The following is a 60948-nucleotide window of genomic DNA, read 5'->3' as shown; positions in this document are numbered from 1 at the left end:
CTAAATGAGCCGCGGGAAAACAATCCTTAACCTCACAGGGTCTCCCTCCCCTTTCCATTCCCGTCACAGCAGTGGAGATCGTAAAGATGCTTCTTGCATGTCTCTTCTCTCCTTCCCTTCTTCTCTCCTGGACAAGGAAGTGGCAGCGTGTCCCCGTGGATTCGGAAGCTCGTGCCTCCTAGGACAGCCCAGTTCCCGGGTTGCTAAGGTGGGGGTGGTGGGTGGAGAGCTGCGGCTTCGGCCTGCGCAGAGCGGCGGGGAGGCGACCCGGAGACGATGGGGAGGCGGGCGCAGTCGACCCAAGGGTGGAGAAGGGGGAAGGCGAAGGACGCGCGTTCCCGGGCTCGTGACCGCCGGCGACTCCGGGAACCCGCACCCAGACAGCCCCGGAGAGATGGCAGGCGGTAGGGACCCGCGCGTCGTGGACACCCTTCACCTGCTGCTGCTGGTGGCCGCCCTACCCCTGGCAGTCCGGGGGGTCCGTCGGGGCGCGGTGGACTGGACCCAGGAGAAGGTGAGGGGCTGCTGCTGCGCGATTGTAACTGGGCGGCTCTGGCGCGTGTGGGGACTCAGTCCCGCGACCCCCACCTGGGCAGGATGGGAAGCGGGGCAGAGCCGAGGTCCCCTAACCCTGCGCCCAGAGGAGTCGGGGCTCTGCGTGCTCGCCAGGGTGCCTCGCTGGCCGCCGGGAGGCTGAGATGCCTCGGGAGCTGGGTGATGTCACCGGGCTCCGCTCGGCTGCGGTCTGATGCTGGTACTGATAGGCACACGAAGTGTGACTTGCCTGCGGTGGCGGAACGGGGAGGTGAGGGCGCAGCGCCGCGCATCCTCCCGCTCGGGACGTGCGGGGGCTGCGTCTCGGCGCTCCAGGCCGCCTAGGTGCTGGGCGTGCCTGGGGGTGTGCCACCGCTCCCTCGCCGCGCCGCTGTATCCCGGGACGCCCTCCCGGTGTTGAAGTTTCCAGGCACGGACGTGCGTTACTGTCGGTCTGTTTTAGATTTTTAAGCGGATCAGCGCCGAAAGGAGGAGATTACTTGGAGACCCACTTTACTTTAAAATGCATTTTTTTTTTCGTTAAGAGATACTAAAATACAATTGTTAAAGAAATGTATAAAATTGTAGGTGGAGATTTCATGTAAGGAACTTAGGATAAAAGGGATTTTCAAGTTCCCTCTGTGTGAAGTAAATAGGTTCACAGTTATTTCCATTTCTTGTGTAACAGTTTTGGATTCCTAAAACTGCTAGGGACTTAAGCAAAGGTTATTGATATTGGAGTAAAATGGTATACTTTCAAAGGTACTAAGAAAAGCCGCAAAGTAAAGGGATATGACCTTTGACAGCGTTGTTGAACAGATCTCTTAAATGCTTGTGGTCTGCCAGTATTGACTTACAGGGCTCAGGGCGAATGCACAGGCCCTCTCCACAGGCCCTCTCGGGGCTTACCTGTGGGTCCTGGCCTGCCACAGGCTATGGATATCAATAGCCCACTTCAGCTCTCTGGATGATGCTTATAGCTTCACCATTCAAGGACCACAGGGGAGCTCCACTTACGTAAGGACATCACTAGCCACAGGGAACATGGGGAGGATGAGGGTAATCGACTCACAACTTCATTATAAGAAAAGCTTCCCATGAGAATTCAATAGGACTAATGTCCATTAATGAACATAGGGTTACAGACTTCCATCTTCTCCTTCCCGCCAGAAATTGGGAAGGGGCATTAACTACCAGAATGTGGAGCCACACCAAATGTATCTTTACGATCCGTGGAAATGGATGGGAATAAGTGAGGTGGGGACAGAAGGAGCTGTTCTGAGGGATCATTTACAGGCAGGAGGTATTTGTGGGTGCGAGAAGGTGCTGGATTCTTTCAGTGTTTTAAACTAATGATACTCTAGCTTTTGAGAAATGTCTTTTAAAGCCCGAATCTCTTTTATGTTTAAGAAGCTTCTAATCGATGTTCTATTTGTTTCCTTTCAAGAGGTGCAAGCAAATGATGCAAATAACAAAGTCAGCCACGACAATGCCTGATTTCTGGTCCCCCACCCCCTTACTCTCTAAGGCTTTAATAAGGTCTACCAGGTGTCAAGTACAATTTGCAGCCTGGGAAATGAATTAATCCACACTAAAATTCATGCCTTCCTGCTCTGTATGATGTTTAGCTATTTTAATCATGTGGGGTGTGCCCTTGACACACTAGTCTGCCAAAAAGTGAGGTGTGGTAAAGGAAGTATTGATTTTGAAATCCATTTTCTTTGCTTTGAAATAAAGGCGTGTCTTTTCCGGTGGAATCTAATATGTAAAAACAGTTCAACCCTAGTTTATGGTTGTGTTTAGAAGACTGCGATTTGTTTGAAACCTGTGAACAGTTTTTCCATAGAAGTCATATTATAAGTTATTTGATTCACAGGTGGGCTCACTGGTATATATTTAGGGGCATTGGCATCTGGGTATCAGGATTCTGTATATAAGCATCTGACTTGAATCTCGCAGTGCCCTCATAGTGAGAAGGATATGTTCATCCCCAATTTACAGATGAGGAACCTTGACCACCATTACAGCGGTGAATTGAAGAGTCCTTGTCTTTCCTTAGTTCAACCATGCCTTTATTATTGGATGTTTAGGTGGTTTCCAAACTTTCTTTATCATAAAGCTGGCACCCAATATATTTTACTTGGTAGATTTTCCCTTTGTTATTAACAAAAATAAAAAAGAAAATTTTAAGTCATATCAAGGATGGAGGAACCTTGTACAAGAGAGGTGGCTTCACCTAGGAGTCCTTCTCTAGGATTGTTCTGGAGGAGAATTACTGCGCTCACCAGCATTTCACGTTTTTCTGCTTCTGGATCCATATATATTCTAAAATCCCATTAGGTTCCCCTCCTCTGTGGTTCTAAAATTCTTGGCCATCTATCCCTCTGCCCATCATGATTCTTGCAAATCATAAAGCAGCAATGGAGACTCCGCTGGCAGGGGCAGGGGTCCAGTGGTAGTCTGCATGTTGATGGTAGAAGGAGAAAGAAAATGTGCTGTTTTTGAGCTTCTCGCATCTGGCCGGTAAGTACTATGACATCCATTATGCAGATACGGGAGCTTTTCCTAGTCATAGCTAGCAAGTGAGGATCTGGGATTTGGCCCTAAATTGTTGTTTTTAAAACCTGCTAGCATTAAAGAAGACAGGACTTTATCATATTCACTTCTCAACTGTTCCACAACTTCATGTGTCACATCAGTGGCATCTGACCCAGAAGGAGTTCTGTCAATGGGTTGAATTTGGTGTAGACACAGGTGTTAATATGAGCGCTGTCTGGGAGATGCTCATATTGGATGGAAACTAGAATTGATTTGGCTGTGCTCTGTAATGTTCTCCCTTTCATCTAATGGTGTGGGACCTTAAATCCATCTGCAAGCGGGGCCAGTTCTGCAAATTATGTAACTGAAACGCTCCTTGGCTGGGCACCATGTGATTAGTCCGGAGGAGGTGCTGAAGGAGACCTGGTTCACACTTTTGCAGCTGAAAGAGTCTTGTCACCCAAAGGAGACTTATTGTCCTTTCTGCCTGGATGGAAAGACAAGGAAGGCAGGGGCTGTAATAGAGACTCATTCCTCCGAGAGTGCCCGTACCAATGGAAAATTGTCGATGTGCCTTTTAACTGAAATAAACCTCGAGTGGTTTGGGGTTGACATTTAACATTGAGCTCAACACCGCTTTACCTCATTCATTTACTGGCCTCGTGCCCGATTGGCACTTTCTTTCCAGGTTTCCTCTCTTACTGCTCCCTCTCAGCTGCACATAGATTTTTATATTTATTGAGTTCTGAGAGTCAGCCTCCATAAAAATTAAACAAATGCTGTTTAGGTTGGAAAAATCAAATGGTTCTCCATTCAGGGCTTTAATAAATAGAAAGGCTTAGGCAATTAACTGATGGTGACTGTTTCCCCTTCTGTAGCTTTTAATCTCTGTGATTTCACAGGGGCATCTTTACTCCCAGAGAGGCAGGGAGGGGGAGGGCTCTTTACCGAAGTATGTTCCTTTAATGGGTGAGCCCAGGAGACTGAGGATCAACACAGGTAAGTTTCTGTCTTCAGGAGCACCGATAGGCTTACCTAATGAGCTTAACCTTTACTTATCCATTAAGCATTTTTTGGTGTTGTTTGTCAACCATGTTTCATTTACAGGATCTGTCACGGGTAGTGATGCTAGAGGGTTATTTAGTTCCTGGTTTTTCCTTAAATCTCTTAAGAACTCTTTTCAAGCCTCCATAAATCACCTGTTTACTTATTTACTTACCTATTTTTCTTCTTCCTCATAGTCCTTATTTCCCAACATCTTGGGGCTCATGGGAGTTTCCTTGGGCTCCTGTTTGGCTCATGAATTGTTGGGCTGCACCTTGCAGGCCTGCGAACCTTGTAGTTGCCCAATTTCGAGGCCAAAGAAAGAGCCTGGAGATGGTGACAGAGACAATCAGTGATTTATTGAACAGAGGATCTTACATGCCCAAAACAAAGGGTTCTGGAGCAACACTCCACCCTGTTGGGCAAGCAGGCGGGCCATGGCAGCAATCTTTATATAAATCACCCATTTAAATATCAACTTGATTTCCTTTCACTGTGGACGTGGAGTAAAGGACCACAGTGACCAGATAGGGTCTGGAATAGATGGAGTAATAAACAGTAAATGAAAAGGAGTCCTTGGCCAGACAGCCTTTGACACAACAGTTCTCGAATGTCACAGTGACTTTCCCAGGCCAACTCTCAACTCTAAACATCACAAGCATTGACTCTCAGAAATTCAAAAAGAACAGTCTACCAACATTGAACTATAGCACTTCCTGGTCCTTTGCAGCAGGCAGCCACTTGTCTTTCCTGGCCCTATAATCTCTGTTCATTTAGCTGACTTGGTATATATGATGGCACACTTCCCATTTTGCTTTATTGTTATGTACATACCGTCCTCGTGAAGTTAGTTTTAGAAAGCCATTTCACGTGTTGATTCCGTATTTGATGAGTTCATCCAATAATTATTGAGTGTGCCATGTGAGCCAGGTGCTGTGTGGTTCTGGGGAGAGCATGGAAAGTAAAAGAGATACTCCCTGTCCTCCTGGAGTTGACATCTTTCTTTAAATTAGACATTAAACAAATAGACACAGAAGATCTCTACATTCCAACCTGAAATGAGCAGGAGTTAGCGAGGTGAAGAGGAAGCAGAAAGCCTTCAAGGGTAGAAGGCACCACAATGCAAAGGCACCAAGAAGCCCAAGCCTCGCTGCCTTGGGTCCTGAAGGATGCCAGGGAGACTGAAGCATGGTGAGTTGTTCTGAGTGGTCCTGCACAGGGGCAGCAGGAGAGATCAGAGGCTCTTTTTGTCTGTGTTAAGTAAGAATTAACTGTGTGAGTTTTCCAACTTCTTGCCTCCATTATCTTCTTTTCGCTTCTCACATTTTTATGGTTTTATCTTTTAGCTCCCTCTTTCTTCTCAAAGTGCTGTTTGAGAGTTAACAGGAAGACTTAGATCTGAGGTGCCAGGGACTTTAAAGGCTGCAGCAACAAATTTAGCAAGGAAATATATTTTTAAATGTATGATCAGTAAATAAACACAAACCTTAAGATGTTCAGAGGCAGCATCAATAGACAGTGTTGTACACTGAAGGACACAGATAATGCAGGGAGGTAGACTGGAACGAGCATGGGATTGGGAATTGACACAACCATGATCCTTTCTCGAACTTACCTGTAACTCTTCTACAACCTTGGGAAAATCGGCTAGTCTGTCTGACTCAGTTTCCACTGACAGCAAAGAGATTGGATTATAATCATCTCTAAGTGACCTTTCCAGCTCACAATTCTATACCTCTTCAGTGTCTGATAGACGGTAATAGAACTAATAATACTTACCAAATGTTTACTGAGGTAGTTTACATGAGTTAGTTCACTTAGTTATAATTACCCTGGGAAGTAGGTGTTATTACCTCCCTTTTACAAATGAGGATGTTAAGTCATAATGAGGTTAAGTAACCTAGCCAGAGTTATAGACAGTAAGTGGTGAGGAGCTGAGTTGAGAGGCCAAGTGGAAGGGGGCTGCCTGGACCCACAGCCCCCTATCTTTGTGTGATAATAGCTGAGAGTGGCACTGAGACATAGTGAAGTATAACAAGCATCAGACATTCAGTTCAGTTCAGTTCAGTTCGGTCGCTCAGTCGTGTCTGACTCTCCGCGACCCCATGAATCACAGCACGCCAGGCCTCCCTGTCCATCACCAACTCCCGGAATTCACTCAAACTCATGTCCACAGAGTCGGTGATGCATTCCAGCCATCTCATTCTCGGTCGTCCCCTTCTCCTCCCGCCCCCAACCTTTCCTAGCATCAGAGTCTTTTCCAGTGAGTCAAGTCGTCACATGAGGTGGCCAAAGTATTGGAGTTTCAGCTTTAGCATCAGTCCTTCCAATGAACACCCAGGATCGATCTCCTCTAGAATGGACTGGTTGGATCTCCTTGCAGTCCAAGGGACTCTCAGGAGTCTTCTCCAGCACCACAGTTCAAAAGCGTCAATTCTTTGGCGATCAGCTTTCTTCACAGTCCAACTCTCACATCCATACATGACCACTGGAAAAACCAAAGCCTTGACTAGTGGACCTTGGTTGGCAAAGTAATGTCTCTGCTTTTGAATATGCTATCTAGGTTGGTCATAACTTTCCTTCCAAGGAGTAAGCGTCTTTTAATTTCATGGCTGTAATCAGCATCCACAGTGATTTTGGAGCCCAAAAAAATAAAGTCTGACACTGTTTCCACTGTTTCCCCATCTATTTCCCATGAAGTGATGGGACCAGATGCCATGATCTTAGTTTTCTGAATGTTGAGCTTCAAGCCAACTTTTTCACTCTTCTCTTTCACTTTCATCAAGAGGCTTTTTAGTTCCTCTTCACTTTCTGCCATAAGGGTGGTGTCATCTGCATATCTGAGGTTATTGATATTTCTCCCAGCAATCTTGATCCAGCTTGTGTTTCTTCCAGCCCAGCGTTCCTTATGATGTACTCTGCATATAAGTTAAATAAGCAGGGTGACAATATACAGCCTTGAGGTACCCCTTTTCCTATTTGGAACCAGTCTGTTGTTCCATGTCCAGTTCTAACTGTTGCTTCCTGACCTGCATGTAGGTTTCTCAAGAGGCAGGTCAGGTGGTCTGGTATTCCCATCTCTTTCAGAATTTTCCAAAGTTTGTTGTGATCCACACAGTCAAAGGCTTTGGCATAGTCAATGAAGCAGAAATAGATGTTTTTCTGGAACTCTCTTGCTTTTTCCATTATCCAGTGGATGTTGGCAATTTGATCTCTGGTTCCTCTGCCTTTTCTAAAATCAGCTTTAACATCTGGAAGTTCACGGTTCACGTATTGCTGAAGCCTGGCTTGGAGAATTTTGAGCATGACATTAAGTATGCTCTAATTCCACAGTTTCTCATGGAGTGAAAACACCAATGTGATAACCTGGACGTAATCAATTTATACTGATTTTTGAAAAAGTCGTAAAATTGAGAGGGCTCCCCTGAGCTCTGTTTTTATTTCCAAAAAATTTATGTTACCTTCATCATTCCCCTCAGAGAAGAAATCAGATCAATGACTCCCTTCCCTATGGGGAGGAGTAACACATTCTGTCATTGAATGCCTGATGAACATGTAATGAATGAATGATTCATCATTACTAGAATTATAGGAAAATTCAGCATGTGTAAAGTAGTATCCATAATACAAATTTGAATGTTATGCTTGTTCAGCTGCTTAAATTAAGGTTCACTTAATTAATATATAAGTGTATCAAAGAGTGTGAGCATTAATGGAATATTAAAAGCATATTAAAAAGCAGAGCCATTACTTTGCCAACCAAGGTCCGCCTAGTCAAGGCTATGGTTTTTCCCGTGGTCATGTATGGATGTGAGAGTTGGACTGTGAAGAAAGCTGATCGCCAAAGAATTGACGCTTTTGAACTGTGGTGCTGGAGAAGACTCCTGAGAGTCCCTTGGACTGCAAGGAGATCCAACCAGTCCATTCTAAAGGAGATCAGTCCTGGGTGTTCATTGGAAGGACTGATGCTAAAGCTGAAACTCCAATACTTTGGCCACCTCATGTGACGACTTGACTCACTGGAAAAGACTCTGATGCTAGGAAAGGTTGGGGGCGGGAGGAGAAGGGGACGACCGAGAATGAGATGGCTGGAATGCATCACCGACTCTGTGGACATGAGTTTGAGTGAACTCCGGGAGTTGGTGATGGACAGGGAGGCCTGGCGTGCTGTGATTCACCGGGTCACAAAGAGTTGGACATGACTGAGCGACTGAACTGAACTGAAAATAATTTTAACTGAAGACAAAAATATGTGCTATTTAGTGGATAGTAGAATCACCAATCTCTGACTGAAAAGAATTGCAGCAATAATCCAGGTTAGAGCTATTCAATAGAAATATATAATGCAAAGCATATACATAATTTAAAATTTTCTAGTAGCTCTATTAAAAAAATAAAAGACAATAGGTTAAATTAATTTTAACACTATTTAACTCAATATATCAAGTTTTTCATTTCAACATGTAGTCACTATAAAAATTCTTAGTGAGCTATTTTGCATGTTTTTTCATACTAAATCTTCAAAATTCAATATGTGTATTACACATAAAACACATTGCCACCTGACTCTCTACATTTCAAGAGCTTAATAGCACACGTGACTCCTGGCTACCATATTAGACAATGCACATATAGCTCAAATTCCTTTATTAGTATTTTAGGGAAATGAAAATTTAAGTGACCTGCCCAAGGTCATACAACCTGTAAATAGCAGCAGAAACTTTGAATCCAGCTCCTCTCACCCCAAGAGTATGCTTATTCCATAACATCACACTGGTTTTTATAGAACAATTATGCTAACAGAGTATATTGTTTTGTTGGCTGTAGTTTTTGCAATACTGAGTTTTCTTAAGACTAGGATATCAACAATTGTTATTTGTAAACCTTAGTTTTACAAAGCAATTGTAGCAAAATTATTAAAAGTTACACAGCTACAAGTGTTAAGTATTAATTCTCAGGTTCAAAGCATTATCTTAATTCTGTTTTAAAAACAAGCTGCCAAAACAGTTAAACTTGTAGATCTAAGGGGCCAATTTTAAAGTTGAGTAGTTTAATTTAGTGTGTTATAATGTAAGAGCTACCCTTTTATTTTGAAGTTCAAAGCAAATATTTTACAATTGAAAATGTTTCAGGATAAACCTTAAATATGTTATGAAGATGTAAATATTAATGTTTATTTATTTCTCAGAATTATCACCAACCAGCCCTTTTGAATGTATCATCTCTTCGGCAAGTTGCAGAAGGCACCAGTATTTCTGAAATGTGGCAAAATGACTTACGACCTTTGCTGATAGAGCGATATCCTGGATCGTCTGGAAGCTTTGCTGCTCGCCAGGTAAGAAACAGCACACTAATCTGAAGGTTATCCAACACGTTCCGTTCCCATGAGAGATGATGCTATGCTTAAAATTCTGAATTGTCTAATATTCAGATCTGTCATCTCGTCTTATTAACTAAAATAAGCATTCTAGAAAAGCAGACAACCAAGAGTAAATATCTATTCTGAATTAAGAGATGCATGTTAACCTAAATCAATTTATGTATGAGTTCTCTGTCTGGGAGGGCCAAAATCAGACAGGGTACTAAGTACCCAACTCTTGATGTTTTCTGTAACACACTCCCAGGCACCCAACCAAGTTTTCTTGAACCTTAAACACCCAATCTCAACAGACTTGGACATTTCTTTCTTAACAGTTCTGGGTCAAGAGTGAGTTACGGTCTTAACAGGCCTTTATCCCCCTTTTGAAATTGTATTTTACCTGGAGGGAGAGTTAAGACCAGTGATAAACTACTTTCTCCAGTACAGTGCTTCTCAAGCTTCTGACTCTGACACATGGCAAATATATATATATATATTATGTTTTATACACAAAAATATAGAGTTAACTAATAAAAAAGTTTCTTAAAAAATACTTCTATTACGTACAATCTGTTGATGTTGTTCAGTAGCTGAGTCATATCCCACTCTTTGTGACCCCATGGACTGTAGTACACCAGGCTTCCCTGTTCTTTACTATCTCCCGGAGCTTGCTCAAACTCATGTCCATTGAGTTGGTGATGCCATCCAACCACTTCGTCCTCTGTCGTCTGCTTCTCCTCCTGCTTTCAATCTTTCCCAGAATCAGGGTCTTTTCTAATGAGTCAGCTCTTTGCATCAGGTGGCCAAAGTATTGGAGTTTCATCTTTAGCATCAGTCCTTCTAATGAGTATTCAGGATTAATTTCCTTTAGGATTAACTGGTTTGATCTCCTTGCAGTCCAAGGACTCTCAAGAGTCTTCTCCAACACCACAGTTCAAAAGTGTCAATTCTTTGGCGCTCAGCCTTCTTTATTCTCCAACTCTCACATCCATACATGACTACTGGAAAAACCATAGCTTTGACTACACAGACCTTTGTTGGTAATGTCTCTGCTTTTTAATATGCTGTCTAGGTTGGTCATAGCTTTTCTTCCAGTGAGGAAGCATCTTTTAATTTCATGGCTGCAGTCATAATCTGTAGTGATTTTGGAGCCCCAGAAAATAAAAGTCTGTCACTGTGTCCATTGTTTCCCCATCTATGTGCCATGAAGTGATGGGACCAGATGCTATGATCTTAGTTTTTTTAATGTTGAGTTTTAAGCCAGCTTTTTCACTGTCCTCTTTCACCTTCATCAAGAGGCTCTTTAGTTCCTCTGATTTTAATTTTATTTTACTAGTTTTCTTTTTACTCTAGTCATGAACCACTAATCTGATTTCAAGACCCACTGATTTTTACACTGTAGTTTGGAAGACACTGCTATGGAGGGTAGGTTAGGCCATAAGAGGGACTAAACCTGAATGTCTCTCTGACTCCTAAGTGTCTATCCTCTTCAGCAATCTGAAACCCCAGGTCTGAATGCCTATTTTTTCAAGGTAGCCCCATTTTTGGGGGCAGCTTGGGAAGGAATGGGGAGAGGCTGGCCTCTCTGAGAGTAGCCCACTTGCCTAACTCTTCCAGCAAACCCCTTGGCACTCCACTGCAGTGACCCCTTGGCACTCCACCAGCATAGCTGGTGGGCTCTTCCTCTCTATCCAGTGTATGACTTCTGCCTCTCAAGGTGAGTCAAGATGCATTGTCTGTTGCTCCACTAGCCTCTTATCTTCCATCCAAACAGCTCTTGCTTTCCTTAAGGACTTAGGTGGAGGAGACCCAAAGACATTAGTTCTTTCTAAGCTCTAGGCAGAGAGAGGAATAATGCTGACGATGGCAGACTTTTATCCAGGGCTTTTTCCAGCTCTGTCAGGCACTTGGTGGAACACTTTGCCTGGATAGTCTCATTCAGTTCACACAGCAGTGCCACCTTGTTGGGGACGATTGTTCTCCCAGTGCTACAGATTTAAAAAGACCTGAGGCTGAAGTATGCAATTTTTAACTTGCTCATGGTTATACACGTTGTAGAGATGAGGCTGGAACCTGCACTGGGATCTACTTGACTTCTCCATCCAACCCCTGGAGAGCAGTGGCTGGATGAGCGTAGCTCTGTGGTTTGTGCTCACACATGTGTCCAGCTCTGTGTCTTCTCAGGCCCCAGTTGGAGAGCAAGGCACATACCACTCATTTCAATGATCTCCCCTGGGCCTCATCTCTCAAGCATTTTCCAGAAAAGTTCAGGGCACTGACTGGGTCTTTGCAAAATCTTCAGTTCTTCATTTGAAAAAATCTATGTCTGTAGTGCTCACCCATCTCCACTTTTTCACTTGCCCACAGCATTTGCTCAGAAGGCCAAATATATATCCCCCAAAATGTATATGCACACTTTAGACCTGAGGTTTCTGGCTGTGGCCTCTAAAAAGCAATAAAGACAACAAAATATTGCTATTTTGATCTTTCTTTAGCTCCAGGAGTATAGATTGCAGAAATAATATACATAGATTCTGTTGTAATTTTAAAAATACATATTCATTTAAAAGTTTTACAGAATTCATAATAACATCTTCCATGTCAGGTGCGGGTGGAGGCAAGTGAGAAATTTATTGACGGTATTTTGGAATGTGCCAGGAACTGTTGCTGGATTGCCTACATATGGCTGGCTGACATAGCAGCAGTGCTGACAGAATGGTTGTGTTAGAAATCTCACTTAAGAGATTCAGTTTTATAATTTGGGGAGAAGAAAATTACCATGAATTTTAGGAAAGCTGTCCCCCCAAAATGTGGAAGATAAAGAATTCCCTCTTTTGAAAATGAAACAGATAATACTGAGATATTAGGAGGGAACTACACTAATGACTTTAATTTGACTATTAGTACCTTTTGCTCTGAACTAAATTTAGACAAGAATGGTGGAAAATCATTTTTTCTCCTGAGTCACTCTTGAGGACCCAGTCAGATGTTTTATAATTTATAGAGTTTCAGGGTTATAACTAAAGAACACTTTAAAAATCTAAAAAAAAATGTAGACTTGATATAAAATTGATTAGTGAATTAACTTTTATCAGTTATCAGTAAAGATGTGTATTGCTATGAATTCCCTTTCAGAGGATAATATGGGAGCAATATCCCATAGTCTTCATTTTTATCATCTCTGATCAGTGGGTCTAATGCTGCCTCTTGGATTTTTAGAATATATTTATTTGAGAAGATACTTTATTTGTAAACGATACTTTGAAGGTATTAAATTTTGGGGGATTCCAGTGATTTCTAGCTGAGAGAGGAATAAAAAATAAATTAAAAAGTCAGGATGATAAAGTCTCACTAAGGAGCAAGCCAAAATTTTTGTCTAGAGGCAAGCTAGAAATTTGGTGGTTAAAATCCCCTGTAGATGTCCAGTGTATCTGAATAGCTGAAGCTGGGCTTCTTTAGTGAAAAGTATGTGTATCCCTGAATGGAGGGCCCTGGGTTGAAAGCCTGAGGGACTAATACACGGTCCACCCAATAGGGAGGAGGTGCCGGGAGTCCCCAGTGGGAGCATCCAGGCAGTGTTTGCAGACTTATTGCAAATAGCACAGGATCTACTTCTTCCAAACAGATCTGGTCTGCTAATGACGGTGTTTCTCAGACCCTGGAATTAATTAATTAATTTAATTAACTTGACCCAGGATCATTCACCAGTTACCTAAAATCCCCCACGGGCCTTCCTCTCCAGGAAGCAGGAAGCAGAATGTCATGTTCACTTAATTTCTCTCTTCCTTGCTCTCCCCACCCCCAGTCTTGGCCTCTCTGTCTCTCTCCTTGTCTCCCCCCACCTTCATATGCTTTTTTCCTCTCTTCACTCATCTCACTCACTCTCTGTCTTCACCTCTCTGTGTCTTTATCCATCTTCCTGTCTCTTTTCTTCTCTCTCCATTTAAAAAGACAGATGTAGAGAAATCCGTCTATGTTCTAAATTACATTTAGCATGCCTGGTAGGCTGAGCCTCCTGCAACCTGGCGTTTGGGACGCACAGCTGCTTTCGATGCCCTCTCAAAGCCAAGCACTCTCTATTCAGGGGCAGTTTAGAGAGAAGAGCAGTAGTTTGTGGAGCCTACCCTAGAGAATTACAGTGGGAACTTGCAGACTAAGTCCTCAAGCCACAAGCTCAACAATAAGGGCTATTGGTGACCTAATTAGATTATGCGGCCAATTTGATTGTTTATAAAGAAATTAGTTGCTAAGACAAATAAAAATATTTATACTGAGTGAAAAAGGTTAGTGCAGGGAGAACTCTTTTGGGGGGCATTTGCTGATGCTTTTGTGGATTTTAGCATCAATACAGGTATCAGATATTATGGCCAAAACCTGTTCAGGGTTGAGGAATGAGTTTGTGTGTGAGACAAAGCTAAGAGATATATATTTTTAAAATCCCAGTTCATTTTGTAAGCGTGCAGGCTGCTGTTGGTGTTGAACACATTTTATGGAGCAGTTCATCATCTGGATACCAGATGTTCTGGAGATGTGCTTTTTATTTATTTATTTTTAAAGACTGACCCCTTTTTTATGGAAAAATTTCTTTTCCCCATAGTCTGGGGATAACTTCTTTTCACATCCTCTGGAAAACTTTTCTTAGAGGCAGTGATTTCTCTCTAGTCGAATGATTAATGTTCTATACCATATGATTTTATATAGTCTCATTGAGAGTAAGTATGAGTTATGATCAGTCCATGTTTACTGATAGCCTACTGTGAACAAAGCCCAACAAGAAGCATTGTGGAGAATGACAAAATAAATGAGAGATGAGTAATAATTTCAAAAAGGTTATAATGTTTCAAAAATTATTTTTATATGAAAAAACAGCCTGTAAATGTGTCATAGAAAAGGAAAGGTACGTTGTATACATTGCTGTTTAGGCCAAAGTCCACCTCCTGACAGAGAACAAGGAGTAACTGTCTGGGAAACGGTTTGTTTATTTGGCTTTTTCAGGACTGACTATAGAATCACTGTCTTCCCTCTGGCTTAGTTTTCCTCTTTCTGGAAGCTTCCTGCCCCAGTTGTTTCAAGGCTCTTGCCTACGTGTCATGTCACACTAGTTAGGGCAGGTCACACAAGACTTGGCTAGGCTAAAAAGTCATTTATTTCCTTGGGAGGGGGAAATTCTCCCATTCTTTTCCAGTCATTATAAGTTATTTGTTTATCACCTCAAGGTCCATCCCCACTGGATGTTCATTGTGGAATAAACTGCCGGATATGTTGATGTGTGACTTAAAAATAATTATTGTATGACTTAAAAATAAAAAATAATTGTTGTGTGACTTAAAAACAAATTTTTAAGGCAACCTTCAAAGATCTATATAATATTTCAAAATGAAATAAATGGAATGTAGTGAGAATTAAGCAAAGGGAAAATAAAGATAGGAAAGGGCAAACTGAACAGCCATGAACTCACCTGCAACTTCTCACATCACAAACTCTAAATTCTTTAAGACATTGCCAGTCCCTGAAGAGATGTTTCTTTTACATCTGCTGCCCTTCCCTGTCAGTCACCATGTTGCTCACAAGGCCCAAGGTGATCAGGAAAGATGGGAAAATAGATTCTTTCTTATCTTCACCAGCATTTGCAGAGAATCTGGACGTGCTTTGAATACAGAGGGAAAACCGCTTGTTATGTCATTATGGTTCAGAGTTACTTATTGATTCTTAGAGCGGTGTGCTGAGGGTCTCAGTCATGTTTGACTCTTTTGTAACCCCATAGACTATACCCCACCTGGCTCCTCTGTCCATGGAATTTTCCAGGTAAGATTACTAGAGTGAATTTCCATTTCCTACTCTACGGGATCTTCCTGACCCAGAGATCGACCCCTGTGTCCCCTGTGTTTTCTACATTGGTAGGTGGATACTTTACCACTTGCGCCACTTGAGAAGTCCTCTTAGAACAAGCAGAACCTCAGATAGCCTTCAACCATTCCCTTGTAACCATCCCCCTTCTGTACATTATCCTTAGCAGGTGAGCTCTAGTATCTTTTGTTAGTGTTTGTTACATTATGAAATATTTGCTGACTGGGGGCACATGTTAAGTGCTTGGGACAAAAAGAGTTGCCATTTGCAATTCTCAAAGAGCTTAGAGTGCAAGTTATGACTTACCGGATCTACCTAGTATATCTAATGTCTCAAACCTGTCTTGTTATCCTGCTAGAAATACTAAAAGTGAGCTTTAATATATACTCAGCTGGAGCTATATCTCCTTATGTGCACAGAGGCCCATTGCTGTTGTTCAGTCATGTCGGACTCTTTCCAACCCCATGGACTGCAGCACGCCAGGCTTCCCTGTCCTTCACTATCTCCCGGAGTTTGCCCAAACTCATGTCCATTGAGTCAGTGATGCCACTAGCCATCTCATCCTCTGTCGTCCCCGTCTCCTCCTGCCTCCAATCTTTCCCAGCATCAGGGTTTTTTTCCAGTGAGTCAGCTCTTCACATCAGGTGGCCAAAGTATTGGAGCTTCAGCATCAGTCATTCCAAACAATATCAGGGTTGACTTCCTTTAGCAAGGTCCATGATACATTGTTAAGTGAGAAGAGTAAGGGGCCGAGCAGATGTAGAGTAGGATTCTATTCCTGTAAGAATAAACATCCCTCTGCTAGATATACACGTTTGTGTGCTAGTGGATGTTTGTATAAACAAGAAGGGTGTAGATATACATCAGACTCTTAACATAGGTAATATTAATGGTTGGGTTGGATTGGCGGGGGGAGATTATGGGAGAGGCCTAGATTATTTTTCCTTTCAACATCCTTGCTATTAATACAATAAGTGTGTATTGCATTTTTAATTTGAGAGGTATTACATACAATTTCTAAAAAAAACTGTCTAGACCTGAAATTTTGGTTTTTGTTTTGATCAGCACATCATGCAGAGAATTCAGAGACTTCAAGCTGACTGGGTCTTGGAAGTAGACACGTTCTTGAGTCAGACACCCTATGGGTATCGGTCTTTCTCGAATATCATCAGCACCCTCAACCCCACTGCTAAACGACACTTGGTCCTCGCCTGTCACTACGACTCCAAGTATTTTCCTCATTGGGACCACAGAGTGTTTGTGGGAGCCACCGATTCAGCTGTGCCATGTGCAATGATGCTGGAACTTGCTCGGGCCTTAGACAAGCAACTCTTTTCCTTGAAGGTATCTGTTTCCTCCTGCAGATTCCTGGGATAATATATTTAGCAGTAACTCAGAGTGAATTCTAGAATTCATGGGGCACTAAGAAAACCATCTAGAGATGCAGACTTTGTGTATTTTGTGCTAATTTATTGCAAAATGAAATGAATTTGAAATATTAATTGGAAGACTGTGGTTGTTTAGTTGCTTGGTTGTGTCCAACTCTTTTGGTGACCCCATGGACTGTAGCCTGCCAGACTCCTCTTCCATGGAATTTCTCAGGCAAGAATACTGGCATGGATTGCCATTTCCTTCTCCAGGGGATCTTCCCAACCCAGGGATTGAACCTATGTCTCCTCCCTTGACAGGTGGGTTCTTTACCACTGAGCCACAGGGAAGCCCAGTTGGAAAATTACATTATTTATAATGTCCACCATGGGCAATGAACCTTACTTAGTACATGAGAGTATTTGTTAATTGGCACCTGATTTCTTAGTTATGAATACATATCAAATTAAAAACAACATTTTTTTTGAAAAAAATGAAGAAGTGTAAGGTTGATTCAGGCATATGTAGGAAATATGTTTATTTCTTCTTGTGTGTATAGCCATGAACATCACAGACTTCTATTCTGAGAGGTGGTGGCCTTGAGTTGGGGGAGGGAGTTTCAGCAAAGTGGTTCTGAAGTAGCGAATGGGTAATTCAGACGTATCAAGATGAAAAGCACGAAGCAGAAATGCATTATTGTTATTATCTGTAAATCTCGGCTCAATTTTCTGTAGCATAGCAAAGCTTTTGTTACATTTTCAGTTCAGAATACTTCTGGGACTCTCAGATAATGTTATTTCAGTCTCTGTGTTCTTAAGTGTATATTGGAAAAAAGTGCTAAGCCAGATGAAGACATTTTGTTCAGATATCACTCATAACCGAGTAAACACAGCAAAGCAAAAACAGAAAACTTTGTTCACAGACAACAAATACCTTTTTCCCCCCTCAAAGTTTTATGAAGGAGCCAGCTTAAGTTGGGGTAAAGAAGTAAAACAGTTATCTCGTAATGGAAGTAATAGAGATATTTGGCTCTATTTTTCCTGGATATGCTGAACTGAAGAAAGCAAGAATTGTTTATAACCACTCAGTATCCTTTTCACTGTTTTTTTCCATTTGTTTTGTTTTCCGAACCTTCTATATTGTCTTTGTTCCATGCTCTGCCCTGCTTTTAACTAGCATCCTTTGCTAGCAATTGACCGAGAGTTCAGAAGCTGATATAAAAGGTTAATTTTTCATATTTGCATTTCTAGTGTAAGGACATGAAATGAGGTAAAATATGGTTTAAGGACATAGTCTGTGCAGTGGGTGTGTTTTCTCTTGGAGAGATCCTTTACCTTTTTCCATGTAATTCACTCCTGCTTCTGGTAACCAGAAGTAGAAAGGGCTGAATGATTTTTGAGTAAGGCTTTCCATTAGCAAAATGCACATCAGTTCAGTTCAGTTCAGTTCAGTAGCTCAGTCGTGTCCGACTCTCCGCGACCCCATGAATCACAGCACTCCAGGCCTCCCTGTCCATCACCAACTCCCGGAGTTCACTCAAACTCATGTCCACAGAGTCGGTGATGCCATCCAGCCATCTCATTCTCCATCGTCCCCTTCTCCTCCTGCCCCCAACCTTTCCCAGCATCAGAGTCTTTTCCAGTGAGTCAACTCGTCGCATGAGGTGGCCAAAGTATTGCAGTTTCAGCTTTAGCATAAGTCCCTCCAATGATTCTTTTAATTATCCTTTATTTTTTAAACAACAACACAATTTTAATCTGATCTCCAAGTCCTCATTTTAAGTTTTTTATATAGTACAGTAAAGTTTTGGAAATCTTTAAATTTTGATGTGGACCTATAGATTGGAAATGGCCATTATAGTAGAAAAGTCTTCCCCATTATCTACCAAAAGGCCTCTGGTCTTTCCAGATGATCATTCTATTTTAGTAGTTTAAATTCCTGTAGGGATTCTTCTATTCCCTGTGCTAAGTATCTTTTCTGTTAGAGGTAAGCAGCGATGTGGGCAGTGCAAAATAAAGTCTAGTTTTGAATTCAGTCTCTGAGAGTATCAGATTTATTCTTCAGTTGTACTTTAGATTTGTATTAAGGAGATATTTTATGTTCTTCAGCTGTCATGAGTTCTGTAAGGGGTGATAGAATGTGACCTTGGAGAAGCCTGGATAGGAAACTAACTGGATGATGGTTCCAATTCTTTGCAGTCTTAACCTTCTAGTAATAAGATTGTCATTATACTTTCACTTCTCTTGTCTTATAACTTTGCTGTGCCCTTCCACTTTAGCAGGTGTTACTTGCTCATTCCTTGACTCTGGACTTGGTTACTTGACTTGCCTTGGCCAATGGGATGCTAGTAGATAACAAACAGGCTGGAAATGTGCTTGTGCAATTGGGCTTGCTCTGTTGTGCCTTGGCCAAAACTGTGAGCAGAGCATGCCTTGGCTAGCTTGCCAGTCCTAGGAGGAGACTAAGAGGCTTGTGGGACAGAGCCAACCTTGATGACTGCAGGGTGAAGCAGAGCTCCTTCAGCCTAGACCAGTTGTCCCCAGTTAACCTGCAGATCCCAGAGAACTCATGATTGTTGTTTTAAGCCACTGAAGTTGGAGTGGTTTTTACACCTTATTTTTATGGCGTTAGCTGATGCAGCCTTGGATGGGGAAAGACTGCAGGTAATGTACTGACTCTATTAACACTGGTAACTAGGCATGTCATATTGCCAGGAAGAAGGACTAGAAGACCTTCACAAATGTGCCCATGCATATTTTCTAGCTCTGAGATACTAGACTGAGTTATTAGAGATTAAAGGCCAAAGTTATCTTTCCACTAGTCTTAAAAAGAAGTAAAAAGAGCAGGTTGCCTCACATGACTTGGGGTCATTGTCCAAAACAGTTTACGCCTATCTATGTGAGATGGTGCGAAGAGAAGAGAATGAGAGCAAGTCATTGTACTGAACCGTGGAGTTACCAAACTGTTGACGTTTCTGAGGCACCTGAACCTTCAGACTTGCAGAATATGTAAACCCTGGGCATGAACAGAGTGTTTCTGGTCCCAAGCAATCTTATTCTGCTCTGGTATTCCATGATTATGCTCTTTGATTTGGAGTTAGAACTTTGGAACCGGTCAAGGCTCTTTGACTGTCACCACTAATGTTTGTACCATATAGCTTTTGCCAGTGAGACAATCTGTTTCACTGCTTCTTGCTGTTGTTCAGTTGCTAACTCATGTCTGACTCTTTGTGTCCCCATGGACTGTAGCCCACCTGGTCCCTCTGTCCATGGGATTACCTGGGCAAGAATACTGGAGTGGGTTGCCATTTCCTTCTCTGGGAGATCTTCCCAACCCAGGGATCGAACCTGTGTCTCCTAGTTCTTATTAAACCCTGAGTGCATATATGTTTCACGTACAGACACATCCCATCTTTATTACTATCAGGAGTTATGAGAGACTCAAAATATAATAAGCTGTCTTTTTCTTGGGGTATAATTAAGGAGTAATATTATGACAGTTGAAATGATTACCATACAAAGATAATTTAGTTTTCAGTTGGTAATGACATTTTTTCTCCTTATGAAATCGCCCCAAAGCAATCAAGAAAAATTGCATCTTTGAAGAATTTGGGGAACATCTGTTCATGGAAACCACCATATGAAGACAGAAGGTGAATGGAAGAAAGACAGATGACATATCAGAGTAGAGAGATGTCACATTGCCCAGAGGGGAAGAAGTTCAAGAAGACAGTGGTCCCCTGATGAAGTCCTGACTGGCTCAGGGATAGGAGGGACAGCAAGGAAGGCAGAAATGAGGTAGGGGATGGAGGAGGAGAGTGTTTGTAAGTCTGTTTAGGGAGCACTTAGGTGTATAAGAGGGCTTCCCAGGTGGCACTGATGGTAAAGAACATGCCTGCCAATGCAGGAGCCACAGGAGACATGGGTTCGATCCCTGGGTCGGCAAGATCCCCTGGAGGAGGACATGGCAACCCACTCCAGTATTCTTGCCTGGAGAATCCCATGGACAGAGGAATCTGGTGGGCTCCAGTCCATGGTCTATAGTCACAAAGAGTTGGACACGGAGGGATTGGGGGCAGGAGGAGAAGGGGACGACAGAGAATGAGATGGCTGGATGGCATTACCGACTCGATGGACATGGGTTTGAGTGAACTCGGGGAGTTGGTGATGGACAGGGAGGCCTGGCGTGCTGTGATTCATGGGGTTGCAAAGAATCGGACACTACTGAGCGACTGAACTGAACTGAACTGAAGCGACTTAACACATACAAGTGTATAAGATTTCTACCCCTTACCTGGCAGATAGGTGACTCACCTGTACCCTTGTAGGAGATGATGGGATATTTTTCTGGAGAAATTGAGCCAGGGAGGTTCTAGATGTGGGGACACCAGACCTACTGGAGGGCAGTAATGAGGTACCTCATGGGAATCAGTGAGATGAAGTGAAAGACTACACAGTAAGATTCCCCAGCTTTTCCCTACTTCCAGCCTGAGAAAGCCCGCAGCCAGCTCACACCTATCCGACAGGAAACTGGAGGATCCTTCTCTGGAGAATGCAAACCACCCATAGCGAAGGCCCACAGACAGTGACATTTGGGGATCCTTAGTGAAAACCCTCAATGGGCATCAGATTGCCTTGCAGTGGAGCCAAGCAATCTGTGTCTCGGCAGTGTTCTAGTGTCTTATTGCTTAATGCAAGTGCACACGAAGGATGATCAGATATTTGAAGACCGTCTCCAGCATGAAAGAAAGCAAGCAAAACAAATAATACAAGTTGAAAAATGAACTCGGAGGAAATAGGATACAGCAACAGAAAACAACTTTAAAGAATGCTATTTTCATATCCTTAGAGAGATGAGCAGCAGCAGCAGAGAAACGTGAGAAGTTTTATCCGTAACAGATTAAAGCAACATCAGAGTCAGTTCCCCAGTACTGCATAGGGTTGGAGAGAGTGAATGGTTGTGTATTTTTCTTCATCCAGGTTCAGGTGCCTGAGTGCAGGCACAAAGCAGGCAGATAGTTGAACTTAATGTTATGCTTTTGCCACATGAGTTTGACCAAGGTGAAGAGAGGCATAGGAATTGAACATGTATGCAGGGAGCAATTAGAATGATTGACTTCAGAATTTAAGATGAATATTAGTCCTTCTGGTACCCTAACCCCCACAGTCCTTCAACCCCGTTGGAATCTCTAATCTATTGATACGTTCGCCTTCTCACAGTTTTTCCTTTACTGTGTCCCCCCTTCACTCTATGCGTGCATGCGTGCGAGCTAAAATGCCTCAAAGTGACTTAGCATGCACTCATGCACGCATAGAGTGAAGGGGGGACAGTGTAGAGGTAAAGACTGTGAAAAGGTGACCATATCAATAGATTAGAGATTCCAATGGGGTTGAAGGACTGTGGGGGTTAGGGTACCAGAAGGACTAATCTGAAAGGTGAGAGCTGCTGTCAAGACAGTGGAAAGTGTAACATCCATCAGAATCCTACTCGCCCTTCTAAGTTCCGCTTAAATACTGTCTCTTTCCTGAAGTCCTCCTTGACATTCCAAGGATTCCACCTCTCAATCTGCCCAGTTCCTAGAGGAGTTTTCTGCTACAATGGTGACCCTTGATACATTTTACCATGGCCACGTATTTATCTTTCCCTAACCCAAGTAAAGTGTAGGTTCCTCTGAGGGAGAGGCTGTAATTACCATTCTTTGTGTCTCTGTTGCATTCCAAGGGCAGACTCTCGAACTCAATACAGCACTGCAGACTTAACTAAGGTGAGAAGCAAGAAAGACTGGTATTGTTTCAGGTTCACTTCCCTGGGAGGTGCGTTCTGATGTGGAGGTTAGCATTTCGGTCACTTAGTAGGGAGTGGCCTTACCATCACACCTGTGGCAGGGAGGGGAAAGAAATGGGAGTAGGCAGAGGGAGAAACCGGGCTGCCATGCAGGTTCAGCAGCAGCCTCAGCCAAACCTTGGGGAGCTCTGGAGGTAGCATGGCCCTTTAGAGGGCTCCCATACCTGCTTAGGCCAGTCATTGCATGCAGGAACCTCCATGGCTGAGCCAATCCTTAAGGGGACCAACAACCGAAGGCCTCCTGCTGACTCCTCTGCTGGCAACAGGGGCAGCACATCCTTCTGAAAGGGACCTGGGTGCTGTGTCACAATGTCCACCATTGCAGTTCCAGAGTTCTCTAAAGAGTAAGAAAAACATGTAAGACTTCTGTTTTCAGAAGGAGTGGAGACGGTGAGATGTATAAGGGTGAAGACTTTAGGATCTCTGATGATTTTCAGAGAGGAAATGGTGCAAAATAAATTCTGACATATTTTCACTTGCTCTGGCTTCTTCCTTGGCTTCATGGCACATCTTTTTGTCCACTTAATAGGAAAGCATGCTATTTTTAAAATTCTCAGAATATTTTCTCTCTTTTTCTGTTTTGTTAAAATTCAGAATATTTCAGACTCAAGGCCAGATCTCTCACTCCAGTTAATTTTCTTTGATGGAGAAGAGGCTTTCCATCTCTGGTCTCCTCAGGATTCTCTGTATGGGTCTCGCCACTTAGCTTCCAAGATGGCGTCAACACCACATCCGCCTGGAGCGAGGGACACCAACCAACTGCATGGCATGGTGAGTCCAGGTGCTTTTCATGATGCTGCAACTGCAGACTCTGCTTCAAAGGAAACCAAAGCGACAGCCGATTAAAGACCTAAAAATGCCATGGCATTCTTGGAACAGAGTGTTTATAATAGAGCATTATTTGGCAGGCATTGGGTTTTTGAGGAATCCCAGAGCTAAAAAGAATGATTCTGGGTTAGAAGTTATGTTTGACTGAGCTTAATTAAAATGATATAAAAAATCAGAATAAGGAAGCATCAGATTCAGTTTGGTCCCATGGGAGCACATTCCCCCAGTAAGTTTAGAGGTGAAGAGAACAAGTCCCATCCCTGAGGCCTCTGTCAAGCCAGAGGAGACCGAGGTCTTGGGAAATGGGGTATGAGTAGAACATGGTATAGGGATGGGAGGGAAGAATTTCCTTGGTGGCTTCAAAACATTATAGTGGCTTCCAGTGTGTATAGGAAACTTTGATGTGGCGTTTTTGACATGAGGGTAATGACATTTCAGTGCTTCCTTAAAATTTTGGTCTTATTACCAAGTGGTGGGTGCAACTTATGGCCCCCTCGTCATCCCTCATTCTGGCCCCACAACCCATGCCTCGTCCTTTATTCCACCTTTGAATTTCCTTCCTATTCTGACTCTCTTCCCATATTTGACATTCACTCACACCAGCATGGAACCCATGAGACTTCAATCTTTCTGTGGCTCCACCCATCCCTGACTCTCATCCTATCTGTGAACTAGTAACCTGTTTCTAACACCTTCCATTCATCCATGTCCTTTGTCCTATCACTGACCTTCACCCTGTGAGTCCAAATGGCCACATGCAGTGTCCTGTATGACTCCAGCACATCTCGTGTTGGCTTTCTCTCTATCCCATTGCCCACTGGCAGCTCACAAGGGGTCATGCATACATGCTCAGTCACTCAGTCATGTCTGACTGTTTGTGAGCCCAGGGACTGTAGCCTGCCAGGCTCCTCTAGCCATGGGATTTTCCAGGCAAGGATACTGGAGTGGTTTGCCATTTCATTCTCCGGGGGATCTACCCGACTCAGGGATCAAACCTGCATTTCCTGCATTGTGGGTAAATTCTTTACCGCTGAACCATCCGGGAAGCCCCATAAGGTGTCAGGAGAACATAATTGACACCTCGTTTAATCACTTTTGCTTAAGTGGTTAAAAGGGTTCAAAGGAGGAGAAGAGGCCTGGTTGATCAGCAGGAGAAGCAAAGTTATTTGTTTACGACTCCAAATATATGAATTCATAGTGATAGTTAAGACCATTTTTCCTCCAGAACAAATTCCTAGGAGTTTATCCAACCTGGTGAATATACTCCTATTTCAAACAAGCCTATTTTTTCCCCTATGGATGTATTTAATCATCATTCATGAGTTAATAGATACTATGTCTTAGAGTCATAGATTCTGAAAATATCTATTATATATCAGAATCAATGCTAGATATTACTCATACCTTACCTCACTTACATAAATCAGGTGTTCTTAACCTGGGGAGTAGTCTCCAGGGAGTCCTCAAGCCTGCTAATGTTTTATGGCTCAAAGAAGAATCACTTGGCTTATTACAGAGGCTTTTAGCCAGAAAGGACCTTTAGAGATCAGCAAGCTAGAGCTTCTCATTGACAGGAAAGGAAATGGATATTCAGAGACTAAGCTTATAGAACTCCTAGTCAAGGAAACTCTCTTATGTGCTGCTTTAAGGAATAAATAGTTCCTATGCAAGTGTTCTCTTTGGCAGTTGTGTTATTACAGGCTAAGGATAAAATGACTGATTAGAATGGAGTAAAAGATGAGACAGGCTTTTAAGTCCATCTGAAAATAAAACAAATGTATCCTTTTTTTCTATGAAATGTTTATCCAAGTGTCTTCCTTCTAATTTAGCCTTAGTGATATTGTTCTGGAGTTACAGACATGAAGAATCTACATTTTGCTATTTCTCCACATTGTAGAAGCAAGATTTAAAAATCTCCCTCAGATGATTCATTTACTATGCTATTAAACCTTTTGTTGATTTATGCAGCTCCCCATTTCATTCTCAGCTACTAAAATGCAGTTAGTCTTGACTGATTTTTTTCTATTGATGAGTATGAAATGTGTTTTGGCAACAGTGATTATATGATATTTTTTCTCCCTTAGGATTTATTGGTCTTACTGGATTTAATTGGCGCTCCATACCCAACATTTCCCAACTTTTTCCCAAACACTGCCAGATGGTTTGGTAGACTTGAAGCAATTGGTAAGCAGCGCTCTTATTATGATGGCTCAGATGGTAAAGAATCTGCCTGCAATTCGGGAGACCTGGGTTCCATCCCTGGGGGTCAGGAAGAACCCCTGGAGAAGGGAATGGCAACTGACTCCAGTATTCTTGCCTGGAGAATTCCATGGACAGAGGAGCCTGGTGGGCTACAGTCCATGGGGTTGCAAAGTGTTGGACACGACTGAAAGACTAACACTTTCACTTTTTCACTCTTAGAGAGTCAAATCTGGTTTCTTCTCACTGATAAACACTGCATTCTAAAATTCAGAATTTGTGACTTAAGGGTGTGATCAGAGTACACAATATACTTTACTGGCTTTTTTCTTGCTTTATTGATTAGTTTATTATTCCTATTCATCTGTTTTTATTTTCCTGCATGAAACTGCATTTTGAAATGGAAACATAAAATACTGCATTTCATATATTCATATTCTTAGAAATAGCTTGGAGATATTTTCTCAGGTCCTGTTTGAAACATATGGAATGCATTTTTAGGGAAAACTCAGCAAAGCACATTGGATAATGATGAATGTTATGTCCTTATAATGATACCAAAAGATATCCTTTAATGTTTCTTCTTTTCATCTGTTATCTTTGTCATTTTCTATTTTCTGCCTTATGTAGTTGTGATATTCTTTTAAATTTAGTACCATTTCTGCCTGTTTTCTAAAGTAATAAGTAAAGGGGATGCAAGAGAAAGCCAAAATCCTTCAAGAGTCACTTAAGGTTTGCTGCTGATGCTGCTACTAAGTCGCGTCATTTGTATCCGACTCTGTGCAACCCCATAGACGGCAGCCCACCAGGCTCCCCCGTCCCTGGGATTCTCCAGGCAAGAACACTGGAGTGGGTTGCCATTTCCTTCTCCAATGCATGAAAGTGAAAAGTGAAAGTGAAGTCGCTCAGTCGTGTCCGACTCTTAGCGACCCCATGAACTGCAGCCCACCAGGCTCCTCCGTCCATGGGATTCTCCAGGCAAGAGTACTGGAGTGGGTTGCCATTGCCTTCTCCAAGAGAAGGTTTAGTGACAACTAAATGAGAGTAGATTAGGCCAGATGAAGTGAAGCCAGGTTAGCCAAGGAAACAAAGTTATCTATGGCTCAGGAGAGAGGCTGGGGACTTGGAGAAGGAGAATAACTTCTTTCTCTTATATCTCTACTCCATATACTCCTCCCTCTCCACACACACAGACACAGACACAGACACAGACACACACACACACGAACAAAACAAACGATAAAAGATTGGCCTTAGGGAGGGATGAACATAAGACAGATATTTATTATAGAATTCAGGCCAGGAGCCCTGCTTTTGTGGCAGAAATACCAGACTAAGAATTCTTTTCTAGCCACACAGACTTCTTGCCAGTGGGGTAGGATAGTACTTCCTTTTCAGCAGTGGGGAAAATGCTGCCATCTCAACTCACACTTTTGCCACAATGGGCCTATATCCAGATCTAGAATATTGTGAAAGAAATGTTTATCTGAACCTCAGATGCTTATCTTTGACAAATTTCAATTTCTAATTTGAAAGACTTGCTATTCTGGTATTAATATAAGCTTTTTGGGACACTTCCTTACAGCATGTTTTCCTTACTCTGAGTAGCCTCAAGAAATTGGGTTTGGCTTTCTGTCATGGGTTTGGTTCCCTTATCTCATTTCTTCGACCAGAATTAATTTATATCAGTAACTCACATGTTAATATAATTTTAACCCATTGTGTAACCCACTGAATGGTATTTATATTCAAACCGTATCTCTAATTGTATAAGGAAAAGTTGTATATGAGATAAGGAATTATAATTATCAATAAACAGGTGGGAATATTGTGGTAGTAAGGGCTTTTTTTGGCTTCCCTTATAGCTCAGTTGGTAAAGACTTTGCCTGCAGTGCAGGAGACCCGGGTTCGATTCCTGGGTTGGGAAGATCCCCTGGAGAAGGAAATGGCAACCCACTCCAGTAATCTTGCCTGGAGAATCCCATGGACAGAGGAACCTGGCAGGCTACAGTCCATGTGGTTGCAAAAGTCGGACATGACTTAGCGACTAACCCCTCACCCTCCAAAGGGCTTTTTTGATGTTCCTAAAATCATATTACATATGAATGCTTGCCCTTTGGTCTAATTTTACCCTTTAAATTTAGCAATGAATATAAGCAATCCTGCAAAGTTTCATTTGGTTGTCTTAAACTCTTCTTGTGATCTCTTTTCTTCTTATAACATAGACTCATGTTGCACGTAACTCATGTAACACACGAGTTCTGTGTTACACTATGACAGGAGTGATGTAATGTAGGTCAATGGTTCTCAAATATTAGTGCATTAGAATCACCTGGAAGGCTTGTTACACCTCAGATTGCTAGACCGCAGCCCCAGAATTTCTAATTCAGTCGGTCAGAGGTGGGACCAGATGATCTGCATTGCTAACAAGGGCCCAGGTGGTGCTGATGCAACTGATCATAGACCACATTTGAGAACCATTGATGCAAGTCATAGTAAGTATCCCTTTTGCAAACGGAGGTCACTCAGTATAGTACTTCATACCTGTTCTGTCTAAGGATTCCCTTTCAAGCCCAGCGTCTCCTCTTGAAACACTCTTTGTGAAGGGTTGAAACTCTGTAAGTATCTGCACCTGTGTTTTCCCCTCTGCTTCCCTCTAGTTTTCTCATTCTCCGTCTCTCCACTGTCTATTGAGCTTCTGACTCAGGAGTCAGAAAGCTAGAGTCAGAGGTGACTCCTCCCTCAGAACTAATCCAAAATGTCCACACCCCAAGTTCAGCTCAGAGGTTTTTTCAGTCATAGGTGCGCTACTCACAGTGTTTTAAAACCAAGTGCCAAGATTTCAAACTCTTTTTGCGTTCTGACTGTCGATTAGTTAAAAACACATGTTCATCTGCTGTCTAATTATCATCTGCAGAACATGGACTCTGTGAATTAGGTTTGCTCAAGGATCACTCTTCGGAGAGGTGGTATTTCCGGAATAATGGTTATGGAGGTGTGATTCAGGATGACCATATTCCATTTTTAAGAAGAGGTAATGTGTGTATGTGTAAATATGTATGCATGCATGCACATGTGTGGTTTTTTCCTATCATTTTCGGTGTATTTTATGTGCATTTACAACAATCTGGAAGTGTGAAGAACCATTTAATAGCCGATAAATTAAATCATTCACCAATCATCTCATGGCTTTTATTTTTTCATGAAAGTCTTTGTAAATCCCTGAAGAGACCTTTTTATTTTTTCCTACATGTAGAATATTTATCAACGCTCGTATGCCTCTGACATCCTGCTTTCTCTTTCACAGACCTGGATTGTATTCTTATACTTTGTGTAACTGGTGTTTTCCTGCTAATAAGGAAGCAAAGGGCTTCCCTAGTGGCTCAGATGGTAAAGAATCTGCCTGCAATGCAGGAGGCTCGGGTATGATCCCTGGGTTGGGAAGATCCCCTGGAGAAGGAAATGGCAACCCACTCCAGTATTCTTGCCTGGAGAACTCCATGGACAGAAGAGCCTGGTGGGCTACAGTCCATGGAGTTGCAAAGAGTCGGACACGACTGAGCAATTAACACTTTCACTTTCATTTCATCCTTTCCATCAGCGTTGGAAGTCTAAATTAACTCAGGAATTCTTACAGTAGCCATCCAATTCATCTCCTTCTTTTGCTCTTGGCCTCCTTATTCTTTATGTATGAGCAAGTGTTATCTTTAAAAAATGTCAATCAAATTATGTTACTTCCCTACCTAAAAGCTCTGTTGGCTTGCCATCATGTAGAGTAAGACCCAAAGTCTTCATCATGACCTACAAGGGCTTCCATTTTCTGACTCCTTTCTTCCTCTCCAGCATCACCTCCTACCTCTCTAATTATTGCTCTGATCCAGTCACATTGCTGTTCTGCAAGCAGGCCAAGCACACTCCTTTGGGCTTGCTAATAAATACTGCTGCTTGCTCATCCCCAGGTCTTCACACAGTTCAGTTTCTCCTTTGTTGCATCGGTTTAAATGTTAGCTTCTCAAAGAGGGCTTCTTTGATTTTATTTTTTTAAACTGTATGTAATTTATATGTATTTTTCGTCTCCATTGCTGCCTTCAGGCTTTCTCTAGTTGTGGAGGGTGGGGATTATTCTCTAGTTGCAATGCATGGGCTCCTCAGCGCGGTGGCTTCTTTTGTGGCAGAACACAGGTTCTGGGGCCTGTGGGCTTCTGTAGTTGCAGTGCACAGGCTTTGTTGCCCCACAGTGCGTGGAATCTTTCTGTACTGGGGACTGAATCCATATCCCCTGCCTTGGCAGGTAGATTCTTAACCATTGGAACCACTAGGGAAGTCCAGGGCCATCCCGATTTTAAATTCCTCTTTCTTGGCCCTGCTCTCTGCCCCTCATTTTCTATTCCCTTATCTTGTTTTACTATTCTTTATAAACCTTATCATTTTCAAAAATTATTTTTTGTATTTGTTTATTTGTTTCTTTCTCTAGTAGAATGTGAGTTCCATATAAACAGGACTTTTCCTTTTCACTGATGAACCCTCAATTCCTAGAATAGGGGCTGGCACATAGTAAGTGCCTTATTATTATTTACTGAATTTATTAATATTTGTTTAATGAATGAATGACTTTGGAGTATTAGGGTAAGATACAGGGATGTACACAGAAGTTATTAGCTGAGTTATTATCTGTGTTTATATAGTACAGAGCTCCCACTTAGATTTCTCTGAAGAATGATACTTTCCAGCTTACTCATGGGAAATATGTACCTAATTACAAGTCATTTCTTTGTGTTAGGTGTTCCAGTTTTGCATCTGATATCATCTCCTTTCCCTGAAGTCTGGCACACCATGGATGACAATGAAGAAAATTTGGATAGAACAACCATTGACAATCTAAACAAAATTCTACAAGTATTTGTGTTAGAATATCTCCATTTGTAATATTCTGGTTTAGTTTACTGGTAAACTAAATATTCTGGTGATGGCATCTAGTATCATATTCAAAAGTCAAGGACTCTTAAAATAATCTGACTCTAGACAATGCTGTGTGGAAACTTCTATCCTATAGATTCTTTCTGTAGGTATCTTTGAATATCCCAGATTTATGTCATGTCCAAATTGCTCATTAATTTTCATCTAGTGATAAAGGCAAATGTAAGAAAAACTGAAGATACATATCTTTAAAAAGTCTCCTTTAGATAAGAAACTATGAAGCTAAATCAGATGCATATAATTAGTATCATGGTCTTCTAACATAATATTTCATATGATGGTCAGATGTAATGTGTAGGCTTAGTTTTATGATTTTCTCATACTTGTGAATCTATTGCATATAAAACAAAACAGAGATGCAGTTTGAGGACTCGATCTCTTTGAGAAATCTTTGTGTGTTTTATTTTATGGAAATTAAATCAAAATTAAATGCCATGTTGTGAATGTCTTTCTTTATATACAAATGAAAAAATCATATGATTTAAAGTATAGCTCAATTTTGTTTTACAGATTTAACATTTTTATTGTAAAATAATATAGTCAGCACAAAAAAAATAGAAAATGGAGAAAGTAAAAAAGCCATAATTTCATTATATTAACCAAATCATCACTCACTCTAATTTTTCCTCACATATTTTCAATACAGTTTTTGTGTATTTATAATCAAACTCTATCTTCAATTTTTTGGCTTTCTGTCAGTTAATTATATAATTAACAGATATTTATTTGTTGTTTTGATCTTGGGTTACAATGAAGACAGAGATTGTTGAGTGTGTCCTCCAGAGTCAGTATGAAGGTGACACAGAGAGAGCACAGCAATTATGATCATTTCTGTGTATTGTTGTATAAATTATATGATATTCACATTTGTTTAATTTCTTATAGCTAATTTCTTTTAGGAGATTCATGGAAGCAAAATTGTTTGGGCTGGAAACATGTTAAAAATTCATGGAATTTTCTTTAGCTATAGGAAACAGTTATCTAGAAATACAAACTTGATCACAGTTAAACAATGAGATGATTAATCCTGCCATATAGTAATAGATGAAGTTAATTGGGGGTTGCTGTTTTTCATGTATTCTCTGTTCTGTGCAGACATTTAATAAACCTCACTGAGTTAATGTGCTGGAACTGGATAGGGTGTGAGACAAACTGAGTGGGAAATCAAAAGCAACCTCAAGTTCAATAGCAAAGACAGTCATTGGAAAAGGAATTTACTTATGAAAACATACTTTCCAGGTCAAAAGAGGGGCTAAAATATAATTTATATATGTGACTTTATATAATTTTATAAAAGAATAGCCAGAATTATATACAATTATATCTATGTCTGTAATTTCATGTTGGTGAATCTTATTTCATTTTAAAGATTTTTTTTTACAAGTATTCATTTATTCTTAAATTTTGGCCCTGTCATGCAGCATGTGGTATCTTAGTTCCCTGACCAAGAATCTAACCTGTACCCCCTGCATTAAAAGGTGCAGTCTTGACTACTGGACCACTGGGGGAGTCCCGGGTGAATTTTACAGAACTGGATTTTTACAGACTTTATTTTACACAAATCTGCTTCTAAAATTCTATGAAGGGAAGTCGTGAATTTGTGAGTTAAATAATATTAAGAACTACCACTTATTGAGTACTAACTCAGTGTCAGTGTTATAAATGCTGCACATGTTTTTACCAACTTAATCCTCACAACAATCCTAAAGGGTATAGGCTACTATTAGCCACATTTTATGATGCTCAGAGGGCTTCCCAGGTGGTGCTAGTGGTAAAGAACCCATCTGCCAGTGCAAGAGATGCGGGTTCGAGCCCTGGGTCAGGGAGATTCCCTGGAGAAGCGCATGGCAACCCACTCCAGTATTCCTGCTTGGAGAATCCCATGGACAGAGGAGCCTGGCAGGCTACAGTCCATAGGGTCACAAAGAGTCAGAACAACTGAAGAGACTTAGCACACACGCATGCATGATGCTCAGAATGGTTAAGCATCTTCTTCAAAGTCATGCAGCTAGTAAGTGACAGTGCTGGGGCTAGAACCCAAGCAGTCTGGCGCTGCAGCTCATCCTCTGGAGCACTGTAGAGGACCGCCTCTTTACGTGAAAAGACCTTTGCAGAATATTTTTAATACCAAACACAATGCAAAAATGGCGTCTTGAAATTTTTATAGGTTATTCATTCAGTCTGGGAGAGCATTCTTAAATCATTGCTGCAAGGGTTCACATGACAATGTTAGGCTTCAGAGGTGTGTCATTTGTATGCAGAATTATTTCTCTGCCATATCAAAGGCTATTTTTACATAAGCTTGGGTATCACAGAAATCAACACGAGTGGTTCTAGGGCTGAAGAATCTAAGCCACAAAGAAGGATTAAAAAAGGCTGAGTTTTCTGGATTAATTTTCAAATGAGTGAAAACATTTGAAAGGGGTTCAGGGAAAACACTTTTTAAATACCAAGAAAAAAATTATTTAAGTGACAGATATTAAAACAGAACGAAAAGATGTTAAAACTTACTTGACAGTACTACATATATAATTATATGCCTAAATAATAAATTTTATTTGAGGCAGAATTAAATAAATAGATCTACTATAATCTTTTGGTTAACAGTTGAATTATTTTTAGAGGAGGAATTGGAGAATGTGTTGAAATGAGATAAGAGGAAAAATAAAAATATAAGCAGATTAACTCAGGGAAAGTTTCCTTCCAAGTGGCATATTCTAAAATTCTATTGACAGAGAATTTGTACTTATATGGGAAAAGTAATCATGATAACGTAAAGGGAAATAATTTAAGGTATTAATCTTGATATTAATCCCTGAAATATGTTCTGTATAAAAATGCCAGTCAGAAATATTACTTTAAAAATCATACCTACAAAGGCAGATTTCCATAAACATTATGTTGTATTTGGAATTTTCCTATTTACATTTTGGAGCATTTTACTGCCCCTAAGAGAACAATTTGTATGCTTTGTCTATTACTGTCAACCCTGCAACACACAGGGCTATTTTTCTTCTTCAAGAGAAATGAGTTCAAAGGAAAATATTCATAAAAGAGTATTCATAACCTTGGCATCTAAAAAAAATCATGAGTCTGTTATTGTAGCTTGAGGGTTGTGGCTGGAAGATAAAAGACAGATCCTTCAAACTTAGAAATGTTTTAGATGGTGAAGCAGTTGTCATAAGAACAAAGCAGCCCATGCTTTCAGCTCCAACTCCAAATCCTTAATTGTTTATTCCAGGGAGCTTCTTTTCTTCCATCAAAGAGGTGCATTCATTCTGATGCTGCAGCAAAGTCATGTGAAAACTGAGCATATGCTCAATTAACTTGGCTCAGCTGGAGGTGGTTACTTCTCACAAAGGAGGGAAGGACAAGACACAAGACACTTCTACTTCTCTGATGTACAGACAGCCCCACAGGAAGCTTGGTCATGGTATATTCTGCTGAAAATGAAATCTGTTTCTTTACAAGCCCTAAATCTGAGGAATAAAGATGTGGGAATAAAGGACATAAAGAGAAGATGAAGGAGACTGTTTATGGCAGCCATAGTAATTTGAAGCAAAACTAATGAAGGAAATTTGGGGAAATTACTTAAATTTGCTGTTCATGATATGGGGCTGTGCTTTGCACAGCCAACCTTCTCACCAACTTTTGGCTTCAAAGATGAATGTACGAAAGACTGAGGTTTCACTCAGTTTCAGGGCCACTTTCTACACAGTCTGAAACACTAAAAGTCATTTTGAAGTGGTTTAACGTCCTCCTGTCACTTCTCCCTCTGTCTCACTTCTCTGACTTCTGTGGTACATCTTCTCAGCCTTCAAATAGCTAACCTATTACTCTGTTGTGAGGAGTGGGTCCCATTGTGTAAATTCACTGCCATGTTTCATGGAAGGACTCAGGCGGAGAGGGAGAGGTCATTAGCTGGTTGAGCCAGTAGGGTGCTATGGGACACCCCTATATCCTCCTCAACATGAAAATCGGCCGCAGGGTCCTGGCACTACATTCAGCGACAATAATTTATGGCAGTTTTGAAGACCGCCGAGATGAAAGGACTGTCTGTGTCAGGGCTGTAGCCTTCAGCCTGAATTTGGTTGGCGTGCTCATGCCATGTGAAGTCATCTTATTGTGCTCATATTTCAAAGGAAACACATGGTACATGGCTCATTCTCCCAACATCTCCATATTTGCCAGGGAGAATTTAGACCATTTGTTTGAGAGTTAATATTAAGAGCATAGAATTGTTAAGAGAAAAAAACTTGACTTAAAACAAAAACAGACAAGCAAGCATGCAAACAAACAAAAAAATCCTATCAACCAACTGAACCAATTAAAACCCCACAAAGATTACAAAGGTAACATTAAAAATAGATTTTAAAACTGATGAATTATAAATAGTACTGAAAACTTTGTTCTGTTACGTTCAAAAATTTCTATGGGGTACAAAAGTTCCTTGGCAGGCAAGGATTAAACTGTTGTGGTTTTGACTAACAAAGAATGACATCCAGTAAATTTTTTGAGCTCAGAGATTGACATGGAGAAGTGAATGAGTCTAGCTGATTGCTGGCCCTCAATTGTTATTCATTGTTATTCTCTAGTCATCCTTGCTGTAACACTTGGGAAGTAGTAAAACACATTTTTTTGTAAAAAAGGAGTGCACTCCCTGCATTTCCTAAGCCAATTGCTCTTACTGGAGACGTAATTAAAGAGGTCATTTTTGATGGCAGCACAGAGTAGTTTTATACATGATTTTAATCCCTTATTGATAGATAATTAAGGATCGGAAAAGATCATTAGAAAATTTTAGGGATTTAAAATGATCTTTTTAGGAATTTTATTTTGCTGAATTGTTTCACAGATTTCTAGCCCTAATTCCTTCTGGCTTAAGTGGTGTTCTAGGTTCATTCTTCACTCAGTCTCTGCTGGAGACTGGAAATCACTGATAGACTTTGTCCTGTGGGTCATGCCTGCCCACAAAGCTGGGGCGGTGGGGGGCGGGGTGTGGGGAGGGTTACCCCCAACAAATGTCAGGGTTGGAGGTGGGGACGAAGTCTTTCTCCAAAGGAAGATCTAGAGAAAGGATGCTGTGCAGATAAGAGCAACAAATGTCCACCAAGCTAAGCATGTGAATTAGGTGACTTATGAACAATGCTGCCTTTCTCTTGTCTTACAAAGGATGTGGTATTATAATGTCCCCCTAAAATGAAGATGTACTTGATCCTCCATCAAAGTTCTTAAAATATAGACTCAAAATCTTGAAAGAGCAGCACAGGTATTATAAGAGTGTATTATGCCTCTTACCACCAAACCAGGTCCATTTGCCATACACGCAGCAAGCCAAATACTGAGATGCTGAGGTTTAGAGCCAAGAAATCCCACTCCCTGAAGGCGAGGGTGTTGGGGTGAAGTGAAAGTGAAAGTTGCTCAGTCGTGTCCGACTTCTTGCGACTCCATGGACTGTCCATGGAATTGTCCAGGCCAGAGTACTGGAGTGGGTAGCCTTTCACTTCTCCACAGGACCTTCCCCACCCAGGGTTCGAACCCAGGGCCCCCGCATTGCAGGCGGATTCTTCACCAGCTAAGCCACAAAAGGTAAGCCCAAGAATAATGGAGTGGGTAGGCTACCCCTTCTCCAGCGGATCTTCCCGACCCAGGAGCTGAACGGGGGGGTCCCCGGCATTGCAACTTTACCAACTGAACTATCAGGGAATTGGATAAGCAGAGTGTCTTAGGCAGGGGGAGAGGTGATTGGAGGTCAGGAAAAGATGAGGTAATTGCTGTTTTGCGCAGGCGCATCTGGGTTACATGCATCTGCCTATTCAGAATAGAGGCGTTTGGCTTGATGGGAGGGTGGAGTTTTCCAGCCCGCCCCCCCATATCAAGAGACTTCATGGGACACCTGTGCAGGCCCAGTTTTAGCGTTGGTGGTCCCAAGCAACTCCGGTAGCCTTTCAAGTTCCTGTAAAACGACTGAGCAGTGTGAAGCTCGAAAGGTATGTAGTTAAAGAGAAAGAAAAAATAATAACTAACCGAGCTTAATCAACGAAGGCAGTTTATGAGCCAAGGGGTTCTGACAAGCTGTTCCTTTATCTGTTGTTCTGTAAGACAAGCTCAGGAATTTCTATTAGTTATCAGCTTCTATTAACTCTATGGGGCATGCTTTCACTTCAGGCTTTAAACGTCTGGATTTAGAAGATGCCTAATCCAGCTGCTCATGCTTCATTTCTTTGCAGTTGGATCCTAGTGTTGGAAATGAGTGTTTGTCATAGAAAAAAGTCTCTGTCCTTAAAATCAGATTTTCTTCAAAATCATTGTGTTTCTTCCCCAGACCTATATTGCAAGCTGACAGAGCTTCGAAAGTTACATTTTGGCTACCTAAACTTGTTAACATTTCCTCTCGGGGGTGGGGGAAAGACAGAGAGATGAGAGTATCTGGGAAACCAAGAAAAACTGAGAATACTTAGAAGTTGACCAGGAAAGGTACACAGCTCTGCTGTAGGAGGCTGGCAGTCATGATAAAACCTCATCCAGACACTGCCTGAGGCCAGAAAGACGGAAACTGGTGATGATCAGGGGCTGCGGAAGGAAGGGTTTGTTAACTCATGGTGAAAGTCTCAGTCTAGCAGTTCTCACAATCAAAGAGTTCAAAGCACTTTGATCAAATAGATGTTCCTTATACCCCTCCTCAAGGGCCCATAAATGTTACCAGACCTATGTAGGAGGGCCAGCCAGGTCATACGTCTCCATCAAAGTCATTGTCAGACTGGAGCATGAGTGGAGTCTGAACTGAGATCGTTGTTCAGGGTTTGGGAACAAGAGAGTAGAATGCAAATATTTTCGAGCTGAGAAGGGCCTGAGAAATCATCTGCTGTGTGGCTTTCACTCCCAGCTGTAGATTCTACCCTGGAGGTGGTGCTGCAGAAGGAGCTCTTCTCCACAGTCACGCCTCTGTCTCAGCAGCGCAGTGCGCTCCAGCAGATTTTTAGGTTGTGTGTATGAAATAGTACAACCCTTTCTTTTTTTTTTTTTTGAGGTGGGGAGCCCCCAATCACGTCAGATTCATTTCACATATGATAATATACATGTTTCAATCCATTCTCCCGAATTATCCCACCCTCGCCCTCTCCCACAGAGTCCAAAAGACTGCTCCACACATCCGTGTCTCTGCTGTTGTCTCGTATACAGGGTTATCGTTAATTTCATATATGTGTGTTAATATACTGTATTGGTGTTTTTGTTTCTGGCTTGCTATATTCCATATATGTGTGTTAATATACTGTATTGGTGTTTTTGTTTCTGGCTTACTTCACTGTGTATAATAGGCTCCAGTTTCGTCCACCTCATTAGAACTAATTCAAATGTATTCTTTTTAATCGCTGAGTAGTACTCCATTGTGTAAATGTACCACAGCTTTCTTATCCATTCGTCTGCGGATGGACATCTAGGTTGCTTCCATGTCCTGGCTATTATAAACAGTGCTGCAATGGACATTGGAGTACATGTGTCTCTTTCAATTCTGGTTTCCTCAGTGTGTATGCCCAGGAGTGGGATTGCTGGGTCGTATGGCAGTTCTATTTCCAGTTTTTTAAGGAATCTCCACACTGTTCTCCATAGTGGCTGTACTAGTTTGTACTAGAACCCTTTCTTTAGAGATCTCACATGGAACCCCAAACTCCAGGTGATGAGGTTGTTTCCCACCCTCTGTTCTAGACAGTGTTCCTCCCTAGGGATGGGGCAGAAGTGGAATCCTTGTGGTCCCATGCCCTCTCTCTTCTTCCCATTCCTCTCTACCAAACTCACTGTGTTTGTTTTGGGCTGAAAGTGATGGATAGCAGGATTTATTAAAAACATTTTTAAATCAAGAGATTAAACTCTGATAACAGTGGAATTTCATCCATTAGTCAGTGTATAAATCAGATTGTAGAGCTGAAGCTTTAAAGGTATTTCCATGTTCTCAGAATTGCAGACATGAATTCCTAGACATTGTTTCTTCCTGAGGGCAATTTCAGCTCATTGCCAGTAAGGATAAAAGGCAGGACTCTTGCAGGGGTAACAGGCTACAAGTCTCAACTTGTAGGATGCTCTGGGCTGCTGAGTCTGGCTCTTTCTCCGGATTCTATGCCTCACCTTCTACATATAGCTGAGCTCCCACAAGCTGCATGACACTCTGACAGTTTACCCCAGACAGGCTGGCTTGAATTTCTCTCATGCTGTGTTTTGACAGTGTTGGGTAGGGCGCAATCTCTGGGGATCTGTTTGGACTGGCGGGTCTCCTCTGGACGTGGGGCATATCAAAGCAGCAGACAGGCTGCCTGCTTGGGCCATTTTCCTGCCATCAAGGCTACTGCTCTTGGCTGCTATCAAACCTACATGGTAATTACATGGAAAGGGCTTGAAATGGCTCGGTATCAAGTGCAAAGGAAAATGCACTCAGAGGTGTGGAATTTGTTTGCACTGGTCCAGGGAACCAAAGAAGAAAGTTATTGGAGAACAGAATATTCTTGGCCTGTGTGCTCAATAAAATTGGGATTTGTCTTACTGCATCTTCCTGGCTCTCCTCCAATCCAGTTGGATCTTTCCCAGGTTCTTTTGCTGATTGCTCTTCATCTCCAGACTGCTTAATATCGACAGGCCCAGGGCTCAGCTGTGTTGGTCCTCTTTTCTTCTCCATCTCTCTTAGTTCATTCTTGACCTCATTCAGCTTCAAGTCTCTACCTAAGAACTGATGACTTCCAGAGCTCTCACCTGCCTTCTGGTCTCCCATATTCAACTGCCTGCTAAACAGCTCCAGGTCACATTCAACATGCCTTCAGAAGTTCAGAAGAACTCCTAATCTTCTCCCCGCTTACCTGCTCCACCTTCTTCCTCTCTCCAGCTTCATTCTTCCTGTGGCTGAGCCAAAAACATTGGAGTCACTCTTGATTTCTCACCTTCTTTCACATATCCAGTTAGTCAGGAAATAGCCAGTCAAATGTACTTTCAAAGTACATCTAGAATCCAGTCACCTTGTACCACCTCCATTGGTGGTGTACTGATCCAAGCCTTCTTTATCTCTTGCCTCGATGACTGTAAGAAGCGCTCCTCCATCTTCCTACTTCTATCCTAAACCCGGCAGTCTATACTCAATGTAGCAACAAAAATGATCCTTTAAAGAAGTAGGTCAGATTGTGTTACTCTTCTGCTCAGAACTCTACAATGGTTTCTTATTTCATTCAGGAGGAAATATCAGCGTCCTTACAGGGGCCTGCTTGACCTCCTGTGTTCTGTCCACTAACACCACTCTTACCTCACGCCTGACAGTCTCTCCGTTTGCTCACTGGAGCCGAGCTCCAGCAGCACTGGCCTCTTTGTTGTTTCTGGAACATGTCAGACTGGATTCTACCCCAGGACTTTTACAAAGGCTGTTCCCTCTGGCTGGAGTACTTTCCCGCTACATACCTTTGTGGTTAATTTCTTTATCTTCTTCCAAGCTTTGGTAAAGTATAACTTTTCAGTGAAGTATTTCTTGACCCCTCTATTTAAAATTTTAATCTTGTTCTGTTCAGTGTTTTCTTTTATCATCTTCTAACATACTGTACAATTTATTCAATATGTTTGCCTTTTTATTGTCTGCTTTCCACTTTTAAAATGTAAGCTCCACAAAGGCAGGGATCTTTGTTCATTTGAACAGTGCCTGGCATGTGGTGGGTTTGTTAAATAAATGAATGAGTGAAATGCAGTGATACCAAGGGCAGTTTTACAAGGCAACCAAATGAAAGGTGAGCAGCAGAGGCTGCAGAGCGTGGGAGTCTCAGCTGTGGCCAGGTATGGTTGAGGACCAGACAGATTCAAGGATGTAATCAGAGCCAACGTTTTGGGCTAGAATGGTCAATTCAGGAACCCTCTGGGGTCTGCTGCATGGGCATTGATAACGAGCTGATCTGACCAAAAGAACAATCAGTCATCATATTAGTTAGTCCCCATGAAGAGACCTGACTTGTAGATTAGTGTTTCTTCTCACCTTGGTTATTGGTTATTCATGATACTAAATAATCGGATTCTTGATTAGAATATGGAAATAGATACTTGTTATATAGTTTAACATTCACACAGTCATACAAAGTAGAGGGGAAAGTGAACATTTCAGAGGGAAATGCTACATTCATGGAATTGCAGCTGGAGTAAACTAAATGGAAATTGTTTTGTGGTAACCTTTATTCCCATGCGTCATTGGTGTGTAAGTTGACTTTTAAGTTGTTTGTGACCTTTGCATATACTACAGCCACTGCTGTCACAGCCTATGGGCTGGGGTACAGCACCAGAGAGATGACAGTGATGTATTGATGAAGAGCAAGTCATTTGACTGTCTCAGGACCCAACCCAGAGGGATGCTCAAACCCAGCCTACTTTTCCTGCCTGTAGTCTCAGACCCTTGGACTTCTGGTCCTCTGCTCTTCGCTAGCTTCTCCTTCCACTCGGTGCTACATTACTCTGTGGATGTGGTGACTATAATTATCAGTAGCATCCCCTTCCACTCTCAAGGTACCTACTTAAGGTGATCATCTGGGGGCACCTCCTACATATAGGGTTCTGATTGGCTGGTGACCTTGGAGCCCTCCTGCTGGTGGCCTCTCTGCCCTTTTGCCCCCTCCCACTGGCTTTGGCTGTGGTGAAAACTTGATTGTGTGAACTTCACTTTCCCCAGAAGTTTCAAAATTTCACTCGGTTCGGAGTGTGTAATTTGGCCATTGAATAACAGGGTGGATCCAAAAGTTTCTGGTTACGAGCAATAGAGAAGCAGAGCTGAGGACAGAAACCACAGCCCTCTCCTTGGGCTTGGGTGACCAGAACTGCATTAGCTGGCAGCTTGTGGAAACGATCTTGGTATTCTGTGAAGTTTGTGGTGCTTTTGATGGTCATAAGGTCATGTCCCCTGGCTGGACCCTGGAGCCCTCATCTGGTGCAGTCATGTAGACTGCAGTTCACATGCCGCAGCTAAGAGTTCACGTGCCACAACTGGAGATCCTGCATGTTGCAGCTAAAGACCTCAGAGGCTGCAACGAAGATGGAAGATCCCACGAGCGCAACTAAGACCTGGCACAGCCAAATAAATAAATAAATATGAAAAAAATAAACTCTAGGGATTCACCCTGATAATCTGGTGGGTGCCTTCAGGTGCTAAGATGCTATGCAGTAGTACGGTATAGTGTTAAAGAGCCCAACTTTTGGAGATTGAAAATCCAAATCCAAATCTAAATCCAAATCCTAGCTCCGCAACGTAAAAGCTGTTCAATTTTGAGCAGGCTATAAACTCAGTTTTCTTTTGAGTAAAATGGGTGTGACACTCACTCAAGCTTTTTATGGTGACTAAATGAAACAGGTGAGAAAAACACCTTGTGGAGTGTCTGACACATGATCATGCAATCGGGGATGTTGGTCACTGTGGCCTTGGTTGTGGCTTGCATGCGATATTTTCAAAACACATGATCTCATACAAAGCTCACAGCTGTGGGACTTTAGCAAGTTGGCTGTCATCTGTATTTTATCAATAAAAGAAGTGAAGTGCAAAGATGTCGGGTGATTTCATGGAGCTGGTGTTTGGGGGAAGCCTTGCCAGTTACGCTGGGGGAAGCAAGAGGGGCATCAGTTGGACATTCATCAAGGAGGCAGAGCTCCACTCACCCACCTAGCAGGACAGACCTTCAATAACCATGATTCATGTGAGAAAACTCCCCAGAGATAATTGCAAAGGAGAGCCAGTTGTAAAGAGCCTGATGACAAGCCCAGAGACAACAGAACACTTTCTACTTTTCAGACAATGAAATAACCTCATACTGTCTTTCTGTTGTTCCACTGTCCAGCCACATTGCAGTACTGGATGTTGCTAACGTCATCATGGAGGTCAGACTGCTTCTCATAGTCTCTCTGATCATAATTCTTGAGATCTGAGTGTCAACTTTTCACCTCTGATCTTCACCACTTTTCCATCTATCTCTTCTGGGGCTCCTCTTCTCACTTAAAATGGCATTGAAGTTCTTTTTCCTTTTAAAAAAATACTTTTTAAAGAGAATAGATTTTAAATGTTCTCACAATACACACATACACAAATATTAATTATATGAGGTGATAGAAGCGTTAGCTAACCTTATTGTAATCGTTTTGCAACATATGCATATAAAATCATCAAGCCATATTTCTCCTCTGAACATATAGATATTGATTTTACTTAATGAATATTCTATATATGTTTGTTTTATGATCTTATTTTGGCATTAAAATCTTTATGTTAGCATTTATTCATGTTATTAAAATGACTTGAAAACAGCTTAAAATGGATGATTAATTAGTACCAAAATGTATTAAACCTATTTCCCAAATGTTGGACTAACTCTTTCCAACATTTCATTTTATAAGTAATACCTGATGAAAACTTTTGAATGTAAACTTTTGTCAACATATCTGGTTATTTCCTTGACAACATTTCCTGTGAATGAATCTGAAGGATCAGTCCTTGCTGGAAGCAGCTGAACAACAGAAATGTCCTGTGCAGGGGCCATGTTCTGCCAGTAGGTGTCACCTTTGCCTCATGGTTTCTGCTCTTATCTGTTTTCTTCAGGATTGTTTTTGAAGGCTAGGAACAGAATAAATTTGCAAATCAATGGAGTTTGACTCCAAATTTTAAAGTCTCCTACAAGAGACACCAGCTGAGCCACAAATCAACAGAGCCCTGAGGGCTGCAGGCCTGATTATTTTGTTTTCTCTGTTGGGTTTATTTCATCCAACCCAGAAGTGTGTTTGCTGCTGACCTAATTCTAAGAAAAAGAGTTCAATCAGGATTGCTGGCAAAACACTACCCTTTTAGACTCTCTAGGAAAAAAAATACACAAAAGTGTGGGGAAAAAAGCGACTGCTTATTGACTGCTTTCAAAAAGCATACGGTTAATTAAAAATTCACAAAATTTTGAAAAGGTAACGATTATCAACACCCTATTTTGGATATGGAAACTGAGGCTCAGAGATACTTTCTTGGCCAAGATGCCATGAGTTATTTATGGTCTAAGGCAGCATTCAAACCCAAGTAGGTTTATTTCTGAAGGCTGTAATTTTATCAATTTTCCTATTCTAGTTAAAAATACAGATTCCAGGCATTTCCCTGGTGGTCCAGTGGCTAAGACTCTGCACTCCCAAAGCAGGGAGTCTGGGTTTGATCCTTGGTCAGGGAACTAGATCCTATAAGCTGAAACTAAGGTGCAGACAAATTTAAATGTAAATATACCCTGAGCTCTGTCCCAATTCTGTTAGGCCAGAATCCATGGGCCCAGGAGTTTAGACTTTGCCTTTAAATGACCTCCTTGGGAGATCTGTATGAGCACTAAAGGGAAATGCTCATTTCATCTATTCAGTGACCAACTTAACCAACTAGAGGTCATAAGTGGAGAGACTGGGTTGATCTTGGGTGGTCTGAGTCTTGAGTCACTTGTCCACTTCCCATTTTATGTCAGCAGCAAAGGTCTTGAAATACTCTAGGGCGGATTTGGCTCAGAGCACGTGATATATTTTGAAACTGAGAGCTTTGTTGCCTGGGCAACTGTTCTCCTTTCTTTGCTGAAAAGGTTCTCTGAAACCCTTTTCATTCCTTAAGCTATCAACAGTGTGGCTTATGGACTGGTTCTCTGCTGCTAAGTCAGACAGATTTAGATTTGCATTCTAGCTATGCTACTGATGATTTGTCTGATTCTGGCCAGATGACTTAAGCTTGAAGTTTGAAAAATGAATATATTTATAACAACATTATCGAGTTGAAGTGAATATTAAATGTTATAGTAAAAGTGAGATAACTAATACTTGTCTCATAATTTGTTATTCAGTAGCTCAGCCATGTCTGACTCTTTGCGACCCTATGGACCTCCGTGTCCTTCACCATGTCCTGGATCTTCCTCAAACACGTGTCTGTTGAGTCAGTGATAATCCAGCCATCTTGTCCTCTGTCATCCCCTTCTCTTCTTGCTTTCAATCTTTCCCAACATCAGGGTCTTTTCTAATGAATTGGCTCCATGCATCAGGTGGCCAAAGTATTGGAGCTTCAGCTTCAACATCAGTCCTTCCAATGAATATTCAGGACTGATTTCCTTTAGGATTGATCTCCTTGTAGTCCAAGGGACTCTTAAGAGTCTTCTCTAACACCACAGTTCAAAAACATCAGTTCTTTGGTGCTCAGCCTTCTTTATGGTTAAACACATCCATACATGACTACTGGAAAAACCATAGCTTTGAATATATGGACCTTTGTGGGCAAAGGAATGTCTCTGCTTTTTAATATGCTGTCTAAACTCTCAGAGATTATGGCCTTTCCCTCTAGATCCATTATTAGAAGTCTGGGTTCTTTATGGTTTACCTCCATGAATTACTGCTTTTTTTTCCTTTGAGGATATCATCCTGTGGGTGTTCAGGCTTTATCGGGAGTCCTTCATCTGGCATCTTATCTTCCTCAGGACACAAGCTTTGTTGCTTATGGCTCATTGAAATTTACTGTCTAGTGTTAGGGTCCAGAGTCGCCCTTCCCTCAAAGGAACAGAGGACACTCACGATAATGCAAGACACACAGCGAGGTTTATTTCCAGCTAGCTGGGGTCCAAGTGTTTGCCCGACGCAGCGGGTTTCAACAAGGACCCCGAGCACTCAGAGCCAAGGGGTTATATAGCATTTTCAAATCATGATATTTCTAAATTATCTAACTCACAGGAATTTTTCACACACACACACACACACACAGCTGTGCATATCTCTATCCTGGTGTCTTAACGAGATAAACTTTCAGACCTGTTTACCTAATTTTCAGTGTCGCAGCCGCCCACATTCTTGGTACTTAAGATTAACTTGTCTCCCAGGTTTTATCTAGTTCTTCTTCCCTCAAGTCACATACTCAGTAAAAATGGTTTTTCCGGCCTCTAAGATGGCCGTTCATATGCTAACCCGTTCTTACATTCCCCCCTTTAACGGAGGAATCTTCATCCGTGGGTAGAGTTTGATCCAGGGATCATTATACATCCTTACTCAAAAACAATTTTAGGAATCTTTACTTAAAAACAACCTTATCTTAAAATGGAGTAACTTTGGTTTTATAAGCAGCAAGCAAAGTACAGAAGCAAAAATGCATTACAGGAGCATTAAGTTCTACATTAGGTCACAGCGTCTAATCTGAAATCACACTCAAAATATCATTTTTCAGGATATCTGGGAAATAGTTATTTCCCAGGATGTCTGAACCATAGCTACTCTATTTTGAGTTTTAATTGTAAAAAATAAAAATTTTTTTTTAATAGCCAAAGCAGGTGTCACCATTAATGACGTTAGTGTTTTTCTAGGTATGAGAAGATGCAAGAATTGGAACTCATAAAACCTTTTTCTGAAAAGATCTGACTATCTGAAGGCCTGTTCTGCCAGTTTTTTTTTTTTTTTCAGAGCACAGAGTGCCTCATTCCTGATTTTCACCCTGAACTTCTTTCAGGGGGTGTTGAAGGTCATCAGCTTGCAATGGTCATGACGTAATCTTTGTAGAGGCAGCTGGCAAGTACCAACTTCCAGTCAGCAGGGTCCCTTCATAGCCACATATCTGACCATGTGACACCATTTCATGGCCATTGTGTCCCACGTTGCTGGGAAGGCTCATTCCCAGGTCTAGGGAAGCGATGGGCCACTCAGGGTGCTAAAATTGGACCAGGCCTTGCAACTAGCAAAACTCTCTGGACCACTGTCTAACTAGTCTCCTGGTCCAGGAAAATATTCCCTCTTGTTTTTTCTCATACCCAGAGTCACATTATTACAATTATTGATCTCATATGGAACTGCATATCAGCATTATATCACAGGCTCAGTGAAACAAGTGACATAGAAAATAATATAGCCATAGCTAGCAGTTATTAGTAAAATAAGAATTATAAGTTAAGAACTTTTATTAGATAAAGCCTGGTATACCCCAAGTCACCTGACTTCATTTGTTAAATGACTATGCTGCTGCTAAGTCACTTCAGTCGTGTCCGACTCTGTGTGACCCCACAGATGGCAGCCCACCAGGATCCCCCATCCCTGGGATTCTCCAGACTATAGCCTGGTGTTAATCTCCTGGTTGTACATTATGGAGCATCTGACCTTTATCTGAAGATTGGTTACTGAGATAAGCCTTAGAAACTAACCTAGAGTGTCCTTTTTAATAACTTAATTAAATCTTTTAGCAGTATCATGTAACAAGGAACTGTCTTAGCAGTGAGTCTTAGTAAACACTAGATATTAACAAAACTATAAACTTAATTTAACAATTTACAAAACTTAATATTCCGTGATTTTTCATTATGGAGGCCCTGTAGCCAGGGAGGCTTTAACCCATCAAATAAAAAATGAGGTTTGTCAGGGAGCTGGGAAAAGCCAAGCAGTCCTCTTGGATTTCCCATAGCCCTGACTCTGATTTCCAGCTATTGTTTTTAATTTTCCAGTTTAGAAGCAGACTGTTGCCATGGTTTAAGGACATTAGGATGGCACAAGTCTAACAGAGTTTTTGTATAAGCAGAATGAGCTTTTACATGTCTACAAACCCGACAATTGGATTAATTTCTAAAACTAGCATAGGATCAGGCCTATGGTAGAAAAGCATTTGATTTATATGCAGAGGGCTAAGAAGTCAAGAAAACATTATAAATGATCATACGAATCAGGTCCAGCATCTTGGGCAAGCTGTCTGCCTCTGATGTCGTCGTCTTCTCATCCTGGTGTAGTGTAGTTTCTTCTGAAAAAAGTCCTTCCATCCAGGTTGGAGACAGTTCCTTAAATTATGTCTTTTTCTAGTCCTGGTTGCAGGTCATGAGGCATATGATCTTCATCCAAAGATAGATCACTGAGTCAAGCTTCAGAAACAAACCTAGGGTGCTCTTCAAGAACTCAACCAAATCCTATATTAATATCACATAACAGCAAAGATCATTCAGGAAATGAGTCTTAGTAGATACAGACTTCCATTAACAAACTGGGATTCAACATTCATTGAAACATCTTTTTCTCCCTAAAATCACCCTCATTTTTATCAAATATAACCAAATTAATACTTATTTACAAAATAGATCTGTTCTCAATAAACTTGACCTGATTATTTATGTAACCATAGACTTTTTTTTTTTTTTTTAACTTTGCTTTGCTGAAACTTTTATGGAGTCTCAAACTTAACTTTAAAACCTTTCAGGGTTAGAGAAAGTCATCTCAAAGGCTTATTACAGATTTTGCCTAACAGATGTGAGTGAATTCCTCCCTTTCTTAAGGTCTCCAAAACTGAGATTTCTGTACCTATTAGTGAAATAACCTTCTTAGTTTATCTGATAAAGTTACTGGAAGCCTAAGAGTTTCCAGTCTCTGAAGGGGTCAGATAGAGAAAAATGTTAAATGCTTCAATTTGTCTATTAAATACCATTTTACCAAATTACTGTTAAGTCATAATTAGTTTGAGGGGAAGCTTTCCTAAAATCTGGAAAACACAGATTCAAACCAGTAATTTTTCAGAAACCATAAAAGTTATAAGCATATTTGCCAGTTCATTCGGTCCTTTTGTTAACCTTTGTACAGTCATCAGGTTTCTCACTAGAATCTTTTCATTTCTTACCCAGTTCAGAAACTTGTATTTATCCAAAAGTCCTTTTTATAAATCTTCTGGAAGAGGAAACATTTTCACAAGAAACTTGGTTAGTGCTGTGACAACACTTTAAGATAGTAATCAGAATTAATGCAACATTTTACCTGAATATATCAGAATTTATATATAAATTGTTTCTGGGATATCTGTATTAGTAACATTTACCATACAATATACCCGGGACTTACTATTCACTTGACAGTACTTCCCATGTAATTTAACATGGAAGTTGAACCCAATTAGTGTAATATCTCCTTTTGGGATGCTTCAGGAGCCCTCTGAAGCATCCCAAAGTCAGCTAGAAGCCAAAAGTGCTTCATCAGATTGATTTAGGAAGTTTTGTCAACAAATATCAGAAAGGTTTAGAGCACTCAGTCAGATGGGATTATAGGTCACTGAAACAATAGCTATTCACTCAGCCATAGTAACAATATAGGATTTCAGAGGCAAATATAGAACAGACCACTTAAGAGGCAAATAAACTTAAATCTATTGTCAAATGCAGTTTAACATCTTAAGAAAACGTTTATTTGTACACAAAACTCTTTCCTTGGGGTCCACTTTCCACAAAACCATCTTATCACTTTCTGTACCCATTTGTTCTCCCATCCTGGAACAGCCAACTGTAAGTCAGACCTACTACCTTTTTCCTTCATAAAATGTAACTTCATTCTTCATACCTTCTTTACTGAACACACCCATCTTACTTCCCTTAAGCAACCAAGAATTGACCTTTATATTAGCATTCTGTAGATTGGTGAACATAAATACCAGTGATAACTTAAAAAATTTTAGTGAACATCTCAGGATGGCATCAAACATTATTTATTAATAGTCTAAATCTTTAGTTTTTCTGTAAGTTAGTATTCAGTAGTGAATGTTTCAAAATCTTATTTTATTTCGAACTGACCTAATTATTTAGTAGACTTCCAACACTTAGCACAACCCTTAGAAATTCAAGTTATGCCAATCTGGAGCGACTATTTTAGACAGATATTCCTAAAGAATATTCTTAATAGTCTCTCCAGATTGGCATAACTTGAATTTCTAAGGGTTGTGCTAAGTGTTGGAAGTCTACTAAATAATTTATCAGAAATCAGTGGATACTTGGGGGTAGCTTTTTGCTTCAATATTTAGTTATCTTGCTGAATTTGTGCTTTTTTTTTTTTTTTTTTAACAAGTTTGACCATGAAGGATTTCTATTACTTTCTTGCCAACTCTGCTGCTAGGCATTTAAAGAAATGCTTTGTATATTTTTTCAGCATTGGTAAGTGTTTTTTATTAGGAGACATTTTCATTATGCTTAATCAGCTATTTTGCCAGAAAGAGAAGCTTTGAAGGGTTTCTTGGAATTTTTAACATACAAAGAAAGTGAATTTGATATTAAACTTGAATTTCTTTGGTCTTTTCCTTTTTTTAGTGTTACGGTTATAAAGGGATTTAATTTGAGGATTTTAATTTCTTGGAACTTTATAGTAAGCAGGCTTAAATTTATGCATAGGGTGTCTAGCATATTTGGAGTTTTTTTTTTTTTTTCCTTAAAGGATTTTTTTTGTTTTTTGCAGAACTGTTGGTAATATATTTTGGACTAAAGTGAAAACAGAATAAGGTATGAATGTTCTCCCTTGGATGAAAAGTGGCATTGGGATCAATTTAATTGGTGAACTCCTAGGGACTATTTTTGGAGAAGGCAATGGCAACCCACTCCAGTACTCTTGCCTGGAAAATCCCATGGACGGAGGAGCCTGGTAGGCTGTAGTCCATGGGGTTGCTAAGAGTTGGGCACGACTGAGCAACTTTACTTTCATTTTTCACTTTCATGCATTGGAGAAGGAAATGGCAACCCACTCCAGTATTCTTGCCTGGAGAATCCCAGGAACAGAGGAGCCTAGTGGGCTGCCATCTATGGGGTCGCACAGAGTCGGACACGACTGAAGTGACTTAGCAGCAGCAGCAGCAGGGACTTTCTGGGGGCAAAACTGGGGGCAAAAGACTGTTCAGCAGAATCTTTATTAATAATATAGGTGCTAATATGCTCTATATCTGTTTTATTCCTTTCTCTATATAAATTTAGAACTTTGGCAGAAGAGAGAGTGTGAGTTATTGGGTCCTCTCAAGCTCCAATAATTTTTTCATAAGTATATTACTCAACAATGTTATAACATTGGATAAGAATAAATCCTTTTTTATTATTTGGTTAGTATCAGGACATTTAAAATGACTTCCTTCCCACTTCACCTGCCATTTCCCAGCCCAAGGTTTAAATCATTAAATTGAGAGAAAATCATTAGCGCTCCAATTTCATTTCTCATCCAATGGCTGATTCCTTCCAGAAACTCTAGCAGCATCCCTGCAATAAAATAAAATTAGATCAGAAGATTTATCAGTTTGGCAGGTGTTATCAGCAACAGGGAGCTCAGTTTTGAACTCAAACAGAGGAGTTCAAGGATACCTCTTTTGATAGTAGAGAAGAATCTGGATGCTTCTCAAATTCTCTGTCTGGCAAGTGTTTCCCTATCTAAGGCTGATAAGGAAAAGAGCAAGAACGGCTTAACCAATTGTTTAATGATTGTTTTGCTCTATCTGATTTTCTGAGTAGAAAAGATTTAATGGAGTAATTGCTGCTGCTGCTGCTGCTGCGTCACTTCAGTCGTGTCCAACTCTTCGTGACCCCATAGACAGAAGCCCACCAGGCTCCCCCTTCCCTGGGATTCTCCAGGCAAGAACACTGGAGTGGGTTGCCATTTCCTTCTCCAATGTGTGAAAGTGAAAAGTGAAAGTGAAGTCGCTCAGTCGTGTCCGACCCCTAGTGACCCCACGGACTGCAGCCTACCAGCCTCCTCCATTCATGGGATTTTCCAGGCAAGAGTACTGCAGTGGCTTGCCATTGCCTTCTCCGAATGGAGTAACTAGGACTGCTGAAAAGGCAATTTGATGTCATTCTTTGACAAGTAAAATAAGTAGGTCTTTGTTCTTGACTGGTAGTATAGGAGTGTTGAAGCCCACTGCATTGATCCGCCTTAGCCTGAAGTCCTGTCTCTGGGACCGAATTCCTGTACAAGCCTGGAGTTACTTGTTGGGGATGGTTATTCCTATTTGTAGATGAGGACACTGACCTTGAGAAGTTGGCTGGGATAATGTCTGTAAGGCATTAAAGTCTCCCACTATTATTGTGTTACTGTTAATTTCCCCTTTCATACTTGTTAGCATTTGCCTTACATATTGTGGTGCTCCTATGTTGGGTGCATATATATTTATAATTGTTATATCTTCTTGGATTGATCCTTTGATCATTATGTAGTGTCCTTCTTTGTCTCTTTTCACGGCCTTTATTTCAAAGTCTATTTTATCTGATATGAGTATTGCTACTCATGTTTTCTTTTGGTCTTCATTTGTGTGGAATATCTTTTTCCAGCCCTTCACTTTCAGTCTGTATGTGTCCCTAGGTTTGAGTGGGTCTCTTGTAGACAACATGTATAGGGGTCTTGTTTTTGTGTCCGTTCAGCCAGTCTTTGTCTTTTGGTTGGGGCATTCAGCCCATTTACATTTAAGGTAATTATTGATATGTATGATCCCATTGCCATTTACTTTGTTGTTTTGGGTTTGAGTTTATAAACCTTTTCTGTGTTTCCTGTCTAAAGAAGATCCTTTAGGATTTGTTGAAGAGCTGGTTTGGTGATGCTGAATTCTCTCAGCTTTTGCTTGTCTGTAAAGCTTTTGATTTCTCCTTCATATTTGAATGATCTCCTTGCTGGGTATAGTAATCTGGGTTATAGATTTTTCTCTTTCATCATTTTAAGTATGTCCTGCCATTCCCTTCTGGCATAGAGTTTCTATTAAAAGATCAGCTGTTATCCTTATGGGGATCCCCTTGTGTGTTATTTGTTATCTTTCCCTTGCTTCTTTTAACATTTGTTCTTTGTGTTTGATCTTTGTTAATTTGATTAATATGTGTCTTGGGGTGTTTCACCTTGGGTTTATCCTGTTTGGGACTCTCTGGGTTTCTTGGACTTGGGTGGCTATTTCCTTTCCCATTTTAGGGAAGTTTTCGACTATTATCTCCTCAAGTATTTTCTCATGGCCTTTCTTTTCGTCTTCTTCTGGGACTCCTGTGATTCAAATGTTGGGATGTTTAACATTGTCCTAGAGGTCTCTGAGGTTGTCTTCATTTCTTTTAATTCTTTTTTCTTTTTTCCTCTCTGCTTCATTTATTTTCAACATTCTATCTTCCACCTCACTTATCCTATCTTCTGCCTCAGTTACTCTACTGTTGGTTCCCTCTAGAGTGCTTTTAATCTCAGTTATGGAATTATTCATTATTGATTGACTTTTTTTATTTCTTCTAGGTCTTTGTTAAACTTTTCTTGCGTCTTTTCAATCCTTGTCTCCAGACTATTTACCTGTAACTCCATTTTGTTTTCAAGATTTTGGATCATTTTTACTATCATTATTCTGAATTCTTTTTCAGGTAGACTCCCTATCTCTTCCTCTTTTGTTTGGTTTGGTGGGCTTTTATCATATTCTTTTACCTGGTGAATCTGCCTTTTTATCTCATTTAGATTTCTGTGTTTGGGGTGGCCTTTCTGTATGCTGGAAGTTTGTCAGTTCAGTTCAGTTCAGTCACTCAGTCATGTCCGACTCTCCGTGACCCCATGAATCACAGCACGCCAGGCCTCCCTGTCCATCACCAACTCCCGGAGTACACTCAAACTCATGTCCACAGAGTTGGTGATGCCATCCAGCCATCTCATTCTCTGTTGTCCCCTTCTCCTCCCGCCCCCAACCTTTCCCAGCATCAGAGTCTTTTCCAGTGAGTCAACTCGTCGCATGAGGTGGCCAAAGTTTGTGGTTCCTCTTTATTGTGGAAGGTTCCTTCCTGCAGGTGGGGTTGGATGAGTGGCTTGTCAAGGTTTCATGGTTAGGGAAGCTTGTGTCAGTGTTCTGGTGGGTGGATCTGGATCTCTTTGCTCTGGAGTGGAATGAAGTGTCCAGTAGTGAGTTTTGAGGTGTCTGTAGGTTTGGTGTGACTTTTGGCTGCCTGTATTTTAATGCTCAGGGTTATGTTCCTGCATTGTTGGAGAATTAGCTTGGTATGTCTTGCTCTGCAACTTGTTGGCTCTTGGGTGGAGCTTGGTTTCAGTGTAGGTATGGAGGTTTTTGGATGAACTCTTGTCAATTAATGTTCCCTGGAATCAGGAGTTTTCTGGAGTTCTCACGTTTTGGATTTAAGCCTCCTGCCTCTGGCTTTCAGTCTTATTCTTACAGTAGCCTCAAGACTTCTCCATGCATACAGTACTGATGATAAAACATCTAGGTTAATGGTATTAAGATTCTCCACAGTGAGGGACACCCAGAGAGGTTCACAGAGCTACATGGAGAGGAGAAGAGGGAGGAGGGAGATAGAGGTGACCAGGAGGAGAAGAGGGGGAGTCAAAAGGAGAGAGAGCAATCTAGCCAGTGATCAGTTCCTTAAGTTTTCTCCACAGCATGGAACACCCAAAGAGATTCACAGAGTTAAGAAGAGAAGAGAAGGGGGAGGGAGGAGATAGAGGTGACCAGGAGGAGAGGATGAGGAGTCAAAAGGAGAGAGAGCAATCTAGCCAGTGATCAGTTCCTTAAGTTTTCTCCACAGCCCGGAACACCCAAAGAGATTCACAGAGTTAAGTAGAGAAGAGAAGGGGGAGGGAGGAGATAGAGGTGATCTGGGGAAGAAAAAGGAGAGTCAAAGGGGAGAGAGCAATCAAGCCAGTAATCACACTCCTAAGTAAAAATGGGTACTGAAGATTGGATTCTTAAAGGTAAAAAATTGATAACACATACCAAAAAGTAAAAATTAGAAATCTAGAGTAGAGGCTAGACTCTCAAAAATACAATATTTAAAAAAAAACACAAAATCCCCCAAATTATAAAAATATGCATATATAAAACTTGCTTTAAAAACAGGGTCTTTTTTTTGCAAGGTGATAGTAGGTTTTAAAAATGAAAATTGAAGGAGTAATAACTTAAAAATAAAAAAAATTTAAAAAATTAAAAAATGATAATAGTAAAATATATCTAGAATTTCTCTGGAGCTGTTGAGGGCAGTGTGGAGTCAGTTCAGTTTCAGATAATTCCTTATTCCACCTTAAATTTCTTCTCAAGATCTATAGGCCCCTTCCAATGTAGTCATTGCTAACTAGAGTTTTAATATGTTGTACCTGTCACTTCCAAAGAGGTTCCCTCTTCTTTGTTTATTTTGGCTTCCTCTGTTTGCAAGTCTCTTCAGTATCTAACTTCCATCCTGACACAAGGGGGGAAGGTGGTCATTTATTTAGGCTCACTTGTTCAATTGTGCTGTGGGGAGGGAGGAACACTGCAAACAAATGTCACTGGCATGTGTGGGGAGTGCTCACAGTGTCTGGACCACACTGGGTTTTCCCCCACTTACGGCATGTGTGCTTTCCCAGTCTACACTGTTCAGGCTCCAGGTTGCTCTGCAGGGGAACTGTCTAAGCAAGCCCTGGGTTGCGTGCACTTCCCAGGTCTCAGCTGCTCAGGTTGAGGTTCTTGGGTACTCCACAAAGGCACAGACTCGGTTGGGCCTGTGTTTTGTGCCCTTCCCAGATCTGAGCAGCTCAGGCAACCAGGTGCTTGGCCAGCGCACCCTCCCCAGGTGGGGCGGTGCATCTTATCACCTCCCCTATCCTGGCTGCTTGGTTTCCTGGGTGTGCAGTGGGAGCATCTTCTCAGGTGTGCCGTGTGTCTCCTCTGGGGCGTGATCTCTGGCTGCGACCCTCCTGGCGGATGTCAACAGCCCAGGATCCCAGAAAGACTTGGTTAACAACTGGGAGCCTGCTTGCAGTTTGGTAGAGGATGCTGTCTCTGGGGCCGAGCTTGCCCCTTGCCTTCCAGCTCTGGCTGTGACCCGCCTGCCTCCCTGCCTCTGGCGGGGGATGGGCAGTCCGCTGCTGGCTAGCTCTCCTCTGGTATCAGCTCAGTCCTTTGTTCTGTGAGAGGGCCTGGCAGTGCCTTAGGGTTAGAGCTTTTCATAGGAAAGTTCTCTCTTTTATTTTCTCTCTCTGGCTATCCCACAGTTTGGGTTGCTATCTCACGTTAGTTCCCTCAGACTGTCCTCAGGGCATTCAGGTCCAGTCCTTACCCTAAGCAATGCAGCCTGCACCTCCCTGTTCAGCCCCCGCTTGCTGGTGGCTGATGCGAGCGTCTAGGCTACTTCTCCACTGGGAGTTGCGGTTAGGTGCATAATCTGTGGGTTTTATTTATTTATTTTTTCCTCCCAGTTATGTTGCCCTCTGAGATTCCAAAACTCCCCACAGACCCACAGGTGAGAGGGTTTCCTGGTGTTTGGAAACTTCTCTTTTATGACTCCCTCCCCAGAATGGGTCTCCGTCCCTAACTCCTTTGTCTCTCTTTTTATGTTTTATATTTTGTTCTACCTCCTTTTGAAGACAATGGGCTGTGTTTCTGGGTGTCTGGTGTCCTCCGCCTGCGTTCAGAAATTGTTTTGTGGTATTTTCTCAGCGTTCAAATAATCTTTTGATGAATTTGTGGGGGAGAAAGTGGTCTCCCCATCCTATTCCTCTGCATCTTAGGACTGCCCCCTGCCCCCACTCAAATTTAAAAATTTTGTTTTTTGTAAAATTATGTCTGAATTGTTTGGTAGCAATAAATAAACTGAAAAAGTGTAAGTAGAAAGGAGATAAGACTAAATCGCTTCAGAGATGTTGTTGTTCAGTCACTCAGTTGTGTCTGACTCTTTGCAACCCCATGGACTGCAGCATGCCAGGCTTCCCTGTCCTTCACCATCTCTCATCTTGCTCAAACTCAAGTCCATTGATTCGGAGATGCCATCCAACCATCTCATCCTCTGTCATCCCCTTCTCCTGCGTTCAATCTTTCCCAGCATCAGGGCCTTTTCTAATGAGTCGGCTCATCACATCAGGCGGCCAGAGCATTGGAGCTTCATCTTTAGCATCAGCCTTTCAAATGAATATTCAGGACTGATTTTCTTTAGGATTGACTGGTTTGATTTCCTTGCTGTTGAAGGGACTCTCAAGAGTCTTTTCCAACACCACAGTTCAAAAGCATCAGTTCTTCAGCACTCAGCTTTCTTTATGATCCAACTCTCATATCCATACATGACCAACTGGAAAAACCATCAGTTCAGTTCAGTTCAGTTTAGTCACTCAGTCGTGTCCGACTCTCCGCGACCCCATGAATCACAGCACGCCAGGCCTCCCTGTCCATCACCAGCTCCCGGAGTACACTCAAACTCATGTCCACAGAGTCGGTGATGCCATCCAGCCATCTCATTCTCCGTCGTCCCCTTCTCCTCCCGCCCCCAACCTTTCCCAGCATCAGAGTCTTTTCCAGTGAGTCAACTCGTCGCATGAGGTGGCCAAAGTTTTGCAGTTTCAGCTTTAGCATCAGTCCCTCCAATGAACATCCAGGATTGATCTCCTTTAGAATGGACTGGGTGGATCTCCTTGCAGTATAAGGGACTCTCAAGAGTCTTCTCCAACACCACAGTTCAAAAGCATCGATTCTTCGGCGATCAGCCTTCTTCACAGTCCAACTCTCACATCCATACATGACCACGGGAAAAACCATTGCCTTGACTAGACGGACCTTGGTTGGCAAAGTAATGTCTCTGCTTTTTAATATACTATCAAGGTTGGTCATAACTTTCCTTCCAAGGAGTAAGCGTCTTTTAATTTCATGGCTGCAATCAGCATCTGCAGTGATTTTGGAGCCCAAAAAAACAAAGTCTGACACTGTTTCCACTGTTTTTCCATCTATTTCCCATGAAGTGATGGGACCAGATGCCATGATCTTTGTTTTCTGAATGTTGAGCTTCAAGCCAACCTTTTCACTCTCCTCTTTCACTTTCATCAAGAGGCTTTTGAGTTCCTCTTCACTTTCTGCCATAAGGGTAGTGAGTATATGGACCTTTGTTGGTAAAGTAACGTCTCTGCTTTTTAATATGCTATGTTGGTCATAACTTTTCTTCCAAGGAGCAAGTACCTTTTAATTTCATGGCTGTAATCACCATCTGTGGTGATTTTGGAGCCCAAGAAAATAAAGTTTGTCACTGTTTTCATTGTTTCCCCATCTATTATTTGCCATGAAGTGATGGGACCAGATGCCATGATCTTCTTTTTTTTTGAACGTTGAGTTTTAAGAGATATTAGTTAGCTAAATTTTGAAGGAAAAATACATTTTTTTTTTAAAAGACTTTGTCCCTAAAATGAAGTATCCCAGGGTGGTATGAAATGTATTTCTAAGAGATTCACATAGAAGTTTCAAATGTCACACCCTAATTTAAAAACAGACTTTCATTTAAATGTCTATTTTGGTTTTCCATATGCAAAAGAGAGCTTGTCTCTTTTAAGCTTGTAAGTGGGGAAGAGAGGAGGACCCAAGGAGATTGGAGGTGATTCCCAGTGGAGAGAAAAGGTAACTGTAGTATTGGGAGAAAGAAGCCAGCCATAAAAGGAAGAAATAGAACTGAAGTTCACCCCTTCCTGTGAAATTTTAAAATTCTCTGCATTGTGGGAGAACATTCAATATGGTCTGAAGCATGGGAGTTCCCTGTGGTAAAGACGGCCTGAAGTATGTGGGAGAATTCATGATGGCTACTGTCTTAGTTTCCTTGGGCTGTTGTAACAAAGGACCATGAGCTGAGTGGCTTAAAACAATGGAAATCTAGTATCTCAAAGGTCTTGAGGCTGAAAGTCTGAAAGGTGTTGGTAGAGACATACTCCTTCCAAATTCTCCAGGGAGAGATCCTTCCTTGCCTCTTGAAACTTCCGGTAGCCCAGGTCTTCCTTGACTTACGGCAGCCTCACCCTAGCCTCCGTCTCCTCACCATCTTCCCTCTTTGTCTCTGTTCAGATTTCACTCTTCTTGTAAGGCTATCAGTCACACTGGATTTGCGGCCCATTCTACTCAAGTACGACCTCATCCTAGCCAATTACACCCTCAGTGACCTTGTGTCCAAATTCTGAGGTGTTGATTCTGGATTTGCAGGCTATGAGTGGGAGGTGAACTATAAAGCATGAGAATGGAGTGGAGACAATTAGACATTCTAAGTCAGGACATGAACTTGGAGATCTGGAAAAATACTGTGGGGAATTAGGGAAGAGAGAAATTGCCCACATTCATTGCTAGCTATCACGTTAATGTTAAATCGGATGCTCTTGCTCATTAACCTTGTGGAGCAGTCCTGGAAAGTTTGTTTGCAAGTGGGCGGGTGAGTGGATGAGTGAGGGCTACTGTTAACTGGACCCCTCCTCCCCCTGCCGCAAGGCCACACTCCCTCTGCATGGCTGCTGCCCAGTCTGTTTAGCACATAATCCATGCTGACTGATGCCATTTCAGTTGTTATATCTCTTAAATAGCACCCCTGGGAATAGCTATTTAAATAAATTATCACTCTAAATAGTGAGGTGGAGGAGTCAGCACAGAAAAAAAATTTTTAGAGTTATTTAAAAAAAATACTTTATTTTTGTCTGTGCTGGCTGTTCGTTGCTGCATGTGTTTTTCTCTAGTTTTGGGGATGGGCGGGAGGGCTATTGTTTGTTGCAATACATCAGCTTCTCATTGCGGTGGCTTCTCTTGTTGTGGCACGTGGGCTCAATAGTTGTGGTTCCTGGACTCTAGAGCACAAGCTCAGTAGTTGTGGCACAAGGGCTTAGTTGCTCCAAAGCATGTGGGATCCTCCTGGATCAGGGACGGAACCTATGTTTCCTGCATTGGCAGGAGGTTTCTTTACCACTGAGCCACCAGAGAAGCCCAGGAAAAAACTTTTAAAGAAATTGGTGGTTTTAGGAAGGTTATCGTGGTTTGGTGTGAGAACATGTTATTTTATTTTTCAGTTCAGTTCAGTCGCTCAGTCGTGTCCGACTCTTTGCGACCCCATGAATCACAGCACGCCAGGCCTCCCTGTCCATCACCAACTCCCGGAGTTCAGTCAAACTCATGTCCATCGAGCTATTAAATGATGAAATTTGAATGTGTTTAGTGCCCAACGAGCGGTCTTAAGGCCCTGCTGTGGACAGGAGAGTTTGGGGTCAGGCACATCTGGGCTGGGTTAACACTGGACGGCAGATAAGTGTTCCTATTCAGGAACATTTAATGTTTTACTCCAGGCCTGACCTTTTCTCAAGTGTCCTCCAGGCTCTGAGACAGGGGAGCTTGGATGAGTGTCCTAATTCATGGATGCTTTCTTAGTTTGGAATCCACCCTGGCCATCTGGCAGGCAAGGATATGGCTGTTTTCTCCTCATGGGGACCATGGCACTCGGGCATGCTCACACATACTACCGCCAGAGGCAAGCAGCTTGGGAGAAGCCAGGGCCTTTCTTGATTTCCTTCCTGCTTTCCTGTCCTTCAGTGGCCAACTGACCTAGTTTTCAATGGGAATAAAAGACCTATTGGCTTGATTTAATATTTTTACCAGTATAATTTTATCTAAGAGCTTTATGCTTTTGAGTTAATAAGATTTATTTTAAAATTAGATCTTCTTCCTCCTACCAACTCTGGGTTTAATTTGTTCTTCTTTCTCTAGTTCTTTGAGGTATAAAATTAGGATGTCTGTTCTTTTTTTTCTTTTTTAATGGAGGCATTTATTGTGACAACCTTCCTTCTTAGAATTGCTTTTGCGGCATCTCCTAAATTTTGGTATGTGGCACTTGTGTTTTCATTTGAGTCAAGATACTTTTAGATTTCCCTGTTGATTTCTTCTTTGACCCATTGATTGTTCAGGAGCATTCTGTTTAATCATGACATATTTGTGTATTTTTTAGTTTTCCTCTTCGGATTGATTTCTAGTTTCATACCATCGCTAGTTTCTGAACTTTTCTCTGAGTGAATTGCTCCATATATATTTGTAAATTTGTTTCATGAGTGGAGGGAATTTTATGAGCTTCCTGTGCTGTCATCTTGGTTCCTATTAAATTCTGAATCTATCTTATTATTTTTATAACAAATTAATATATTGCAAGTCAAGAAATTTTTGAAAATTGAAAAATAGAAAATATTACGCTAAGTATTACCATCCTTCTCCGGGAGGAGAGGGTGACAACAGAGGATGAGATGGTTGGATGGCATCACCAGCTCAATGGACATTGAGTTTGAGCAAGCCCTGAGAGATGGTGAAGGACAAGGAAGCCTGGTGTGCTGCAGTCCATAGGGTTGAAAAGAGTCGGACATGACTGAAAAACAACAATTGCTATCGATAAAAAACTACAGTTAGTGGTTGACTTCTTTCTTTGCATTGTCAATATTGTTATGATTATACTGCATAAACAAAATTTTTCCCTGTCTTATAAAATTTGTTATAACATAAACAATTTCCATGTTATAACAAGTTCTTTATAAACATTTTGGTGGGTACATAACATTCAACCATGTGAATGTGTGATACCTTATATAACTACTCACCTATTTTGCCATCAAATAAAATTGTGGACACTGTCAAGGATGTTCTTGTGCAGTGTGAACAGGATAACTGGAGGACTTGATGACAATGTATACATCTGTGTTGAGAAACAGTGTCCCCTAGGAGATCCACCAACTTTGGGGTAGAGCCCATGTATGAAGGCTAGTTCTTTAGTTACTTCCTTAGCTCTCATGGGACTCTAATCCTGCCTGGGAAGGGACCTGAGGATTGATTAGGATGGGAGACAGCAAAGTGGCACTAGAAGCTGTTTACTAGTCAACAGTATTTTCTTATAGTTTTAATTGAGGTCATACAAAACACA

General features: G+C 41.5%; 1 protein-coding gene across 1 annotated transcript; it reads left to right on the top strand.

Moving 5' to 3' along the window:
• The first annotated feature begins 279 nt into the window (after positions 1-279).
• Positions 280-30973, top strand: QPCT (glutaminyl-peptide cyclotransferase). Its single transcript, XM_055400619.2, has 7 exons — positions 280-514; positions 9305-9451; positions 16388-16666; positions 23129-23305; positions 25447-25546; positions 28479-28595; positions 30342-30973. Exons 1-7 carry the CDS (start codon positions 395-397, stop codon positions 30485-30487), a joined length of 1086 nt encoding a protein of 361 aa, XP_055256594.2. The 5' UTR covers positions 280-394; the 3' UTR covers positions 30488-30973.
• Positions 30974-60948: the final 29975 nt, after the last annotated feature.

The sequence above is a fragment of the Moschus berezovskii genome, chromosome 11 (assembly GCF_049115385.1).
Source record: "Moschus berezovskii isolate FMDL1 chromosome 11, NW_MosBer_1.0, whole genome shotgun sequence".
NCBI classification, from domain to species: Eukaryota; Metazoa; Chordata; class Mammalia; order Artiodactyla; family Moschidae; genus Moschus; species Moschus berezovskii.
This window is presented reverse-complemented; position numbering and strand designations above follow the sequence as displayed.

Bases quoted from the DNA above. Each gene is read 5' to 3' on its own strand.
- QPCT (XM_055400619.2), top strand. From the start codon at position 395: ATGGCAGGCGGTAGGGACCCGCGCGTCGTGGACACCCTTCACCTGCTG. The intron at 9,452-16,387 runs GTAAGAAACAGC...TGTTTTGATCAG, and splicing joins GAAGCTTTGCTGCTCGCCAG to CACATCATGCAGAGAATTCA. The intron at 28,596-30,341 runs GTAATGTGTGTA...TCTTTGTGTTAG, and splicing joins TATTCCATTTTTAAGAAGAG to GTGTTCCAGTTTTGCATCTG.